At 39.7% G+C, this 71624-nt stretch overlaps 3 protein-coding genes across 7 annotated transcripts; 2 read left to right on the top strand and 1 right to left on the bottom strand.

Moving 5' to 3' along the window:
• The first annotated feature begins 17253 nt into the window (after window positions 1–17253).
• LOC140928949 (uncharacterized) lies at window positions 17254–41266 on the top strand. 5 transcript variants are annotated; one of them, XM_073378752.1, is made up of 16 exons: window positions 17254–24765; window positions 25394–25465; window positions 26268–26325; window positions 28893–28943; window positions 30254–30399; window positions 31480–31575; window positions 33481–33623; window positions 34004–34102; window positions 34509–34669; window positions 35159–35318; window positions 36698–36779; window positions 37539–37653; window positions 38732–38842; window positions 39573–39649; window positions 40048–40160; window positions 40667–41266. In XM_073378752.1, exons 1-15 carry the CDS (start codon window positions 17591–17593, stop codon window positions 40133–40135), a joined length of 8634 nt encoding a protein of 2877 aa, XP_073234853.1. In that variant the 5' UTR covers window positions 17254–17590; the 3' UTR covers window positions 40136–40160; window positions 40667–41266. The 5 variants fall into 5 exon arrangements, with proteins under 5 accessions (XP_073234853.1, XP_073234852.1, XP_073234851.1 ...); XM_073378751.1 differs by having other exon boundaries at window positions 17255–24765; window positions 34001–34102; window positions 35162–35318; window positions 40667–41265; XM_073378750.1 differs by having other exon boundaries at window positions 17259–24765; window positions 34001–34102; window positions 40667–41263.
• A 3422-nt stretch (window positions 41267–44688) lies between these two features.
• On the bottom strand, window positions 44689–52969 carry LOC140928948 (ubiquitin-conjugating enzyme E2 T-like). Its single transcript, XM_073378749.1, has 6 exons — window positions 52798–52969; window positions 51979–52048; window positions 50598–50703; window positions 47076–47174; window positions 46030–46134; window positions 44689–45290 (listed from the first exon to the last, which is right to left on the bottom strand). Exons 1-6 carry the CDS (start codon window positions 52904–52906, stop codon window positions 45114–45116), a joined length of 666 nt encoding a protein of 221 aa, XP_073234850.1. The 5' UTR covers window positions 52907–52969; the 3' UTR covers window positions 44689–45113.
• A 137-nt stretch (window positions 52970–53106) lies between these two features.
• Window positions 53107–67967, top strand: LOC140928947 (uncharacterized). The gene is made up of 10 exons (XM_073378748.1): window positions 53107–53586; window positions 58000–58108; window positions 59912–60061; window positions 61281–61386; window positions 63048–63103; window positions 63782–63867; window positions 63998–64118; window positions 65066–65127; window positions 65628–65715; window positions 67068–67967. Exons 1-10 carry the CDS (start codon window positions 53231–53233, stop codon window positions 67182–67184), a joined length of 1251 nt encoding a protein of 416 aa, XP_073234849.1. The 5' UTR covers window positions 53107–53230; the 3' UTR covers window positions 67185–67967.
• Window positions 67968–71624: the final 3657 nt, after the last annotated feature.

The raw sequence follows: 71624 nt of genomic DNA, 5'->3' as shown, positions 1-71624 counted from the left end.
ACACGTTTAACAATGCTATGTTTAAGTGGTTTTGAACTATATTCTCGTTGGGTGCCCCTGACAGGTGTTAAGGGCTGTTCTAAAATAAGACGCGTCTTAGCTAAGTCGCGTCTTATTTTAGACGAAATGTGCCGTTTATACGGAAAGTTCGCGTCTTATTTAAGACGCGTCCTATTTTCTCGAATTTTCCCTCGTATAAATGGCCCTAATATGATGTTTCCAGGTAAGGTTTTTGTCAATCAAAATGCCAAGATATTTAATATATTCCTTGGATTCAAAGGAAAGCAGTCCACTTCATGCTGTATCATCTGGTCTGTGCTAGCGTTGAGGGCACAAGCAAGCAAGACGTCTCTGATGACGGTCTCCTCCACCTTTGTAACAGCCTTCAGGCGCCTGAGGTTGAACAGCCCGCCGTCAGTCATGATCTGACCGTTATTCCGTCCTGGCAGTCGTGAAATTCAGTCAGCATAGCCGCGAATACATTACTGAAAAGCGTCGGAGAGAGAACGCAGCCTTGTTTCAAGCCGTTCGTAACTGGAAAAGGCTTTTGTCTCCGTTATCCACAACCTTAGCCATCATGCCATCATGAAACTGTCGAACGATCGTTTTGAACTTGCTGGGACAGCCAAAATTTTCCATTATCTCCAACAAGACGTCTCTTCGCACCGTATTGAAGGCCTTGGTCAGATCAATGATGGTCCCAAAGAGGTCGCTATGCTGCTCCCGTCAATTCTCCTAGAGCTGGAGTGAGGCGAATATCATGTCGGCATGCAGTTCGACGTTGTGAGCGGAAACCACACTGGTTTTCTGGTAGGAGACCCTGCAAGATGTTGGATGAGGCGATTAAGCAGGATGCGGGCCAAGATCTTGCCAGCAATTAATGAATAAGAGAGAAATATTCAGTGATTGTGACAGACTGGCGGTTGCCCTTCCTTTTTTAGATGTGGACTATATCGGCATCTTTGAGCTGTTGACAGAGGGACCTTCCCTTCATTTCACGTAAACTGGAATAGCTCTGCCAGTTTCTGCATTATGATTGCGCCACCTGCTTTGTACACTTCAGCATGGATTGCGTCTGGTCCTGACGCTTTACCACATCAAGGTTTTTTTTTTCTATGGCTTTCGGACTTCTTCTTCTGTGGGCAGCTTATAAAGGTCCTTTTTGATCTCCACTTATGGCCTCTTCATCGATTTGAGCAGGGCGGCTGAGAACCTGATCAATGTACAGCCATCTCTCCAAGATCTGCTTCTTCTCAGTCAGCAGTTGATTCCCATCTGCAGTGAGGCAGGGGGAGGAGCAGAGGGCTCTGGTCTATAAACGGTTTTCAAAGTATCATAGAAGTGCATGGTGTCATAACTGTCTGCGTAGCTCTAGATTTCATCGGCCTTCTCGCTATACTATGCGCCCTGCATCACGCGAAGGTTCTTCTGCACCTTTCCTTTAGCGTTTGCAAAGACATTTAGAAGACAATAACCAGAGTAAAATCCGAAGTGATAGAAGAGGCGACGAAAGAATGAAATTCGAAGAAAAAATACAGAATGGAGAATAGAGCTAATATATAATGGAACTAATTACGTTAGTTCCATTATATATTAGCTCTATTCTCCATTCTGTATTTTTTCTTCGAATTTCATTCTTTCGTCGCCTCTTCTATCACTTCGGATTTTACTCTGGTTATTGTCTTCTAAATGTCTTTGCAAAACTTTTACTTTAACTGAGTTTTACTTTTAACTGAACGCTGACAAATGCAAGGAGATGCGCATTGACTTTAAAAGGAACACTCACAATTTTCCACCAATTGTGATAAATGGCAAGGAACTATCAGTATCAAACAGTGTAAAAATCCTAGGAGTCACTATTAGCTCAGATTTAAAATGTATCGAACACATCTCAGAGTGCATTAAGAAAGCGAACAAGCGCCTTTATTTTATTGTTCTTCTAAAGCGCGCCAACGTTCCACTGAGCGACATTGTAAATTTTTACTGCACCGTGATAAGACCTGTTTTAGAGTACTGTGCGCCAGTTTTCCATCATGCGCTTCCACAGTATCTTAGTGACGACATCGAACGAGTGCAAAAGAGAGCGCTCTCCATCATTTGTCCTTATGCGTCGTATTCAGAATGTTTGGTCAGGTTCGATTTAGTAACCTTGCACGCTAGACGCGTGGCTCTGTGTGGCAAGCTTTTTGAGTCTATCACGTCATGCCCGGATCACAAACTTGTCCCTGTCTTACCTCCTAAGTGAGAACACAGACATAATCTAAGACAGTCCAGGGCTTATGCCATGCCCCGTACACATACAAATCGTTTTAAGAACACTTTTATTCCAAGTATGTGTACATAATTTTTTTGGACTAGTTTGTACCTAGTTATATATAGAGAGTTTTTCGCATTTTTATAGAAATGTTTTTTGTTATAATTTCAATTAGTATTTATATTTTTGGAATTTATTTAATCTTAGTTTTAAGTACTTGTAACGCAATTCAGTCTACGGACTGCCATGTTCGATATTTTAATAAACTATCTATCTATCTAGTTACGTTTGTACCTATTACTTTCTTTCGAGATTTTGATTTAGGGTCCTGTGTAGTTAGCCAACCAAAATAAGCAATTGGATGAGGCTGAGTGTGATATGAAAAATTATGCAGGTGGCAATCGAGCAGGGTGTTATAAGCCGAGGCGGATGACAACCTCCGAGTTCTGCATAATCCTAATCATACGAAAGCTGAACCTAATAATTGTTTTTATTATTCATTTCAATCGTTTTTAACGTAAAAACACCCTTACCTCGAGCTCCCGTCTTCGTAACATTTTATACCTGTTCCTGGGAAGGGCATAAAGGGATTTTTAGTCAAAGAGCAATTGTCATCCGTCTACTTTCAGTGCTATGTTTTTAGGTAGAAGTTCGGCTATTTCTTCTTCGCAAAGCAATTGAATTCTCCAGGTCTACTACACCAACACAGCTGAGGTTACACGCCTTCTGAGTCCTTTTTTTCGGTCGTTTATCAGTAAAATTGGTGTAAATAGTAGTAATTTCTTCTCTTAATCATAGCTGCTGCAGTAAATAAAAAATCATATAATAGAGAGGCAACGAGGACGACGAGGACAACGAGGACGACGACCTCGGTGAAAACGTCGGCTAAAAAAATTAATTCGCGGTCTTTTTAAATTTAATTGCGTCTCGTGATTTGGACCCTCTCAGTTTGTCAAATCTACGCGACTTTTCCTGGTTTGGAATTCCTAAGGAATTTATTCGAATTCAAAATAGAAAAGAAAAATTCGTCCTCGCATGTTCACGTCCTCCATAAAACTTGGCATTGGGAAGTTTCACGTCTTTGTCGAGCATGTGGACGTCAAAGAACCAAGAAATGTACTAAAAAGCGTGATGCACATGAAGAGCTGTTGTCTTGTTCATCAAACCAATTGTTTTGAAGTTGTCGTTGTCGTCGTCGTCTTGAAAACCGGTAAACGACGATTCCTTTCCGGCATCTTCTCATTTTTCCTAGCCTACGAGTAAGTTCTTCATATGGCGTCTCGCCTCGCTCGCTATAAGAGCCCCCTGACAGGCTACATCTTTCCACAATATTAGAATCGATCACGTGTGCCAGTTTCCTGTCTTAATCCAGTCTTTTTACCATCCATGAAATCAGAAATATGATTTCGGATCAGAAATCTCACAATTTTATCGCCCTCCCCTTTGATCCAGTAGACGGTTTGTAAGAAAGTGGAACCGCAAAGAATCTCTATACGTATATGCAATGAAATAGAAATTCACCATTTTCATATTCACCATAATGCACCTTGTTAACCCCCAAAATTTTGTATAACCATTGTTTCCAGTTTCTCCTGGGTATGACAGTCGTCCCAAGAAACATCGAAGACAACAGTTACGCAAATTTCTTTGGGGGTAAACAAGGTGGATTATGGTCAACTATGGTCCATATGAAAAGACAGTGCGATTTGTGAATAAATCACACTGCGGAGAGCCGGTCAGATTTGCTTAAAATAAAATGATAAGTGCTACCTCGTTTCCAGCAGGGACGGTTAGGAGAGAACCCTGCAGGGAACGAGGTTGTGATAAGTGGTGATGTTAATAATCGTGATATTGATATCAAGGTTGGTTTTCGTGACCTTTCGTGACATGTCGTTTTGGATTCAAAACCGTCTGCGAAAAAATAAATTAAAATAATTGACGAACACTGTCGTAAGAGCAAAGCTACTAGCTCTACTTACAGCTGCGTCGACAGAACCCCGTTTAAACTTTTCACTTGCAGAAACATTTCTGTTAGCGCCGGCCAGCTCTATTTCCGGACACTTTTAGGTGTCCACCCTATTGAGGGTGCTTCGTCATATGATATCTTAGTGATTTTCTTTGCCGTGTTTGGGGAATACAGAGGTATTGAGTTTGCGAAGGCCATACACCCAAAGGGTCAGGTTTACCATCTAAAAAATTGGAACATTATGGTATTGTTCATGATTGTTTTGAAATGGTCTATTACTAATTATTCCTAGGAAGTCTTAAGCCTTGTCCGCACTAATGCGTTTTCAAAAGAATGTGTTTTTGATGTATTGTTCATGATTGTTTTGAAATGGCCTATTACGAATTGTTCCTAGGAAGTCTTAAGCCTTGTCCGCACTAATGCGTTTTCAAAAGTATGTGTTTTTGATGTCATCGAAAACGCATCGATCGATTTGCGTTCACACTGCCGTTTTGATGCATTTTCGAGAGTCTAAACTAAAACATTCGAAAATGGTAAGAATTGCACGCTGTGACGTAAGTTGATTTGGGCTCTATGCCCATGCTGCAAGAGATTTTCTGTCATCGTTCATTTTGATTCGTTTTCAACTGTCCACACTAACTTGATTATATGTATGCGTTTTCGTTTTGATCAACTTTCAAGGGCGTTTTTAAATTGTTGCGTTTTCGATCAAAACGCTCAGCGTCTTAGGGTGCATGGTCGGAAGGCCTAAACGTATCGAAATGTATACGGTTTCAAACGAAAATGCATTATTGTGGAGAGAGCCTTAGTTCAAGACGGCAAACAGCAATTTCTACCACGTGACCAAGTTTTCCCTTTCCTCGTCATTTGTTACATTTAATTGAGAATTCAAAATAAGAAGTTTCACGGCCAGATTCATTCAAAACATTTGTATGGCATAATTTTTAATTATCAGCTTTTTCCTTATTCGTGAAATGTTCAGCTTAAATCTGTCGTCTGTCGTTTTCAATATAGGTGAATCTGAATTTTTCTTTTTGCATGGCATATATAGTACGCATTGCCACACTTTCTCACCGCAAAACGTTTAGCAACGAAACTGTTAATGTTGTTAATGTATTTCCTGTCCATCCGGTTAAAAGACTGAAAATGTTCTTTCCTTTTTTTACCTCGATGAAAGACAGGCAAAGATCTGAGCAAGCGCTTTCAGTTACATAAAAGAGTGCCGGATTAGAGGAAACTATGAGTTGTGATACGCTTGGTTTCAGTCTCGGAGCATATCCTTGTGTTTTTCCCGATGATTACATAATGTCCATGAACCCGCCTCCAGTTTAACGGCGATTAGCTGTCCTGCCATTAGTCAGACCGCAGGAACCCGGCGTGTAAGTCACGAACAGTTAAAGTCTTTCCGCTATTTTCAAAGGCTTGATCTCTTGTTAAAACTGAGCATTGCTTTCTTAGTCAATGCTAACATGAAATTGCTTCTTACTAAGGCTATAGTACGAAACTGTGTGCGGAAACTAAAAGTCAGGCTTTCAGATTTCCTGATACGAAACTGACACCAATTTTGTTTACATCCTTGCCGAACTAAATGCAGGGTGTATTTACCTGAAGACTTGAATAAAAACTTTCGACAGATTTAATTTTCGTCTCTATTTCCTAAATTTAAATGACAAACAAAAATGTTGGTCAAGGTTATAAATTTGCCCTTTCACACAACGTATCCAATGCGATGGGCCAATATCTGGAGTGTGGCAATTTGATAATTTTTTTTGGCGATATATATTGGCTGAATGTACGACGTGGATGTACGTCAAAAGAAAAACAATAAAAAAAGGAAGCCGTTAAATTGGGCTTATCTGACTTTTTTCTTCAAACTGATTTTAAGTTAAACTTAAAGTTACCGTGAAACCGAATGCGAAACAAAAGCATCGTTTCGAGTGTCGCGCTTCCACAGTGACATAGCCAGATATGAATAAATATAATTCTATGATCTTTCATCAAAAGAAAATGTAATTAATCGCGATATTATATTGCCCTTTGCGGAAAGCATTATCATTACTGAAATTCCTGATTCGGTCATCTATTCCTCTCAAGCTCTTTCTTCTACGTAGGTCCGGTTACGGGAAGATTCCCCAGCTTCAAATTGACGTGTCCCTCCCCAGAGAGTAGTATTTTCGCACGTATCCAGGTAGCTGACTGTTAGGGCATGCATGCATGACTTGACGAGTCGAAAGTCAACAAGCAAAGGAAAATGTAGCAACGCTGCATAATTATTCAGTTTAAAAGAGCTTCTAAATCAGACAGGTTCATTTATTTTCGTCGATGAGTATTGCGCTGAGACAAAATGGATGGTCGATATTGAGGCGAGAGTTGTTTTAGATTTTTTAGCAATTAACTCTTGACTAGTACTGCTCACTTGTATGGCTTGCATGTTATCTACGTGGTTTTAACAATGGCAGAAGACCCTAATCAGCTGAAAAACGTGTTGAACGAGCGAGCGGTAGAGCTGTATAACCTGTGCGACCAAGACGGAAAGGGCTATATCACGAAGAATGAACTACAGAGCGTTATCGCGGAACTAGGCCTTCCTCTAGATGCTACACAAGTTAAGCAGACTTTCAATGAACTTGATGAAGATCAGAACGGCTACTTGACTTTAGAGGAGTTCACTGCAGGCTTTGGGTTATTTCTGGGTATTCGCTCAGACGATGAAGGTAATACCGAACTTGAGGAAATCTCGTCAATCAGCGACCCCGGTCGGGAGTTGTTTTACTTGTGTGACCCAGAAGGGAAGGGCTACATCACGAAAGTCGACTTGGAACGGGTCGCCGAGGATCTAAACTTGAATTTCGAACAGCTCGATTTTATTTTCGATAAGCTTGATATTGATAAAAATGGACGACTAACCATGGACGAATTTGTCGAAGGATTTGGGACGTTTCTGAGTGGAGATGGTAAAGGTTCTACAGGACTCGACTCTGCGAAACAAAACCACGATTTCAGCGAAGAAAATTTTACGAAGAGCACATTACAAACGGGACACGATATTTTCGAAAGTTTAGAGACTGGTCTCGCATCGCCGACGCATCCTTCAGAAGAAGCACTCTTTCGGGAAATAGTGGAAAGTGTCGGAGAAGATATATTCACGGGGTAAAGTCGCTATAATTTGTTAATACGATAGATTGCCCTTTTTATTAGTCACATTGGTTCAACTTTGATTTAATACGGTGTTTTGTTTGAACTTGCGCATATCAAATTTGGCGCCTAGAAGAGCTTACAATAACAACTAAAGCTATTATTATTGTGATTACACGCACTCTGAAATTTGTTTTAAGAAGAGCTTGATAGTAGAAATTGGGAAATTGGTTTCCTCAAGAATAATCACGGGCAACTATGTTAAGTGGGGTTATCGTGTTCTACCAAATCCCCCCGGGTGATGAAATGAAATATTTGTTTACATCTGTATTTTCCCGCAAAAAATTCGACGATATTTTGATTGTATTTCGAATGGTTGATCGTAAGTGTGATATCGTGTTACATTATGTTATCATCTGTTGCTTTTATTACGCTTAAAGGCATTAAGGATACTTAAAAAATCATCGTTAACAAAAAGCGGAAAAATCTTTGTTATAATTATTCAAGTCGGCATTGTAAACATTTATTGTTGAGTCAGCGTCACATCACATCAAACAAACTAGATGTAATTTTGTCCTAAAAGAGGGCACTATCTTTGATCCACGTGTTTTAACACTACAGGAAAAGGGTAAAATTAAAGCAGTTTTTGTTTCAAATGAGAACTTTCTCCCTGTTGTGTAGAAAAACGGCAATTTTACTCTTCATACTTTCGAACGGTAGCCATATAATATTTTCCTGTTTGATTAGTGCATTTCTTACTGTCGGTGTAAAAATTGCAAAAAAACATTAGACACCTAAGTATTAATAAACAATTTGCTGCACCTGTTAAGGCTAAATCATATCATCCTGATTTCATTTTTTATTCCCACAGAGTAATAATTTGACATGATATTTAAAATCTAATCATCAAGATCTCTATCTCCGGTTACCGTATGTAAATGTAATCGCTTATAATATTCCCTTTAAAGATCGATCGCATTTCAGAAAATTAAAAACATTACCGGTCATTCCCTTGTCTAGATCTTTGTCTAAAGACCAGCTGCGTGAGTTGTGGGAGGCCCTTAGGAAAAACGATGTTCACGGATTGCAAAAATTCGAGGAGTTTCTGACGAAAGTTTCCGGAGAGTTAAGACGGGCGAAAATGGATTCTGAACAACTGGAATCTGCTCTGAAAAGGTATGCTAATTACTTGATATAAAATAGAATATGTTCATTATTAAACAGCCTTGTCAGTGTTTTCTTGTCTCATCTCGAAGCAATTATTTGAGTACATGGTTTACAGGAAAATTTAGTCATATCATTGTTTTGTCTAGAGTGTATTGTTGTTCTTTTCTTGTGATAATATAGGGTATTCATAAACTTCTTTACTTGTAAACCTGGGTTCTCTGTAATGATCTTCATTGCCCTGCATATATTGCCATAAAGATCCTGGAGATAAATTGCATTTGGTTTCCAAAAAATGACTTTGACTCCTGCAAAATTCCTGTGTCCAACAACAAACAGTGTAAAATAATATGTGCATTAAGCCTCCAAAATTAAAAGTGCTTTTTCTTTGTTCTGTTAAAGATGTGTAAAAAAAATTTTGCTAGTGTGCATTGCTAACATTTGCTAGTGACCAAACAAATTTGCACAGTTAGGATTAGAATTCAATCACTTGTTTTGCTCTGAGGCAAGAAATTTTGTAAACAACATTCGTCTGGTACTGTGACATTGTTTTTTTACAGTCAAACCAGGTCAAGCGTACCAAGATCAAGCATAACCCTGTCCCCATAGTTGTTTGAAGAGAAACATTTTCTTATCCACTTGTCGTTCGGACAAGCAGTATGTTAAAGTTTGCTGCCCGAAACCTAAGAGTACTTGATTGTCCAAAAAGTTGTGCTCAAAAACAATGGGGCATTTAATCACATTATTAGCCTTGTAAATTGTTCTTGACTTAAACCTTGCTTTTATGACTAATAACGTAAATTTATATTCTACTTTAATTTGAAGTCAATTTTCAACTGTTCCTGTATTTTTTCTTATTAAAAATGATCTTGTTCCACGGACAAGTCATGTCAAAGGTTTACATGTTTGAACTAAATTTCTACCTGTCCCGGACAATCGGAGCTAGATTTTGATGCACCCAGTCCTTCCCATATCTAGTGTCAAATTCAAATCTGCCACATTCCTGTATACGTAATGAGCAATGAATTTTTGAATTCTGTTTGGTCAGATTGAAATATAAAATGTACTGATTGAAAAATAAATGAATTTTGAGGCGTATGCTTAACCCAGCTGGATTGCAAAAAAAAAACCACTTTATAAAACTGTATTAAGGATCCCCTCCCCCCCCCCCAACTGACCATCCCCACCTTTACTATCAATACTTCTCATCGTTAGTGTTACTGTCGCCACTCCCTCAATTTTGTTTCTCCAATATCATAAGCAAATTCCCATGCAGTTAATACCTACCTCATATCACATGCGATAGTGAAGCATAATTTTGTCGGAAAAACAGAAATTGGTAATAGTGACAGAGTAGCAATGTTCCTATGTTGCCACCTCATTCATTGCTTGTATTTTCTTGAAATTGGTTAACACAATACCATTTTTCACATCTTGCTCAACTTAACTGTCATTCCTGTCTTTTCTCATGGAGAATGGCTCCACAGCAGTGCTATGTTTTGATTTTAATTTGGTTGCCTGGTAAAAGAAGTGTTTACATGTACATGGCAGGAAAATTTGGGGTGTTCATTCAAAAGTTGGAAATTTTGATAAAAATGTTTGTTTCCAGCAGCATTTTCGTTGTCTGACATCCTGTCATTTAATGCCACTCAGGTTATCAAGTGTAGTAATCTGTAAAATTTGTAGGGGAAAGGTATGTGATAGAAATCTCTTGAGGAACGGAAAGTGCTTATTTTAGGGGATTGATTGCCAATGTGGAACACAGCACTACAGAAGAAAAAACGTTTTAATTCATATTATTGACATATTAACTTTCCTGCAATATAACTAATGTATACATTGTAGCCATAACAGTGTGATCCTATTAGTCCAAAGGACAGGAACTCGCAGCAATAGGAGAAAGGAGAACATGGTCCTTGCACACCCAATTTTTCCCTTTTCTGCCACCCCACCCTTGAGAGTGCATGCCACACCTGAAGTCTGAAGTGTCACCTGTGTCTTCATTTCCCCCACCCCACCTTCCAATGAGCAGTCACTGGCTAGAGAGACCTGGCCTCCCATCATACGTGGTGAAGAGACGGCAATCACTTTAGACTAACCACACTGGCCATAATTTTATAATTCGCAATAAACAGTCTTTGAGATTTAATCAGTTGTCAGGTTTAAGACTAGATGCAGTCTGCAATTAATGGTGTTAGTGGTTTAATCGGCACTTGCATTACCTTCGTTACTGTGTTACCCTGCCTAGCAGGTACTTAGAAGTCATGGGTGCGAGAGAGAACGGGGTGCGCGAAGGAGAAACGCGTGTCCCCCTCGCGCGCGCGCTACGTTCTTTCTTGCGCCCATGTAACAGTACTTCCAAGCGCCTGCTAGGCAGGCTATCACTAGGTTCAAAGATGCCTTAATAAAAAAACCAAACACCCAAGAAGTGCTAATGATATCTGGTGTACATTAGGTACTCTTTTTTACATAAATATACTGAAAAGTAAATGCACTGCCTTTAGCTGGCTCTGTTTGGCTAACTGATGATATGTGATTCAAAACAGCCGAAGTACTGATAATTTAGGGCCTGGAAGGGTATTTGCGGGATTCGAGATTAGAGCAAAATACAGGTGGGATTCGAGAAATGTTACAGGGATACGGGATTTGACTTCTACCCGGGAAGCGGGATTCGCCAAAATTTGGGCACGGATGCAGGATTGGCCAAAAAAAAACCGATTTGGGATAGCGATAGAAGAAGTTCGGAATGCGGGATTTTTGTCAAAAAGGAGCTGTCATGCGGGTTAAGGATCCTTCTTTCCAGACCCTAATAATTCTGAAGTCACTTGGTGTTTTAAGACAGACACGGTGAGGGAGAAATGCGATCAGCCTGACGAAATAAGGTGGTAATATTGATTAAGTTTTGTTTTAATTTATTTCAGCAAAACGTATTCTCACGATAAAGAAGTGCAAAGGTTATATGAGGAGATGGAACAGCAAATAAGAACGGAGAAAGACAGAATACATAACGAGGTAAGTTAAATGATTATGGATTTCTTCAACCTGAAATGTAATAATCCAACATGCAACGTGCATTAATGGTCAAACATCTCAAACAGCTTTGGGGCTGAGCCTGCGTAGCTGGTGGTTTGTTTGGCGAGAGGGAAAAAACGCTGGCAAAACGCGCACGAAGTTTTTCGTTACATCTGTGGCGGATCCAGGAATTTTTGATGGGGGGTGGTGGGAGGGGTCCAAACATTGGTTCAGAAAGGACCGTTGAACTCTTTTGTGCAAATTACTTTTCCCCCATAACCCCCACACCCCCTTCCACCAGTCGCGGTTGCACCCTCCCCCTGCATCTGTCACTGTCTGCACTACTCTTGTAGTGGCTTCGCGCGCGTTTTCGCAGCTTTTTTTTCTCTCTCTCGCCTAACAAACCGCCGAGGTTTCGATATGTCCTTCGTTTAAATTTTATCCGCTATGTAAGCGTGACGGTTAATTCACCGCACTGAACTGAGTAAAAACGCGACGATTCGTAGAAACTGGGTTTATATAAGTTGACAAGATGCCTAGAAATACAGAAATTTTAATTTTGGGACAGGGCGAGTCGTCTCTCCAAGTCTTATGGTAAAAAGGTGTGAAACTGTAAAAAGTGCATTCAGAATGACTGCAGTGGTATTTTTTGTGTTTTTAGCAAGTAAAGCGCGAGAAGGCTCTCAAGGATGAGTTAGTTAGAGAACTGGAAAGCAAGGAACTAGAGATGCAACTTCTCTTACAGAAACAAAAATCGGTCAGTCGTTTATAGTTAACATTTACATTGCAACGTCTACCTTAATTCTACACGTACTTTATTTTTTCTTCTAGAGCTGCTGTAATAAATAGAAATAACGATATTTACATGAGGTGAAAGTCTTTCCTGCTTCTATGGCAGCGATACGTATGTATCTTGCATTTTTCGCGCCAAGTAGCGTTTAGACCTCAGCCAATCAGAACTCAAAACGATCAGTATGCAGACAGTGCTAACTAAATATAAGACAACAGTCATTTAGACTAATTGTTTCTAAAACAAAACAAAAAAAGCATGAATATCGTCCCTGTTCGCTTGCAACATTTCCAGTTACTCTAAATATACAATTATACTTTGTCCTGGCTAGTTCACATGCAAGCGGCCTACCGCTTAGGAGACTAGTGGCAAACGCAGCACGATCCGGCAGATGAGAAATAGGGTGCTTCCCTTTCCGTATTACGTTTTCCTAAGCATTGTTTTTTTTTCTGTTTTTTAGCTGGAGGAAGAAATTCAGAAGAAATCTAATATGGAACAAGACATAAAAACTGAGAACGAAAAACTCTATCAGGTTTGTAGCAAGGCTATGATGAGGGCCGAAATAGTTCCGCGATTATTTATTACCTTTTTGAGTGTTTTTTTAAGTTTACTTCGCAGACGAAAAGTTGCGATGATTGTGGCAGCCGAGATCTACGATGTAGGGTTTTTTTCGCATGTTAATAGCCAATTCTAACAATTCTCAAGATGGATGTTGAGAGTTACACCAACAAGTCAGTGTAGTTATACAGTACCGGCTATGTGACGGCCTAATTGGAGATGCATTTATATTGCGGAAAGATACATACGGTTTATAATCCAGTAAAACAGAGTGGTTGCAACAGGTGTTTAATTGTGAGTCGTTTACGCCGGTTTATCGACTTTTCATTGATCTTCATTCTCCTACAAGATGCTTGTTTCACTAATTTTATATTGCCATGCAAACATACCCTTTAAGACTGTCTTGTGTTTGTCTTTTTTCCGTTAGAAAACTGCTCATCTTGAAGAGATGTTAAACAATTCTGTAAGTTCCTTAGAAGACACTAAAAGTTATGTGAACCAACTACAAGCTCAAACGGCCATGGAAAAGAAGGAGAGAGCGAGGTAGGTTATCAGGCCGAGACTTGGACATCAGCCTGTCACAAAACATTATTGCGTGGTAAAACTCGCCGTATTGCAAGCACTCAGAATTATATGGTGAGACCATGATGAGTGGTGCAACTTGCGTCACGTTTGATGTTAAGATTGCAATTTTAACGGTACAACGTGGTCTGAAATAGCCTACGCCAACCCACATAGGGAACAAGTCCAACAAAACTACTGGTTACCAATGCAGGGTTACTTCTACGACGCATGCTAGGTCTCAATGTGTATTGTGGGTCAGGGCTCCAAATAACGGACAGCAGGTCGCCGGTCATGATGACCGGCCAAATATTTTTTAGCCCGGACAAACCCCGATTTTGGCCGGTCAAATAATGAATACTATAACTTTTTTTTGGCCTATGGAATATCGAATTACGCTGGCGATAGATCGTTGTACTGCATTGATGTTCAGGCTTTTGGCGGCAAGTTGGTGAAAAATTCATTCACACGTTGTTGAGTTCCTTTCCGCTATTTTCGTGTCCGTTTATATGTACCTTGAGTATCATCGTACGGCGGTGTCTGAAGTCTCCAAGGTTCGTCCTATATCTGCATATTGGTAAAACTTGATCTTTTTCGTTGTCCGACATATGATCGAAAGTCTCCTGCACAGAGAAGAAACGTTGCTAAATATTTCTGGCGAAGAAGTTGATTTGGCGAGAAATTTGTTCCACAAACAGCGTATTTATCATCAGAAGTCAATAAATATGCAGCAGAGCTTTCGTTTTGGTCGTCGTGCAACACTTTATCGCGAAGGGCTCATTAACGTCAACAGAAATTTGCATAGAGCTGTTTACATGGAGGAGAAGTTTTAAGCGCCGAGATAGGCGGCAATTTTCGGAAAATATCAGTTCGGAAGACGATTTGAGATCTAAAATTTTCGGAACATTTGTTGTAAAATTTCTTGCTTGCCTGCCTCTCCTAGGATTTTCGAATATCTACAAAATGGTATAATTGCCCATTTTTAACGGATTTTGACCCTAAAAAAGGCCACCTAGAATTTTCGGGAGCCTTTTCTTGGCTGAAATTTTCGAGAAGGTAAGTTTTTATCCCTATAATTTTCGGATCACTTGACTTTCAGCCAGGAAATCCGAACAGATGAAAAGTTTTTAGGGGATAAAAATATGCCTATATCTACCGTTTAAATACTAAAATACGTTCAACAATGCTATGTTAGGTGGTTTTGAACGATATCCTCGTTGGGTGCCCCTGTTTTTTGATTACCTTAGTTTTTATCAGACAATTGTGGAATCGAGTTCCCAAATGAGATTCATGTTCGACATAAAGAAATTATTATAATTAATCGATGCGCTGAAATTTATTCCCGGAGAAACAGTACAGGACGAGCGATCGATTTGCCCGAATTCCGTAGACCGTGATTTTCACAATCCTCTTACAAGTAGATCTAACAAATAGCGGATTATCATCAGTGTATGTTTTCCCAAGGAAGGTCACATTACTGATCACAGAAAAGCAGAACGTACAGTACGACCTGCTGCATCATTGCGTTACTTCACAACTCAGTTTATTGCTGTTTCGCTTTGTTGCGTTTCATTTTGACATGACGACATGAAATTTATTGCAGCCTTCTTCTTCTTTAATGGGTTTGGTGTAAAGCAGCAAAAAAAGCCAAATAAAAAAGAAATGATGACAGCGTTATAGAGCAAAACGCATTAGGCGACAACTATATAGAAAGTATTATAAAATGTTCGCCTCCAAAAATGACAAGACAAGAGTTTGACCGGTCAAGTCCACGATCAGGCCGGACATTGTCCGTTGACCGGCCGTTATTTTGAGCTCTGTGGGTAATAAAAAAAAATCGTATTAAGTTGCAAAAGTTGCAGCGACTTTTCGATACTTGTATTGCGCATGTTTGTGTGTCGTTTTTGTCATAAATTTGGGCAGAAACCAGATAGATGGCTGCTTGAGAGGGTTCAACGCAACTTTGCGGATTCGCATGCCGAAAAATGAAACATGTTAACCAGCTTGGAAAAAATTGGCGCAAGAAAGAGACTCGCGAGGGAGACACGCGCCCCGTTATTTCTCGCATATTAGTTTCAAGCGCATGCAACGCGGGCCAGAAACGTGTATGAGTCGGAGACAGACGACTCAGTGCTGCTATCTTGTTGCGCTGTGTGTTGTGAAAAGGCTTTTATTAAGGCTTTTATTTCTCGAAAAATTTTTTGTTCCTTTTTGCGGCAATTCATGGAAGATTATACACCATCCTCGTTCCCAGTGCCTTTTTAAGGGCAAAGCCCAGGGGGATGAGGTTGATGATTCACCATAGCTCTGTGGTGACGTCAAAGACGTTGCTTAGCATGACATAAAAGCAATTTTTAACTTAATTGATGTGGTTTTATTAAATTGAGGTAAAGTAAGACTTCACACGAGCAATATATATAATTGCCCCCTCCATAACTGTTCTCTTGGAAGAATCGCTCTCGGCTATTTTATCACTGTTTATAGTCCAACGAATGCATTATGCCGAGGAGGAAACGTTGGCAAATTAACGAATTAATGTGATTAAAAAAAAACATGGGTTATTGCATTTCTATCAATGTAATATTTTTTCGTTCTTGACAAAGTTGCGTCGATAAGTTTTTGAAATTTGCCCTACGTGCTGTGCTCGAACGACGTAAACATGAACTGTATAGACATTGTGTCCTACTGTTTTGTGTACATCTCGTTATGTCAATACAATATGGGTCTCTCAGGATGTTATTATTACTTGCAAAGGCCGATACTAAAGGGCAAAACTGCTTCACATTTTCATTACACTTTTTTTGATTTGTTAGTCTTGTTTGCTTAAGGAGCTGTAATTGTGCGCTTCCAAATAGCAAATTCTTCACCCAACAGAAAAAAGTAAGATACTTTTCATGTGCTGCTAAAATGTTCGATACTAGAAAATACCACCTTATTGTGAAGAATTATTCATGCATCACGCTTTGGTCGCGTATTGTAAGTCGATTATTTGATTGTCCGACTTAGGGAGTTAAGTCGTGAAATACAAGGGCTTACATGTAAGACGTCTCCGTGTTTTGAAGAACGAATATAATAGGAATTTTGATTAAATTGGCTGTAGAAAGCTGATGTGTAATAGATATTGACTCAAACATTACTAGGACAACCAACAGTTTTCGAATGAACGTAAAGTGTTTAAAGTTTAGAAAGAAATAAATCTCTTTAATTGTTTTCTCCATTACCTTGCATATATTAGGGTTAATCCGAGCAATTTGTTTTCTTGAGTGTTTTCCGCTTTTTGGGTTTCAAAAAATACTACTGCTACAGAGCTTAAAAGTAGTTCTTTGTTTACTTTCGAATATGACCTTTATAAGTTTCCTGACCGCACATATGCTTTTCTAGCTTTACTGTAGTGTCTTAAAACAAAATAGGCCATTTAACACCGAAAGTGAAAAGAAAAAATACTTTGGACTTAATAGTCGCTTATTTTGTTGACATTGAAGTGGAGCTAAAATTAGTTTTATGTGCGCAGTTGCTCTTTGTCATACTAATTGTTGGGAAAGAAATTGACTTTCGCCCCCTCACGTCATTTAACACTTCTTGCACCCGTCTTGAAATTTCTAGTTGAACACGTACCCGGGTTGACAGCTACAGTCATCATTTATGCTAAAAGACCACCACCTTTGATAACAACGAGGTTTAAATGCACAGAATGCATGGAAGTCTAAAAATGACGAACAACTTGTTTTTGCCTTGAGATATGTCAAGATGTCATAAAGCTGTGTAGACTTTTTGAGCAATTTCCTCATGAAGTTTCGGCAAATTCCGTTCAGCTTGTTTTAACACAACCTTATATTTATTCAAGAATCTTAAGTATTATGTGTACACGGCAGGCATAATGAACACTTCTGCCAATTAAACCGTCCAGAGGTGTTTGCACAGTGAGTGCTGTTCGTGCCTCAGTAAAAACTGTCGATTATTGACGCGGCTTGATTGATTGGCGTGCAAAGAATTAATACTTTGTAAATCCTTAACCCGGACTCGATCGGTAGGATTACACATGTTTGTCGCCGACGCGCGCCACGGAGATATTTGAAAAACCGGAGGCTTAACAGCGTGTCTAGCATGCTTGTGATCTTTGCTTTGAGATTTTACAAGCAGGAAATACACAATGTCGCACACTCCAACGTATGTTTCTCGCCTTGATCCTCAATTTCGCCGTTTTGTCAACGTTGTTAATGTGTACCCTTCTTCGGAGACATCAGCTTCAAACGACGATTCGTCAAAAGAACAATCGCCACCTTTGGCTTCCAGCTCATGCTCTGAAATAAATCAGGATTTTATTTGCGTCGACGCTTATACAGAAGAAAACTGGGTTCCACCTCAGAGTTCTCAACGACGAGTTTCCGAATTTTTTATAGAGTACGCAAATGTTCTAAGCAGTGAAAGTGAGGCATCTATTGGAAATGACAACGACCTCAGAACTGCGGTACCCACTTCGACATCACTTAATTCTGAGGAAGATGGACAAACTCTCAGGAGCTCTAAGCAACCTTACAGCCCCGATAGAATTCATGATGATTGTTTTGGAGACGATTCTGTCTTTTGGAGTCACGGGGGCGGTAAAATTTCTCAAGAAAAGTATGGGTTGACGTTTTGTTTACAAAAGCAACCTAGTGTGTCGAACAAAAGACAGACATTAAATAGCCCATCAGTGAGATCGTTTTCCAACGATGCTGACTCAGAAAGTAGTTTTCAATACAACAATGAATCAGAGGGAGTTTTCGAGCATTTTACAGATAATGAAGTTTTTGATGAAGAACAAAACACCGAGTGGAATATAAACACGAGTCAGGTCACCACGCAGCGTGTGCAAGAGGTCGTCCCTCGTAGACCTCTAAACACGTCACGCAAGATTGCAGACAGTTTAGACGATTTGCCTTCTGTGGGCTATGCTGCAGATATCGTCGAAGATGGATATTCGTCTACAAGTAGTGCTGATAGCACGTTCGTGTGTTTTGCACTTGTTGGAAATCAGGATGACAAAAGAACTAAACGAAAATTGTATTCAAAACGTGGCCGAGTCGAGCGCGCGAATAAGCATAGGTACAGCGATGGAGAGCTTTTAAAGCAACGCGGGATCGAAGGAAAAGGTAGTGATCCTGGGCTCATGGCATGTGTGGTGACCGGGATTTCTGGAGGACCTTCTTCAAGAGTCTTTCGCGATGAAGATTCGCATTGGCGGCCTTCAAAATCAAAATCAGGGTCTTTAGAATATCTTCACGAATGTACGCAACCTTTGCACAGAGGAATCACTAAGAGTGGTGCAAGTGATTTCGATGGCTCATGTAAATCATACTCCCAGAAAAACAGAAACATGGCAAATAGCCGTGACTCTGTGTTTGCTCTGTTTGCATCACCGGAAACATCTAAAGGAAAGGACAAAGAAACTGAGGGTGGCGAAAGAAAATTAGATGAGGACAAAACGTATCCCAACTCTTTACGAGGTACCGACTCTGACCAACGTGTGTCACCAGCGTTTTGGGACGCTGAGAATGAATTCATGAAGTCTTCAAAGGAAAGCATACAGTCTAACGTTCTGTCCAATCAGGAAGCAAGTGAAATTCATGGGGAGGGTCCTCACCGTACTGATGAACTGTATCCCTCGTCATACATTACGAGCAAGGAAACGATGCCTCGCTTAAATGAATATGGAAAACACCAGAATTCACTTAAAAGTACCAGTGAGCCAGATTTAAGGCAAATTACCTATCGAGAGACACAGAAAAAAGCTATTCCTGTAAAGGTCCAGTCGACTAAGACAGAAGTAACTTCGAAATTTACCCGTGATTTTTCTTCGAGGCATCAAAGACCCGTGCGAAACCAGCAAGAAAAAAAGGAAAAGAAAGTTAAAGACGCGATGAAACCCGTTGCTCAGAACTCAGAATTAAATACACAGGGAAAAAAGAAAATGTCTGGAGAAACGGATTCACGTTGGCCGCCAGATGATCAAAATCGGAGAGACAGGATATTTAAATATAGAAGAGAAGAAAAAATCGGAGATCTCCCCGAGCCACATAGAGAATCAGTTATTGGGAATATGGTTGATCCCAACAAGTTGCAGCAGGATCCTCAAGTAGCCGGAATCGTCACAGTAAACAAAGAGCTTGCCGATGAGCAGGAAAACATTTGTAAAGAAAAAAAGACCGAACTTTTGACTCCTGTTAGACAAGCTATACGTTCAACAATAGATACCTACCTTTCAGATGACGGTGGCAATGGTCATGAATGGAAAATTATGTCAAAAGGAGAAGATCAACAGTGCTCGAATATTCCCGAGAATGTATTTCATGACGCTGAATCGGAACGTTTTCCGGACAAAGCTCAATGGCAAAAGGCTGCTGTGAAAGAAACGAAAGGCGTTCAGTCCAGTTCAACTTGTAACAAAAGCCAAACACTCGAGGAAGAAAAAACAAGTCGTAAAGAGAACGTTTCTGCACCTTACATCTCAGCTCTCGGTCAACAAAGTGCTCACACGCAATCAAATAAAAGAACAAGATCCACTGGCGACAAACCAGCAGTGCGCCCCACTAAAGAAAGCAAAAGTCATTTGGAGGCAAGACCAGCTAAGTCTAGCGATGGTTCCGCAGACTCCGTAGCACCTGAAGAATCAAATTCACGACGAAAATCTCCTAGCAAACCTGTCGGATGTTTGAATGAGGCGACCGAATATACCAAAAGACCACTGGGTGACTTCGACTCCTCGGATATCGTAAGAAAACCTAAGAAGGGTTTCACCACGAGAGAGAATAAAAGGGATAAGAGCGAAACAAACACCGATTTCTTTAACAATTATTTCGAACAACGGGACGATACGTGCTCTCCTGTTTTGTCTTTTCCAAATACTCAAAGCATTTCCTTTGGTCGTAGTGATAAAAATGGCCCCTCAGATTCAGAGATTTTTGATAAACGTTCGAACTCTCCGTCATTTCATGTTGTGAGAGCAGCAGCCTTACCCTTTGGACGTTTTGATACCAACTTGGACAATGGCAAGGAAGTATTTTCAAAGGAGCCCATAAAGGTCGGTGCAACGGATGCGCCTCCTGATAACAATGTTGAAAAGCTCATGGCTACAGAAGAAGTTGTGAAAAGAGAACAGCTATCGCTGAAGCGGAAAGAACAAAAACGTTCGAAAAATAAGGAGCACTTCCGTGAAGGTGAGAAAACAAATGTTTCTCCAGAGGACGTCGTTTTGAATGATATTGACGAAAGCACACCAGAAGATGCCGATTTGTCCTCATACATACAACCTGACAAAGATAGTTCGCTCGACCCTCCTCTCCAAATTTTGCAAGGACCTCTTTCTGGCTCCTCTAGTAGTCGGAATGTTATCGACAGCACACTGAAGGCTACTAGTGAATCAGATTCTGTTGCTAAACAAACAAGGTTGTTGTCAGAACACGAAGAAGAAGAAAGCATAATCTATGAGAAACCACTTGAATGTTTTCCTGGAATGTCAAATGTATTTGCTAAATACCAAGGTGTAGACTCTGTAAGAGACAACGCAATTGATATGTCAGACCAGCCGTGTAGTAAAGTACCTGAAGGTCCTTGTGGTGACATGGCATCAACAAAACTGGTAGCTGATGCACCTGAGCATTCCATGGTGTTGACGGTAGATACGCTTCATGTAGTTTCAGCTTTCAGCCCCAACCAAAAAACAGACGAGTTACCTCAAGTGGGAATAAAGGACGCAGAAAAGTCCCCCGATGAGAGGCAAGTGGTAAATGAAGATACCTGTTTTGTTGCCTTCAATATAAACGATAGTCTGCCTGGAGATGGAGCTCTGGCAACAACTGGAGACGAAGAATGTGAAAACGTATATGATAGTGATAATGTTATCAAAACTACGTTTGCTTTTGCCAAAGGGGATGAAATATGTTCATATGGCGAAAACACAGTACTAATATCTACTGACTGGAACAACGACTTTCTCTTCGATGAGAGGCAAGTGGTGAATGAAGATACCTGTTTAGTTGCCCCCGATATAAACGATAGTCTGGCTGGAGATGGAGCTCTGGCAACAACTGGAGAGGAAGAGTGTGAAAACGTATGTGATAGTGACCTGACTAACAAAAGTACGTTTGCTTTGGCCGAAGGAGATGAAACATCCTTATATGGCGAAAACACAGCACAAATACCTGCTGACTGGAACAACAACCGTCATATCTCGGATAAACCAGAGAAGGGAAAGCAGATTTACCTCAACGAAGGGAAAGCTGCAAATGAAGTTGAAGTGTCAGTATGCGAGAGGGATCAGGCGCTGCGAAAAGAATTCACGACAATAAATGACTTAGAAATCCAGGATGTGCGTACTGACGGACTGAACACCTGCAATAAGACTATTCACTGTCAATTTCTTCAACAATATTTGCAGTCAAATACGGAATCCTCCCAAGGGAGTATCCAGGAAGTGTCTGATCAACTGTGTGACATAACTCTAAAAAAGGTGAGCGGTTTTTCGCCAGATTGGAAAAACACGGAAAGCCAAACCTCATTTCCATACGTCACTGATGACAGAGCATATCCAGCAAACGAGACGGCAGAGGTCGATGTTGTGCGAGGGGTCTTACTCAAATCAAGTGCTGAGTGCCAGACAGAGCCACAAACTGCTTCCTTTCCCAGTGTGGCTGTTCAAGTGAAGCTTCCTGACTACGGCGTTCAAGACAAAGTAATGAAGATGAACGAGTACCCTGAAGGTGTCGAGCATCGACAGAGTGAAAATGATCTATATTCTGACGAAGGTTGTCAAACTACGCCAGATTTCGAACAAGTTTTGATGACATCAAAGGATTGCCAGACAGATTCTTCGTCGTTTACAACAACTGATCATGATACGGTTTGGAAAGAAAGCATTGGCTCGTGCCATTTCGTTTCTTTTGAAAGTAAGGAATGTCAAACATTAGAATGCTACTTTCATGCATCTCACCATGGTAAAAATCCTAATGAAGATGCTGGATCGCCTTCCACCGTTTGTCGTGAAAATAAAGAATGTCAAACGGCTAGTGGCAGGACTCTGATGACATCATCAGCCCAATGTGACATACTACCAGCACACGATAGGCTAGACGGATTAGATTATAAAGCGTTTTTAGCATCTCGGCCTGCTTCCTACGACAAAGAGTGTCAGACTGCGTACAGTAATAGTTTCTTACGTACAGAGTTAGAGCAATCCACGACATGGTCAAATACGTTGGAAAATACCGGGAAAACGTCAGCCGAAACTATGACAACTTATGAAAACAAGGAATGTCAAACCTTACCTGAAGTTGACCGTCTTTCTACAGTTTCAGAGGAATGCCAGACAGCCTCAAGTACGTTTAACACTTGCGACAGCGCGAATGTCGCGGGAGAAAATGAGATATCCTTTACGAATGAAGAGTGCCAAACATTCCTTGACAGTGACCTTCTTCAAGCCTCTTCGAAGGAATGCCAGACCACAATCTGGGCACCCATCCTTAGAAATATCGTCTGGGAGCAAGAGGACACTGAAATATCTTACGTAAGCAAGGAATGTCAAACAGTACCTGAAATGAGCCTTCGTTATACAAGTTCAAAGGAATGCCAGACTAATTCGTGGTGGTTCATTCCTGAGGTGAAAGTGAGTTCCACAGGAGAAACTGACACATTGCTCGTGAGTGAAGAGTGTCAAATAGTTTTTGACAATGATCTTCTACAAGCAGCTTCGAAGGAATGTCAGACCGCTACATGGTTGGAATTGTCTCTCGAGATCGCTAAGGAGGCAGCTACAACTGAAACATCAAACGACAGCAAAGGATGTCAAACGCTACCTGACAATGACCTTCGTGAAGCTTCCAAGAAATGCCAGACCGATTGTTGGTCGTCCAACCCTGCGAAGATGGCGACTGCCACAGGAAAAACTCTAATATCATACGTGAATAAAGAAAGTCAAAGAGATCTTGACGTGGACCTTCTTGAAGTTGCTTCGAAGGAATGTCAGACCATCACGTGGTCGCATTTGTCCGAGGAGATCGTCAAGGAAGTAGTAGCAACTAAAACATCCTACGACAGCAAAGAATGCCAAACATTACCTTGCAATGACCTTCTTCCTGAGGCTTTAAAGGACTGCCAGACCAATTCGTCATCCTACATCCCCGAAGAGAAGGTTAATGCCACAGAAAAAACCAAAATTTTGTACGCGAATAAAGAGTGTCAAACAATTCTTGACAACGACCTTCCTCAAGCTGCTTCGAAGGAATGTCAGACAATAACATGGTCGCATCTGTCTGCGCAAATCGTCAAGGAGGTAGCAGCAACTGAAGTATCTTACAACAAAGAATGCCAAACGCTGCCTGACAGTGACCTCGTTCGTTTAGCTTCAAAGGAATGTCAAACGAATTTGTGGCCTTGTATCACCAAGGACAATGAGAAAGAAACTAAGCTATCCTACATCGACGAATGGTGCCAAACAGATCCTGGCATTGACCTCCATTTAGCTGCAAACGAATGTCAGTCGGTATCATGGTCGTTTATATCTGACGAAAAGGTGACGAGGGCAGAGGAACCTAGAAAATCCTACAGCAGCAAAGATTGTCAAACAATCGTGGATCTCACTAACCCGTTAATACCGTCTGAAGAGTCACAGAAAATGCCAGATTTGGTCCCCGGTGATGCCAATACATTGGTTGAGTCACACCAGTCTGTTGTTTATGATATTAAAGGAATACAACCAAATATTGAAGTTCAAGCGTTAGTAGCGCCCATTCAACTAGGTCAAGATATTTCGTGTGTTCAAAAGTTTCCGTCCATAGATCATCAGAAGACAGAAAGCAAGGCGACAGAGAGCCAAACGCTCCCTGATACCCAGCTTCTCGTCTCGTTTTCAAAGTTTAGTCAGACGTCAGACTGGATTTCAGATGACATTTATCATAACAAAGAGTGCCAGACAGTGCCGTATTCTCTAGATGACCTAATAATGCTCGTTGATCAACTGAAACGCGTCCAAGACGTTGAAAACTTCAACGATGCGGAGTCGGAATCGATTTTCAGGCCATTTGGCCCATCAGAAACGAGTCCTTTCCATACCGCACCTCGTCCTAGTACATATGGGAAGAGTCCTGAAGCAGACGAAGTGCCTTCTATTGAATTTCTGCCTTGTGCTCAGTCTGCAACAGATAAATCAGACTCCCATTCAGCATATTCAGCTTTTTCACCCAATGTCGCTGAGAGAGGTTGCCAAGTCGAGATGTGCCACTGTGGGAATTTCGTTGACGAACATGAAAACGAAAGCATTTGTCCACAGGCAGCGAGTGATCCTCAGAACCGGTATTTCGGGGTTTTTTTGTTTTCAATTTTGTAATTACTGGTACTCCCGTATCGGATTTCGTTTCGCAGTTTCTCAATTTTGACTTCAGTGCTGGTGCAGTAAAGAAGCGGTGACTGAAAATAGGTTCGACGAAATTTTCCAGCCTTCAGCTGAGGCTTGTGCAAACCAGTTACTGGCAAAAAATTGGGAACAGCAACCTTCCCTAGTGAAAGGGCGTGGTCGTGTTTAATAGGGGTTGCTAGCTCCTACTCGTACAGTCGAAAATAAAAGCAATCGTACTTTGCCTGGTATCTCAATTCTTCGATTGCAGTTGGTGTGGAATTGTAATTATATCGCTTTCCTCGAAGTCTATAGTCGTTCACGAAACTAACGTACTGTCGAGGCAGCAGTCCAGTGGGTGCTGTAGCCCAAACAACCATGCGATTGAAGATTAAGAATTTTGAAGTGAAAAGGAAACGTAAACTTAACATGTGCTCGTTGAAATGTAGGCGAGAAGACTGAAAAGCTTAAAACAGAGATTTCCTTTTCAGTTTTGTTGTGACTTTGGGGGGGAAAAGAGACTCATCCTAGTTTACCTTAGGCTTATTTGATTGCTTTTTGTAACTGATAACAACTCTCCCGTTTTAGGGCAGCGATGCGAGTATCCGAGGGAATGCAGAAAGAGCAAGCTAGTCTTATAAAGCAGCTGGACATGTTAAGGTAAGGACACGCGGAACGTGCTCAAGAAAGGTAGTTTCTTGGGTAATCTGTTTTCTTAATTGGTGTGGTTCAACTTGGGTCAAAAATGACTTGATGCAACTTTCTTTGTGATGGATAGTTCGAACATTTTTCTGCTGCCACATACTGTTTTTTTGTTGCATAATCAGTATGAGTTAGTAGGTCAGAAAAAGGTTGCAGTAAACACAAGTGTAGAGGGAAATGTAACAGTGTAAATCCGGATCGCCCTATTTGGGGTGGTGGTATATTTTTATGTCAGTATGGTTTTTTTGGCTTATCCTTTAACGATACCGTTCTCCAACTCATTAAGTGAGAAAAAACAATGTCCTTTTGCTATTAATTTGTGATCCTGTATCAAGGACTCAAAAGGGTGTTTTCATCCAATTTTCAAACATCTGAAAAACTCGGCTGTTCTTCGCTTGTTTAACCCACTTCTATGTTTAGATGTCAGATGAAAAAGTCCTGATCGTGATTGATATCTTGCGTGAAACATTTACGGGCTATTTTACATTGCAAGGCAACCATTTATAGTGCGCGTTAGCGCTTGTTTGTTCGTAGAAAACGCTGGTTCAGTTCCAAAACGAGAATCATCAGGGTTAAATTCGTCAGTGTCAAATCGTACTGAACAAACGGAGTAAAACAGCCTTGAGCAAAAAACACGAACACAATAAATCACACGATTCGCAAGTCCATAATGCGAAGAATGTGGATTTCCATGTTGCCCTTGTCATGTCCTCCTACTGTATGTACCGCCCTGAACACGTTATTGTTGATTCCTTTCAAGGGATATGAATCAGAAACTCAGAGATGACAAGGACGCCATTGAAGCCGCGCATCAAGCGGTGAGTCATCTTAAAGCAGATTAAATGTAGTAAAAAACTTGATAAACCAGTTGCTTTTTACAAACTGAAATTATTTAATTTTGTGTGAATATTTATTTGGGCGTTTTTAGGAGCGAAAGGGTTAAACACTGTTTCGGTAGCCATTGTTTCTCTTTGTAGCCACACAAAAACAGGCCCCTAACTTTCCGCGTGCTTCCGCACGCAACTTTCTTTCGAAATAGGCGTTTTCCACTTTTAGAAGAAATTATTATTCCGCAACAGCGTTTCCGCGCTTAGCCAGGCCCTTATTTTACAGCTGTCAAATTATTCTGATTGGATTACGATGTGTTAAAAATGTTTATATGTATCCATTTCACTGATCCACGTTCGACTTTACTTTACTTTGTACATTCAACTTGTATTTTCCCTTCCTCGCAATCTTTCATAAATAATGTATGATCAGGAGTTATCGTCGCTTTTTGTGCTTTCATGCCTCGGTGTAGGCTGTATGTATTGTTATTTTTCATCATTGGAATTATGGATTAGTTAATTCCTCTGTAAATTATTTGTAGATTGAATTCGAACTATCCGGAGATAGATCCCATATTTTGAAGTTTGTAGAATTACCATAATACATTTGAGGCGAGGCAGTGCCTCGATCTGATGCTCACAGAAATTGACTGAAATTATAAACAACGTGTCCGACAATTAAGCTGATCCAGTCAACTTTTAGCAACTAACCTCATTTTTTGTTAGAAAAGATTTGCTCTTTGAATAAATTCTATTTAACCTGATACCATTCTTTGTTTGGTGGTGTTGTGCGTGCTTTTACAACGACTGTATTTGTTGGTTAACTGGCTTTGCCAACAAGGTAAATGAATCTTACTAAAAGTACTAAAATTAAAATGCGGTAAAATGGCGAGACAAAGGAATCACAAACGGAGAGCAACAAAGGTATGCAATCTTTTAGTAAAGTTTCTTTGCGTTTTCACGGAAGTCCCGAACTTCGCCTTAAATAAGACCAGTTTGTATGAAACAGTTTGAAGAAAGTCTCTTTTGTGTTCGCGACCTATCAGACGTAAGCCCAAAACCAGATGTGTTTTCCCGCGCTTTTCACCTGCTACACCTTTTTTACGTCGAGTTCCCGCGCTTTTCCCCTTCCACGTATTCTTACTTTGAGTTCCTACGCTTTTCACTTGCTACGTATTCTTACGTGGAGTTCTGGCGCTTTTCCTCCTTCGACGTACTCTTACGTCGGGTTCCCTCGCTTTTCACCTGCTTCACTGTCTCACGGTGAGTTCCTACTCTTTTTACCTGCTTTATTTTCATGCGTCGAGTTCCCGCGCTTTTTACCTGCTACAACTTTTAACGTCGCGTTTTCGCGCTTTTACCTGCTACAACTTTTAACGTCAAGTTCCTGCGGTTTTTACTTGCTACATTTTCTTATCAGGAGTTCTGATAGTTCACCAGACGTTTTTCGTAGGCTGTGATTGGTCCAGGTAATTACTTTCAATTTGGTTTAAAATCAGTCAACCGTGAGCTTTTCCAACCCAGACTGTCGTTGTAAAAGCACAGATGCCCTTAAACAAAGACTGGTGAATACATGCTAATAATAATTCCTTTTAACTAACTGACTTGTTTTTGCCAATGCTTACTGCGCATGTGCGGGATTCACCTGTGGATGCTCCTCAGATGTTAATGGCTGTATGTATTTGATTTTGTTTTGTTTTCTTTGTTTTTTAATTGTTATTTTTTCCTTCCTTAACCTTTTATTAATCTTAACTGCTACCATAAGGCTTTACTTTAACATGAAAAACTCACTCTGAATAAAAGAACTTGGCCCTATAATAAACTCACAAATAAAAGTTAATTCCTTGCTAATTTGCAACTAAATTCATTGATGGGACACAAAGAGACCATGAACCTAGACTTGGCTGACAGATTTTTCAATTAATAAAATGTTTTAATATTTTACGTTTTATTTCTGATCGTTTCGTTTTTGTCTCGACTTTCTTTCTGTTCTGAAAAGAAATCATGGTGTCGGTGGAGAATTGTACTTTCTAAACTGATATCTGGCATGAGGCAATGTAACACGCGTTAAAATTATCTTAATAATTAATATACCGTATAAACGTTGAGGATTACGTTCTTGCTTAAAAAATAACACTTAAAAACGGTTATTTCAAGTTGTTTTAAACCCAACGCCTAACCCTGATGTTATGGTGTCCAAATCATTTGAAACATCCCTTGAATTTTAATGTCAAATAAACCCCGTATAATTCTAATCGACCATCATCTTAACGATATTTTTGATGTTCTTTGTTTATTCTCTTGATTTGCTGGTTGATTAAAATGTGTGTAAGGATAAACTGTGGAGAAATATGGCGTTGTAGTTTGTCAATTTTGTAAAGGGGCCTACGAGCTAGGGATCCCTATGGAACCGTAAAAAGAAAAATAATAATGTTAGCAAATTCCAAGGATAAAAGACAGTCAATAGGCGATAACTTTAACTAACATATAGGGAGAAATTCGTTCACGCACATCATGATTTAAAGTAAATGATGTCATAAATGCTACTTATTAAACAGAAAAGAGAAAGAGGATATGGCAGTCTTAGTGATGAAATTGAAGAGGCCGAGGTAAGAAATTCAGTATAAACTAACTAAATAAATAAATGAAAGCAAACGAGTAACACCTCTGTAAATCATCTAAAGTTATATTGCTATGTTGTTATGCTTACTGCCTTTAAAAGTGTGCAAATCACAAAGGCTAAAGTAACAAACATAAACCTAAAAGAAACTTTTAGTTCTAATGTTTGATGCTGTAATCCATGGAAGTTTGACCTCCATAATGCATTATATTGTATAAGTTTCAGCATTAATAAACGGCACAAAAAAGAAAAGAATTAAAACATATAAAAATCAACTAATTGTTCTGAATTCCTTTTTCACCTCTGTCCTTGCCCCTGTATCTGTTGTACCTCTTTCGTACTTTTTTCCCGTACGTAATTTTTCGAAAAATGAATCAAAATTGCTTAATTTCCAACCGAAGGCGAGAGTCAATGGTTTTTGTGTCTCAAAATCCCCCCACTCTCCCCTACACAAATTGGATTTGTATGCGCGAGCCAACATGCGCAGAAAGTCATCACCTTGTCGATATTTGGCAGGCATCTCTTTTGTCACTCTCCGTTCTCTCCCCATTTTCCTACTCGCTCTCTAAAACAGGACAGTGAAGCCTGCGGCGGAGGCTAGGCGTGCTCGTATTTATTACGTGGCTTCGATAATAATGATCTCACAATACACGGTCTCATACACAGTCCCCCTCGGTTTGAAATTAGGCAATGTTCTCTATATTGTCTCGTAACTCATAAAGACTCTTCAATGGAGGTCGAAAAGGCTTTCAAATGATTATTATCTTGGGCCTTATCTCCTGATAACAATTTTTTTGATCGGTATCAGGCCCTTCCCTCGTTCCCAGAAATTTTCCCAAAAAAATTCTATTTGCACCCGTCTTCGTAGAAATTCAATATTTTTTGAGGAAGGAAGGAGAGAGAATCCTACCGATTTACGTTGATTGTTCTAACTCTTTTGACCTCCATTGTAGTCACAAGCCTGTAGAAAATTAGTTCTAGCATCACAGAATAGTACACCCCCCGGAAATTGAACTCATTCAATTAAATAGCTTTCATAGAATCATTCCGATCATCGCTTGGTCAACTGTGAACCGTCACACCCGAGGACGTTATCGACGGCGCCATTTTCATCGTTGGCATAAACAATTACCATGAACAAATACTGTTTAGTACCTTTCGTTTGTTCACAGTTTTTTCACCATGAGACCAAGAAGAATGTTATATATTTAACAAAAGGATCGTTCACAGGAGGCTAGGTGTAAAAGTTTTGTGCGATTTCTTCCTATTTAGTTGCGCTTTATGACCGTATCTTTATAGAATAAGACCAAAGTGCCTCGGCAGGGCTCGCAGATGTCCAAGTACATAAAGAAAAGACGCAGCCCTGGCGCCGAAGATACATGGGGCCACCAGGGATCAGTGGAATCGCTCAGCGGAGATGACATTGATGGGCCTAATGATAGAAGGTTTGTTGGAGGTCAAGATGTTATTATTATTATTATTTTTTTGCCGACTGAGGTTGATAAAAGGTGTGTGTGGTTGTGTATGGTGACGGGGGGGGGGGGGGGGGGGTTAAGGGGGTGGTGTTTTTTTTGTGGGAGATCCGTATAGTAAAGTCAGATTCGGAGTCTTCTTCTTTCGTGAAAAAGTCAGTGGCAGAACTTGATGGCGTCCCTTCGTCTCTTGTGTCTTTCGCACCTCGCCGCTCGCGAGCGGAAGAAAAGTTTAAGAGATGCCCACAGCCTTGAGTTCTCGGAGACAGATAGGAGAGCGTTGAAACAATTATGTTACATGAGTTTCACTGCGCGGGTACGGATAATTTTACCAATCTACCGGGTAGAGTTAATGTTACATTTGGGAAAACTTGGTCCTGTTTAACATACACACATTGCGACCATGTTCCCCGAATCTAACCCTTCGGCAGAAAGGGTGTATCTTAAGGTCCCCAGTAGCACTAGTCTTCAATGAGGACGTTCTTGCTTCCAGAATTTATTTCTTCCCCACCCCTATCCCTCGTTGTGTTTTAAAGAGGTCGTGAAAATGTTCCAGTGCCGAAACTGAATACTACAGGATGTCAACAAGTATTGGTAGTTAGCGGGAAGTGGTGATTAGAGTCTCCCAGCCCTCAGCTAAAAGGGCACCATTAAACTCTCTTGCTTGAGTTTATGAGCATGTTCTGTTTCGAACGTTAAGGAAGTCGTAGCAAAAAAGCTACAACATCAGATCTTTTAAAATTTAATTTCAGGTATAATTTTGTAGTTACAAAATTGTAATGAAAGGGAAAATAAGCCTAACCTCTGAACAGAAATATTTTCGAGTATATATATGAAAATAATTTTTTCGTAGTGAAGGCATAGTTCATTAAATTACTCTTACATTCAATAAAACCCTTAAAAAGTATCGTTAAACGTTTTTAAGATCTGTCTTAGGTAGTTTAATCCAGTACTATTTAATATTTCTTGTCTGATTTCTTTAAATTTGAACTTCATAATTTCATATCGGTACATCTTAAACTTTTCTTCAACCTGTTTTAAACCCGTTTTAAGTGAAAGTGCTCCATCCAGAAGGCGTTCTAAACGGCGTGACATCAAGAAGCAAGGCTCCGTTATGTACTCTTATTTTGGCTCAAAAAGCAACGAAGGGTGAGTTAATTTGATCAGCATTCCATTTCTCACGATAATGCCTTGTATGAACATTGCCGCTCTTAGTAATCAAACAGAACAAAACTAATTTTAAATGAAGAGGCCGACATCGGGAAGTGCTATACAGAAGGGTTCGCAATTGAAAATAGAAAATAAAATTAACATTTACATAAATAACAAACATTAAGTATAAAAAAGTAATCAACTATCAGTAAATAAGAATAAGGGGAAATCTGTCACTAAGGTATTTAAAGGGCCCTTCAAAATATTATAAGCAGACGCACACTAACGTCATTGCAAGAGTGTAGAAAAACAACGTAGTGTTGATAAGGAATTATGCAAAAAAGTACCATTTTTCTATACAGGATAAGCGAAAGGGAGACGTTATCTAAAACTGCTGTAATAACAGGGAAAGAGACAGGACCTCTGGGCGAAGCCTTCCCGTGAAAACATTTTTTAAGTACATCCCCAAGCCCCCTTGTCTCCCTCGCAGCCGTTTTTGGATGTCACGCAACGTGGCGTGACATCCAAAAAAACGGCTGCGAGGGAGACTACAAGCCCTCTAGCTCCCCCGAGTGATGAACATTTCGAAGTTTCTTGTGCGTACCTTGACGAAAAACGTTATGGTTATTAACACAATTATTCAATATAATGAAAGAACTACACCACTTACAACTTGTTACTTTTTTTTCACCTAACGACCTTAAGACATTTTATGGTGGATTTTAGTGTTAATTCGTTTTACTGTCTATTTAGGGACTTGTCAGAAATTAGCAGGGGGGGAGGGGGGGTGGGAATTTTAAATTTGGGTTCGGAAATTAGGTGACCCACCCCTGCAATGGGAGTGACATTTGCTAACCCTCCCCTTGAGCTTGGTCTAAAATATCATGACCCTCCCCACCTTACAGAATTGAAAGAAAAATGTTCCAGGCTCTTTAAGGTGCAGGATTCCAAGCCAACAAGACAAACAAATGAACAAGAAAAAAAAGGAAACGAAAGCAAAATAAAAGCAAAGCAAAGAAAACTAGGGCAAAAAGAATGGAAGCTAACTGCAAAGGAGCTATTGAAACCATATTACACCTCAGCAAGAATCGCGTGATATTACAGAGCCTATTGGCCCATTATTTCTTCATTATGAAGGAAAAAGTGGGTTCCTCAAAATGCAAAGGCCATATATCTTTGAGAAGGGTTGTTCACCAATGAATCACAGGACATTATCAAGCAATATCTACGCTTCAACTTAAATGAAAATCATGATGATGATGAAAGTGATTGTATCAGTGCGAAGCTAATAAAATAAGATAAAATAAACAAAATAAAATGCTGATGACATAAATGATGATGATCAAGATGCTCACAGCAGCATTGATGGTGATGCTGAAGACAGGGATGAAAAGGATAGCCAAAACTATAATAACATTAACAACAACATTATTCGTTATTGCAATGAGACTATAGCATTTTTATAAATGAAAAGTAGATGTTTGTTAAATACTTCACAGTTTATATCCATAATATTCCGTTGCTCTTTTTTTTTTTACGAAATAAAGAAATTTTGTTTTTCTTCTGTGGGTGAACCTCTACATGATCACGGGCATATATTTGCATGACCCTCCCCCTTTTAACGGCCCATTTTTCATGACCCCTCCCTTTTCTGAGTCTCAAAAAGTTGTGACCCTCCCTCTGTTTCCACCCCCCCTCCCCCCCAGCTAATTTCTGACAAGTCCCTTAAGAGGTTATTGTCTACGTACCTGAAAAGGTTGTCTGCGTTTCTTACGAGAGGTTTAACATTAAGGGTGTTAGTGGTGAAATTGCCGGGACGGAAGGGTTCAACTCACGTCATAACTATACGAAGGCATGGCAGTCTAAGATTTTAACGAATTAAAATTGTTTTCTCAACCTTAGGTCTGTGTCTTTTCCAAACTCTATTCGAGAAGAAGCCGAATTTGAGGGCGATCCTACACTAGAACTTATATCGGACGAGAAAGCGCAAGAAATGGAAAGACCGGCATGGGCCAAAAAAATATTGTTCGCCGTTCAACCTAAAGGTTAGCAACGTTCTTAACACTTTTTGACGATGGCCATCATGTGTCTAAAAAAACATATTTTTGACCCTTCTTTTCGGACTGCCTTTTTTTTTGGCCAGTTAGAATGGAAATGCCTGAAAGAGACATTTCCAACACAAAGGGCATCACTTCAGCCAACTGAATGTAATTTAAACACTTCTTTTTCTACTATTGACAGGACTTCTCTGTAGCTTTCCCGTGAAAGGCCATATTTTACTTCGCACTGTTATGGTCAATGAAAGCCTGGCGAAGAGAACTTGGTTTGGGGTTGGCGTTCTATTAAGTCTTTCACTTTTCAGTCGTTGTAACAGCGTTTTTCCATGATTACCCCAATTAAACAACGTAATAAATACTTTCAGAAGCTGCGATCGAGGACAAAGAAGGCCAGTTGAAGGCTAGTGATGAAGAACTTGATGAGGATGTATTTAGAAAAAGGAAAGCCGAGTTAATATCCGGTGCAAGTGAGTGATAACGTTAGACTTTAGTACACAGGAGTCCTTTTATTTGTGTGAAGCGTATACAAACGGAAGTGTTTACAGCTTCTGTCAACATGTGAACCAAGTAACGATCAACGCCCGTGGACTCTGAAGTAGACTGCGGGTTGTCTCGTCCCTTCTTTCAAAGTTACTGGGGGTTTGTCGCGTAACACGCGAGAAGTGAGTGCGTTAGCGGGGAGGTAGCTCTCGTTTCTCACAGCCGCTCGCGTATTTAGTGAACAAAAATAGAAACAAACTCAAAGTAACTCCTGTGGACATAGCCTAAGATCGCACTCTAATTATAAGAGGGAAATTAAACTCTATGGCCGGATTGGTTGCACTTGTTTTTAAGCTTCACTTTTCTTTGTTTCCTATTAATGTGGTTATGTAGGTCCAGCACGCGGCAGATTACAAGAAGTTAGAGAAGAATCCGACATGTCTTTGTCCACTGAAGACATAAGTGACGGGAATGGCAGTGCATCTGATGACAGGCCTTCCTCTCCACGTGCAGCTCCTGTTGGCAAAGATAACGAAATGTGTCGCACAGTATCCGTAAGTAGAACTGAAGCTTTACCCTGCCTAACATTTAATTAAATTTTACTGGACAGAAGGTCAGCAAGGTAAACTCCAGATCTCATTCTCCCTGCCGCCATGTTGTTTTACGATTTTTACCACTGTCGTAGTTACTTATAGTAATGTTAGGTGACATATAGTGACATGCTAGGTGAAAATGTTTTAAAAAAGGGATTTTTCCTATTAGTCTACAATGAGACGGCAGTATTACCTTCAACGGCCCCTCAACCTCATTTCCAGGGTTCTCTCGGGGGTCGAGGAGGAGCCTCCTACTTCTCCTGAGAAACCTGGGAAGGAGGTTGCACAGTCATCTACTTGCTTCTTCCGATCAATTTTAGTTTGGGACTGAAAATTTGACTCAGCTTTAGTTTCGCGCGATGACTTGTACTGTCCATTTACAAAGGTATCGCTCGTAATTTATATGATGCTGACATTACTTATTTTTTGTATTAATCTTGCACCCTATAGCAGGATATGAGTGAAGCTGGTGTGTCAGTCGTTAGCGAAGCATCCACTCCAGAGAGAGTGTTCAAAGTGGTTTTTGTCGGTGACTCCGGTGTTGGCAAATCAAGTTTTATTCACCGGTTTTGTCACGACACATGGAAACCTTCATTCACCGCAACCATAGGTAAATAGAATAAGCAAGTAAACAAATACAAAAGGACTCTCAGCTTTAACACCAGTATTAGGTATTTCTTTGAAAAAACTTAAGCGGGAATTACAGTTAAACGCCTTTTTTTGTTATACCCGAGCAATTTTACTTGAAAATGTCGTCAAAATGTCATTCGATTTTAAAAATAAATCACTCGTCCTGAAGTTCTTGGAACGATGAGTTTTTGAGAATTTTTTGGTGATTTGTAGGATATTTGTAATCAATAAAAGTTTAAAGGGCAAATTTTAAAAGTTATGGAAAATGGGGAAATATTGGATTTAAGGGCAGTTAAAAATTAAAATTTGAAGTGAGTAATTAATAGAAAAACACCAGTCAGTCCACCAGCAGAACAAGGTGGCCCTGAGCCAATTAGCAGACCAACTGGTTTACCTGTATACCCTCTTCTATCCTTCTTTCTTTCATTCTCAATTCAACTCCAATTCCCCCAAATTTCAACTGTAATCCCCCCCACCCTTAAAATGGTCCTGTTTTATTGACAGTTGACCGTCAGAGCATAAAAAAACTTCTCCTAAATCATTTACAACTTTTAAGCTTAAATTTTCTGGTTTTTGTCTTTTGACAAGAGCTCAAACATTCTTGTATTTTTGCCAGTCCACCAAAGCAGAAAGTGAAGCATGATCGGTAATAAAGAAGGATCAATTTAGGTTTTGGGAAACTGACCACCAACCCCTCCCCTAAGTCAACTTTCTGCCCTAAGTAAAGTGAGTGTTAATGTTAGCTTAGGGGAGGGGTAGGTGTGCAGTTTCCCAGAACCTAAATTGATCCATAAAGAACTGAGGTGTTGTGTTATAAAAGATTTGTATTTTAGGTTTACACGTGATTTTCAAAAGGGAATGCTGCGTTTATGTAAGAAAATTAATATTACAAAACCTTTCGGCATACCTTTCCCACCACGAATATTATAAACCTTTCCATGTGAGAGAGAGGTCTGTATAATGCAATGTCGGGCACTGAGCAGGCGGATATTTGGCCTTCGCCGTAGACCATCCAGCCTTACCTAGCCTGAGAAAACAGCCGATAATTGGCGACGCTACCACTAGTTTCTCCGCCAAATGACGTCTGAGAAACGAGCGCAGAAATTCCATACTGATGACGCGTCACTACCCAGATCTGGGTAGTGCTTCTGATTGGTCGTGCCGCGCGAGAAAATTGATTCAACCAGTCAAAAGCACCACCCAGGTCTGGGTAGTGACGCGTCATCAGTATGGAATTTCCGTGCTCGTTTCTCAAACGTCATTTGGCGGGGAAACCAGTGGTAGCGTCGCCAAATGTCGGCTGTTTTCTCAGGCCAAACCTTACCTTGTGACCTTATTTTTAATTGCTTCCTGTTTCAGGTGTCGACTTCCAAATCAAGACCATGAATTTAGAAGGCAGATGTATTGCACTTCAGCTCTGGGACACCGCTGGGCAAGAAAGGTACTCATTAGGTTTTCAGACAAAATAGGCGTTCATACAGTAGCCTGTGAACGCAGCCATATTCCGGTTGTCGCTTCTCTCCACCCCAAGATTTGGACAAAACATTCCATCTCAAATACGAACAACTTGTCCTGATATAATCCCAATGCCCCAGCTGTTGAAAAGGCGGATAGTGCCATCCAATGGATAAATCTTTATCTAATAGCTAACGCAATTGCCTTCCATAAAACTTATCCGCTGGATAGTTAATAATCCGGTGGATAGCGCTATCCAATGTTTGAACAACCGGGGCCGTTTGGTTTTACGTATCCAACCAGAACATAATGCATTATTGAGATCTATAAAATCGGCCAATGAACGCGCAGGTCTTGTCAGGAAAATTCAGCAATGACGATGGCGGCGGCATCGAGAACTTAAAAAACGCAATAGTTTCGATCAGCAAGGCAACAAATCTGCTCGCATGCCACACATTTTGGTGCTTTAACTGCCTTGCTCTCTGTCTCACTCTTTACAAACTTTGGTGCGGCCCCCATGCCAAGGATTCGACTCCAGGAAATTTACCAGGATTTTACCTACTGAAAGAGTTGTAATGATCCCAACTTAGTTTAAAATTTCACAATTTCTTTGTTTTAGCGACGTTTCGCTGCCGCCGTCGTTGTTGATACTCAGATTCCTATCAAAATGTGACAAAGGTCTTTGAGATCCAGTCGAGTTATTATGAAACAAATTAAATTTCTTCTTCTCTTATCTACGTTGCAGATTCCGAAGTATCACAAAACAATATTTTAGAAAGGCAGATGGTGTCATTGTATTTTATGATGTTACCATGGAGACGTCCTTTTTAAACATCAAGAACTGGATGATAAGTGTCGAGGTAATAAGATGTTTAAAACAAGAGCAACAAGCAAACAAAAAAGTTTCTCGATTTCATAGTACTCTTATAGGCCTGTGTTTCTTGAACTTCCAAGCTAGTCGGTTACAGTGGAACTTTTCCTATCGGAAATCTCGATAATACTATCCTCGCCTCTCCATTACAGACGGTTCATTTGGTCCCAAAGATACCAATGACATACAGTCCCTACCTCTCGAATTGCTGGTTTCGGCCATATTGGTGGGGAAGAGCCAAGGCATAACTAAACTCCATTATTTATCAAAAATTTGTCGAGAGAAATTTTATTGTATAGACCACCAAAATGGCCGCCTTGTCACGTGGTTCCAACTACGCATAAGGACACGGCCCTGTGTACCTTTCGTGTCGATATTGAGGAATGAGGTCAGTTAAAACGCATGTACAAACAAAAAGCGTGATACGGCCTCTATTGGTCAAAAAGTGTGGATGTAGATTCAGTTCAAAGCATAAATCCCAGTTCAGTAGTTATGACTTCCAACGAGACAATCCAAGGGTAATTTTACAATCGGAAAACTCTTCTCTGACTCCTCTCTATTTAACCTGTTGTAGGCCTCTAAGATAGTAATGTGTGGAGATCGCGAAGACTAATGCGAAAAACGAGCAGGGACTGGTGATAGAGGAAGCCTCTCTATTATGGCAGTCTCCTTGATCCCAAAATACCAAACTTTATACAATTTATACCTCTGTACGTATACGTCAATGTGGACACTTGGCACTGTCCCTCTTGTATCAGTCCGTATTAAGAAAGTTTGACTGAAGTGACAAGCATCAGATTGCATTTTTTAAACAACATGTTTTACTCAAACGTCAAGGTCGTAATGATGATTGATTATGAAACAGATTCTATCCATCAGGCCCCAGTTGTTCAAAGAGTTTATAATACTTATCCGCTGGATAGTCATTTATCCGGTGGATAGTCCTATCCAGTGTTTCAACAGCCAGGGCCAGTACCATAAAAACTGTGCAGGGAACAGTATGAGAAGTATGCATATTGATATTACGGCTAAGAGTTTTGAAACTGTTTTCTTTTTCCTTTGTGCAGGAAGGAACAGACGATGGAACAGCGATTATGATCGTTGGTAACAAGGTTGATCTCTACGAGGAAGATAGCGAGAGACCAGTTACAACTCAAAATGGAAAGAAATTAGCAGAGGTATGAATAATGCATGTCTTTGATAACTTAACGGAATATTTCGGAATGTCGGTTGAACTGTGCTTGCACGACGGCGTTGTCCGAGAAACGTATTTGGCGACCTGTGTCGCATAAGTACCAACTATAGTGCTTTTACACTGCCGTCCTCTGGTTACTTACGCAGTTTAGCCAAATTCGGCCATAAAGACCTGACCGCCAAACTGAGCGAAATAGAAAAATAACCCTTGAAAAACATTGTTAAGGAAGTAAAGGAACAAAGCCAATTCAAAAGAAGCCAAGGAAGGACAAAATTTAAGAAGAACAAAGTGGTTTGAATTTTGGACTTTTAAATACGTGCATTCCAACCTGTTTGTTTGTGATCTGTTTAAATCAGGAGACATGCGTGTTTGTTATGAGGCTGTGATTTTCTCATTTAGGAGCTATTTCTTTGCTGACGTTAAATTACTAGCGAGCGATTGGCAAAATTAAGCAAAATAGGCAAACCTTCAGTGACACAGGCTCTTCAAGTCTTTGATGATAGGCAAAGCTAATCAAGGAAAATAAACACTGCGGGAAACTTGGACGCTTTTTTATTTCCTCCTCATTGTTACTGTTTATCGACTTTTTTATTAATCAGTTGGGTTCCTCAAATTTGGTGGAAACAAATGTCGACTACTTGGCTTGTATTGCTATTTCCAACTTAGTATTACTGTTTTAAGTACTGCAGTTGACACTGTTTGTTGTTTTATAGGAGTACAAAGCCTTGTATACAGAAACAAGCGCTAAAACCGGTTACAATATCCAAGAATCGATGGCAGAATTTTCCAAGTAAGTAACCAACAACTTACATTAGATGTGCGAAAACTTTTCTCTTCCATTACGTAGCATGGACCTTGGGAAAAAGCCATTTTTTCACTCTCGGGGAGGCAAGACGACTCCGGTACCGAACTTTTCGGATTTGTCACGAATCCGGGAAAATTCCCAGGCTAGTATAGCCTATAGCCTTTATCAGCCAACCAGTCCTGTGGCCCGAAGATGTAAAATATTCGCGTCATTGATAGGCCAGAGTGGTTATCGTGGTTCAGATTTTATCACAGTCATCTGAAAGCTAAGCCACTTTAGTTGTTATGTCAGTTGAGATTTACTTAAATGAAGCAGCTAAAGAAAAGTGAATATTTTTCGGATAGACTCGAAAGTTCTAACCCTTTCATCGCATTTATCTTCAGAATGTTGCAAGTGCGTGAAGATGAGTTAATGCAGAGTGTGCTGAACCTTGTTCCAGAACAACCCAACAAGAAGAAATGTTGCAAGTAATCACAGCAGATTTTTTCGTTGCTGGGTGAGGATTTTACAATATATTTCAAAGGACTTATGTCAAATTACAGATTTATACAGCCCATCTTCTTAGATTGTAATATAAAGAGGACGCACTATTGGAGGGTAAGAGAGCATATATGGCTAGTAGCACATTTACTTTCTATTATTTTTCACCACGCGTTACTCGTCCGCTTTGTAACTTCTGTTTCTTGTTTGAATCACACCCTCTTCTTTCTCCGGGTGTGGAGCCCGAGAAAGGGGAGTGCGCAAACTCGACCTTCGCTCCAGGAAGTTCTTTTTCTCTTGATTATTGCCGCTGTTATTATTCCTTCCATCTTCTACAGTACTGCGTCTCTTTTTTTCAATTGGACAGTCTAGCATCCAATTTCCAACTATGGATGAAAACCATCTCATTGTACTCCAGGCGTTTTAAAAGAAAAGGACGTCCCAATAGGTCTAATAAATTTCTGGACGCATCGTTCGATTTACACCTCAGAAAACTAACATTTAATTTGTCTTCTGTTACAGACTTGAACAGCAAACCTTGTACCAAATATCTCTTCGACAAGGCCACGGTTGACAGCCAATTCTCTGCTGTCAAGCTGAAGAATAAAGAACATCCTAGAGGACGTTTCCTTGAAGTCGATCGGAATTTTCACGAAGTTATATTTCCTATTGCGAAAAAGGAAAGAATTGGGCAATGTCTGGAGGATGAAGAATCACGTAGATGCTCGAGCCGCGGAGGGAAATACTGAATTACACGAGAAGCGGTTACTTGGCTACGAGAGTTAGTTCGTGCTTGAAAATTGTGTACATTTTATCTGAACAATGTGATGTTGAACATAGTTTACTATTTAAATACGTTTTCTATTTATAAAAGTGATATGCTTGGAGGCGTGATCCAATACGTCACTCACGATTGGAGTCTAAGTCATATCACAGTTAATAGAGAGGGCTAGTCTCCTCTGCTGTGGTAACGGGTGCTAGGGGAGGGGACTGCGGCTGACTGAATTTGTAAATTTTTAATTTATGGTTTGTTGGAACGATAATTTCTGCTTTTAGATAAATCAATCAAACAAGTCCTTTATTGGGTAGTAACATCAAAAGGATCGCTCGCCCCACGTAAAGGAATCCCGACTCCGGATTAGGGAAATTTTTGTTTGTGGAACCTGGAATCCTGGGCTTTGGAATCCGGAATGCAGCTCAAGGAATCCTGAATCCATCTAACGATTGCAATCCGGAATCCAAATTCCATTGACAAAGAATCTCGAATCCAGTTACTGGAGTCCGGAATTCCACGGCCAATTACTGGAATCCGGAATCCACGGCGTGGAATCCAGAGTCCAAGACTGTCTTGGGGTTTCTTACATGAGTCGAGGATACTATTTTGGTTACGAAGGCCGGGACGCATCTGATCTCACCCAGATCTCACTTTGTGTCACAATATAAGCTGAGACCTCTTTTGCTCTTGTCCGTGGAAGCGCTGCAAACGAAGTTGAGAAGGGTAGTCTAGCTTTTTAGAGCGCGCGAGGTTTCTTTAACTTCATTGAATAGTGCTTGCTACGAAAGGAGTGTTCTAAACAGAAACATTTCTTTTGCCAATCAAAATATGCGCATACAATCCACTCGGAAAGATTGAGCCACTCGGCTATTTATAACCAACGTTTCAAATACCACGTGGCCTAAAAGAACAGAGGGGTTCCGGAGACGAGAATAGGAACGTTAGATCCGACAACGGCGACGTCCATGAAAACGTCGCTGAAAACGTCCCTTTCAAACTATTGCGCGATGATCACAAGTCGTCCTGCTACTTAAAAGTAGGGAATTTAGGTTGGAGTTGAAGAGAGGGGACCGCGCCCGCGTCCAGAAAAACATGGTAGAATTTATCGCCTTGCTGTTGCTGTTCTCAAGTAAACTTAGCGTGGTTGTGCGGGAACGGTAAAGAAATGTACAAGAAAGCATGATGTAGGTGCAGAGGTTTGTTTTGCTCACTAAACCTGTCGCTTTTTTCGACGTTCCTGTTACCGTCGTCGTAGTAGTTTCGTAAGGTCCCCAATGATCGGTAAGTACGCTCATGCAGGTGAAAGTTGGCCTTGGGGACGAGGTTGGTCTCAATCCTGATTGGTTGACAAGAAATTAAACCTGCACGTCACATCAGACGGCGAGGCAATACAAAATATACCCGGTATGTTGTAGATTAAAATGAAATTCGGGATAAAATGGCTTAAATCTAGGAAAAATCTCATTTTTTTGCTCTTAGCCGTTATTATTCATGACCACGGATTATTGGAGCCAGGAAACAAAGGAATTGAGAATCAGCCAGGGGAAAATTTTTTTATTCTGAATTTCATTTTGAGTTACAACATTTATTTCCGTCCAGTACTTATACCGTAAAATTCCGAAAATAAGCCCTGCAAATATAAGCCCCCCCAGACTCGTAACGCAAAAAACCCTCCGTTAAATCGCCCCTCCAAAAATAAGCCCCCCGGGGGGCTTGTACTTGGAAATTTCCCTTAAATACAAAGAAAAACAAAGCAAAAACGGTAAACTTCCTTCCTACTATAAGGCTAGCTCAATCGATTTGAAACGCAAATTCCCCTCCGTATATAAGCCCCTCCAAAAATAAGCCCCTCTAAAAGGGCCTTTAAAAAAATATAAGCGCCTATTTAAATTTTAATAGGTCTCTGATTAATAGAAGGAAGAATACATATTAGCTATTAATCATAAATCTTCAACCAGTTTTTCAATATCCTTTAGCCGGACCAACGCGAGGTAAATCCTGGGCTAACGACGTAATATACTGGTTTGATACTGGGTGACTAGGTATTGACCAGGATGTCCCTTCCTTGTAATTTCCTTAACACCACCAGCGGGAAGGTCCACATCTGAAGCACTGAGTAATGTGGCCACTGGTTGGTATGGCCTTGAAAGCTACTACATGTTTGACGGGTTTTTCTTCGTTAAGTAATGGCGCGTTCAAAGTCGACTGACTGAGGCGCCTTACTTCATCAGCTGGCAAAGGTCACTTAGGAAACAGACCATTTCCTAGTTTCCAGAACCCTCACGTTCGTATTTGAATGAGTTTCCGCGACAAAGTGCGCAACCTAGTCCCAGGGCCTCTTTTTTTCCGTCCCCTATATAAAGAGAAGGGTAAAGACAGACACTCAGAACGAGGCTGTGATCGCGTGATCCTCCGCGCCCACTCAACGCTGAAAAAGGGACCTTGCGATACACTTAGGTCTTCAAGCAACCACAACGGCCACGAACGAGCGAGAAAGTGAAAAAAACAACTCATCATGTGAATCTCTCGTTTTGATGACATTTCGTTGCCGTCACCAAACGATGACTTGTTAATCCTGTGGTTCCAGGGTTCCATTTATTCATATGGAAATCACTGTGTCATCACTATGTAAAGTTCAATGCAACTATATAGAAGGAAGGTGAAGAATGATCATCGCAGTAAATTTTTCCAATTTAAGCAATTGGAAAGAAGAAGCCTGAAAAAAAAATCAGGGCTTCAAAAATGAATTATTTCATATATACTTCACATTATGTAGAAGGAGTTCTTTGAATCGGACTTAAGGCTTGGCCTCGAAGGCCTATAATAAGGGTATGAAAATGCGGGGTTTTAGAGGTGAAATTCGGTGGCGGAGTTTCGTCTGAACATATTAATTCACTTTTCACACAATATGGTGTCACAGATAAATTGACAATTATTGAGCCGAATTCACTTGTTGTCACGAAACCTCCAAACACCATCGGACATCAAGGGACGTCATGAGGACATCCAGGAGTCACCTCGGGTGAATCGCAGGCCACGGAGACGCCAGTTTTAATATTTGTTTTTCACCATAAATTCAGCTCTCAGTCAGCTTCGAAGAATGAATATTTTCAATCACGTTCACGTGCCATCTGTTTAACCGCTACGTAGAATCAAGGGAAGACGCACAATTGTAACAGAAGTAAGTGAAAACACAGGGCACCCAACTACTGTCTTATGTAAAATATCTTTCCGCAGAAGCAAATATTGCCTAGAATTTTCTATAGCTCGAGGAGGGCTAAAAATTTCTAGATGACCATTAAATTCACGTTAACTTTTTCGAAACTTATCTAATAAATTCGCTACGATTTTCTTAAGTTTGATTTTTCACATTTCACTCCCCAGGTTAGGCTGTTTTTGTAGAAAAAAGAAAACCCAAAATTTTCGGATTCAAAAATGTGATGGAGAGAGGAGTCAGAAAAAATCTCACTTTCGTAATAAGTTACATTGCATCTAAAATATTCGGTAAAATAATACTGAAGCCCTTGTAATTCCGAAAAGACTCAAGCTCCCCTAGGATGACTGAAGAGGACCAGATTTTATAGCGCCGCTTAAAATGCAGTTCCTAGAGATCTAAAAGTACTCTGGATAGCCTAAAAAGTGTTTTAATGTCTTTAGGAGGAAACCGTCGTTGGGTGCCCCTGAAAACAGCATTGTTTTGGATTTATTTCTTTTTATAGTGTTCACCTTCTCCTACTTTTCACTGCAAGATTATTTTCAGTTGGTGCAATCGATTGGAACAAAATCATTTATTAATAGTCGTACAATTCTTCAGCAACAGAAACACAACATACATTTTAGTACGGCACAAAAATGTTCCACATTATCCTCTGCAAGAGACGTGTCCTCAACATCATCGTTATTTTCACGATAGAAAACATACTACACACTCAGCTTCTTTGAAGAAAGAACCCAGATCTTTATGCTGTTGACTTGTGTCAATTTCGTTTGGCTTTCTCTAACTGCCACTTGTTTTGAAAAAATAGTTTTTACCTCTATCCTTCCGTCGTAAACCACGTCTAGAAGAACCGCACTATTCTTATCCTTGGTTATATAATTATTGGGATCAAATCAAAGAGGTTCTTTCTTTTCATTTTGATCATAATCTACAATAATTATTTACAATATCACTACCATTTCTTAATTAATCATGAATTATGCATTAGCTTGTTTCAGAATTTTGCATTCACTAGGGAGGCGTGCAGAAGAGCCTCTCTTGGTACCCTGGGTGCGGCAAACACGGGGATTATTTTCAGCATTTTCTTCGTCACTACTGTCCTCCTCTGAATCACTGCTGCTCTCTTCATTACCTCTTTGGCCAACTAAAGAGCCCTACATAGAGAAAAAAAACAACTTACTTAATACAGTTTAACTTTGCATAAGCCACCAACCAAAAGCCAATACTGATCTCCTTGGGAAGGAAGTTGCTTATGAGACTGTAACGTCGAACCACAGGGGTCTCTGCCAGGAAAAAATCTGATTATCTACTTATTCAAAGAGAACTTGTTGCTTTCAGTTTCTGATAATTGTAATATGGGCGTTGTCTTGCTGTCTCTAAGAGATCCTCTATAGCCTCAAGACTCGATAAAAGTCCCATCTGGTAGTCCGGGACAAGCAGGTTTTCTTGCTGGGCAAGTAAGTTTTCTAGCTTACTTGACCAATGGGCAAGAGTCCAGGCAATTTATCCTCGAACAAAATCTTTAACTAAGAGGAGCAGGAAGTGGCCCTGGGAAAGCAAAAATATGTAGAATGGCTTGCCCAGAAGACAAGCTGGAATTTAATATTTTTTTTTAATCGTGTAGCCTGATCACAGTATAGAAAGACATTAGTCTGGAGAGAGGCATCCCTTCAACTTCAGCAGATTCCATTCAGGCAACTAACTGTAAATAATGATCTAATACATACCCCTTTTTGAATAAACATAGTCTGTTACATAGCTGTTATTTAACCAAAGAGTTTCTGTATGTAACATAGTTTCATTTAAGAGGTAATGGCAACGTTTGATAGCATTCCAAATGTAAACAAATTCTGTTAATAACACAAGTTGCTAAACTACAGCTGTATTTACTACCTTCACTGATGCAGCTGCAGATATCTTATGGCCTGTTGCATATTTTTGAGTCCACTCCTTTGCTTTTTGAAGAAATTGAGGCCTGTTGAATTTGTATTCCTCAGACTGAAGAGAAAGCGACATTAAACCTCCATTAATGAATGTATTTAAATGGAGGCTTATATCCAGCCAGGAGGGCTTATAATTGGATGTATTTTTTTGTTTTCAGGGCCTATAGGGGCTTTAATAAGTTCTCCTCAATTGTGCCGTAGGAAATCTAAAAAGAAGTTCTGACCACGATGTTTCTTTCAGTCACACACTCAGGCAACAAGGAAAAAGAAGTCCAAGTTTGCCCAACATAAGTCAAACCAAAGACCTTCACGTTACTAGGCAAAATGCTCTACCAACAGGGTGCAAAAAAAGTCAGTTTTACAGCCTGCCATTCGGGCAAGCTGTAGCTGGCATGTACTAGCCCATAAGTCATTTCAACTAGCCGCAAAACCCTTTTTGATTAGCAGGATTGATTAAAATCCTTCTGTAATTTGAATTTCCTCCCAAAACAGCACTTGCCCATCGGGCAAGTTGAGAACAAAAATCACTAGCCCAATAGCAAAATCCACTAGCCCCGGGCTATCGGACATGACTTTCTTTGTATGCTGACCAATGAGCAACAGGAGACGGTCACTATGAGTCTACTGCTAGTCAGGCGCATAACCAATGGTATTTTTTTAATGCACAATGGTGAATTTAAGCGTTAAGAATATGAGAATTTTTTGACTTCAGTCAGTGATGCTGGTGACTCAGAAAAAATTTGAATTTTTCTATCAGAAGTCAAACCTATGAGCTTCTGACTACCAGCCCAAATGCTCTACCACTGAGCTACAGACTTGTGAGAGTCTTGGGTCATGTGACAAACATGATACACTATGTATGCTGATTGCAAATAATAATAATGTGTTGATATAACAGTTGATAAGTTAAATATTATGTGATAGCCAAAAATGCATGTCATATCACGAGAAATGAAAACCACTGATGTACAAATTTTGTAACAATATTATAATTACAATTTCTGCCACAAGTGGATCATCAGGGTTTGGTTCTGCCATAAGAAGCTGTATTGACGTTAGCACTGTTGATATGTTCAATGCTGGTTTCCATGCTCCCTAACAAAATTAAGCAGACAACTTAAATGATGTATTATATTTTGAACACGAAAAATAAAAGCATTTCCCATGAAAAAATAAACAGAACATGACCTTGAATTAGAAATAGTACATTTATTTTTTAGTATATATGACACCAATTTTTTTCAAACTGACTTTGGTTCTTAGATAAGTTTAATTAATGATTCTGAACTTTAAAAACGTGTCTCCTAAAATTTTCTGGAGTTTTGTGCACCCAAGAAGTGCTCTTTCAACTTCAGAAATGTCACAGATTGTGAATGAGTAAAGGATCAAGAATAAGGCTGATGACATCATGTTCATTTGCTCAGTCTTTGCCTCTGATTCTGGTAATTTTTTGTTTTGTTTTGTGGAATTAAGGGATAACTTGACTGTGACCAAAAGTACAGCAAAGTTGATGCAGATTCTGAAGATGGTTGGTGAGTTGTCGACAACAACAATCCTATTTGCCGCCATTTTGTAAATTATTCTACATTCTTGCAGATCTTTCTACATCACATTGACTAATTTGGCCACGCAGTAGGGCAGACATTTTGGAGAAAATTTGCGGTGTTTTGAAGACAAAAGATAAATTTTGCAAGATTTTTGATGAGTTTAAATGTCGGATACATATCTACACATATTTAAGAATTTATTAAATAAATAAATAAATAACGTCTTTATTAAAAAGCATCCGATAAAATTACATATCTGATGTTACAGTAAAAATATATATTGATAGAAAAAAAAAAATTACAATGATTAAGACGAATAAAAAAGATTAAATTGATTAAAAATACATATGGGGTATTTACACAGCTAGATTATATTTAAAAATTAATCTATTAATAAAGCTATCTTTGAAACGTTCAGTGTTAATGCTGGGCCTGACAATGGATTTCCTTCGAAAGTTTGCAATACAGTCTTTGTACCTTGGGAGCAAGCTTTTTAATGGATGGTCATCGCGTTTGAGGTTATAAAAAAGGCGTCTGTCGCTTTTCTCGAAAAGTTCATATATGTTGTAATTGACCGACGTATAACGCCTCTTATAGCATCTTTTTAAAAACCTTTGTATAACAGTAAGTTCGGAAACACTTGCAGCATAAACTGAAAGACTGTATAATAACTTAGGGATCACAATTGAATTAAAGAGGTGGTCTATTTCATCTTGTGTATATCCTTCTTTACGTAGGCTTCTGATGACAAATAAACACTTGTTGGCTTCATGGAGCTTGGCCTTGACATGCAAGCCAAACTTACAATTACCTTGAATTGTGACACCTAATAAAGAGATGTTATTACATTGTTTGATATTGTGAGACATTGGGTAGACTGTTGAATTGCCTCTCTTATGCATAATTAGCTCCTTACATTTACTAGTGTTACAATGCATGTCACTTGCAACAGTCCAATCCATAAACTTGGACAAGGCAATGTCAGATATATCCGGGGAATCTTTAGTAATCGTGACTAAGACGGTTGAATCGTCTGCATATTTAAACAAGGATATATCTTTGTACCCATCTATCTCTAGGTCATTCAAAAATATGTTGAAAAGATATGGGCCACTGACACTTCCCTGTGTTGTTCCCTTGTTAACGATTTTCCACTGGCATGTCAAATTATTAAAAATCACCCTTTGTTTTCTACCTTCAAGAAAGTTGGCATACCAGTTAACAATGAATGAATCAAGTGGACTATGTTTCAGCTTTTCAACTAGAAGATTGTGTTTAACGTTATCAAAGGCTTTAGAGAAATCCATCGTGAACATTCTCACCGCTAAGGTGTCCCGTTTATCCAATGCCGCAAGAAATGTATGTTGCATTTTCAACAGAGCGTTAACACAACTTCCACCTGAACGGTACGCAAATTGAGAATTAATCAGATATTCCTCCATGCACCTCTTGTTAAAAATGTTATACACTGTTCTTTCAAACGTTCTGGCAATAACTGGAGTAACATTGATTCCTCTAAAGTCCGCATATTCGACTGGTGTCTCGACTTTTGAGAGTGGATTGATGTTAGCCTCCTTCCAACGACTTGGCCAGATCTGCCGAGCAAGAGATAAGTTCCATAAATTCTCAATCACTGGGGTAAATATCTCAGCATAATCTTTCAATATCCAGAAAGGAATCCCATCAGGTCCGGTGGCAGTACGCTTTATTCACGATAAGGCAATAAACACTTGAAATGTAGATAGTTGTGGAGCAGGGGTGTTCACATCAATCTTGGCAGGAACTGGTTTAGAATATTCCCTATCAAAGCAAATGTTGCCAAAATAATCATTTAAACCAATGATGAAATCTTTATCTGGATCGGAGCTGCATTTGTCTTTACGCATGGACAGTCGATCAACTTTCCTCCACCAGGCTCACAATCCAAGTTTCCCAGACGCTAAAGCTCGGCGATTTTCAGCTATTAGTCGTCCTATCTTCTCCGTCAGTTCAGTTAGGTCTCTCCTGCCGCCTTTTCGAGATCTTGTTTTTTTCTTCTTCAGGAGCGATTTCACTAAGGGACTCATCCACGGAGGGTCTCTAGAAGACATTCGAATCGATTTTCTTGGAAAACATTCGTTCATTAATTTCTCTAAAGTAGAGTGAAGCGAGTTCACCGCGGTATCGAGGTCAAAGTTATCATTAACGTGATTCCAGTCTTGTTCGAGGAGCTTACGGTGAAACATGATTTTGCGATGCTCTCGGTAATCACGCATTGTGCAACTAATTCTCAAGGGCTTTAGTTTCACACCTGCTGGTAAAATTACACCTTCATGGTCTGTTTTCATTTGGGCGACAATAGGATAACACCTAGAAAAGAGAGCTTCATTGTTAGTCAAGCAATTGTCCAAAACAGAATTGCCTCGAGTTGGAAAGTCAACCAGCGCTTTTAAACCAGATAAATTCAAAAGCTTTTCCAAGTCAAGCCGGTTGAGGTCTCCTCCACATAGCACTAGTCCACTCGGATGACACTCGAGAAACTGATCTACAATGTCCGTGATATATTCAATTAAGTCGTCTTCCTGGTATTTAGATCTTGGTGGATGATAAATACCACACATCAACATATGATGGCCCGATGGTAATTCAATTTCCAGACTGATGGACTCAAACAACTCCAATAAAAACAACAAGAAAATCTTGTTATAAGTACCTTAAAGAGAAAGTCACAGCTTACATGTAAGTAATAATTATAATTATTACTGTCCAGTTTGCAACATTGAAGTACTTCATGTCTTGTGTTTACTTAATTGAAGCTTATTAATTAATTAAAGCCGGTCATTGTTTTTTTTTCTCAACACATGTAGTTTCTCAAAAAAGTTTCAAAGCTATGATGACTACTACAGTAAAATACATTTTTGTATCAAGTTAAAATCTTTTCAGACTAATGTTCCCTAATAAGCATGTTTTTACAGTTTTTTGTGTACATTACCTTGGGAGGCATTTGAAGGGTGTCAAGGCATATACGCCCATTGCCATCAATATTGGGGTGGTAGATTTTTGTTACAAACTTCACTTTTGGTGGATAGAATGGATACCTGCAATTTTAAAAAAGCAATGAATGATACGCACGGACATGGTCAATACGGTTGCCCAGCATCTTTATTCATAGACACTCTGATAAGGGACACTGGGGCGGCATCCACCAGCCAACTCTCAATCTGCATGGACAATATGCCACTTCCACATTTCCCATAATGCACCTTATTTGCCCCCAAAATTTTGCATAAGGATTGTTTTCAATTTCTCTTGGGATGTCTGTAATACCCAGGAGAAATGAAAAACAGAGGTTATGCAAAATTTTGGGGGGCAAATAAGGTGCATTATGGGAAATGTGGAAGTGGCATAATTATTGTCCATGCAGATTGAGAGTTGGCTAGTGGATGCCGCCCCAGTGTCCCTTATCAGAGTGTCTATGAATAAAGATGCTGGGCAACCATATTGACCATGTCCGTGTGTATCATTCATTGCTTTTTTTAAATGAATGAATGATACAAACAATCTTTCATTTACCATTGAGGGTTTACAATCTTGCACTTGCTACCCACATCATGCAATGCATAAAGTACAGCTTTTGTTAAACCCATCTACAATAGGTGGGCGCGGGGAAGGTGCCTAGTCAAACTGAGTGAGTTGCGAGTGATTCAGGAAGGTAACCATGATGATCCTGAAGTGGCAACCGCCAGGCGCTGTCACATTGAGTGTGACCTCAGTGGAGAGTATCACAGACACTTACCAAAGGACATCCAGATGGAAGGGAGGGCTGGGCACAAAAACGGCTAAATTAAAAAGCTACTGCACGCAGCGCAAAGGCAACATGGGAGAAATGATTGACATCAGCAAAAGCACTGTAAAATTGCTAGATCAATGCTAAATATAAGGACTTTTAAAGAATGTGTGAACCCTGTACAAAACATACTACTTTGTTGAAAAATTAAAGTGCCATAAAATATGTCCCCTAAATGTGTTTCCTCTCAAATTTCGGGTGTAAGATAATTTTCATGTGCTCTGTCAATTTTTGGCATCAGCAAGATTCCAGCCCAATGTTTGAAGGAAGTATTGGTCATGTGACCTCTTATTACAAGTGGCCTTTTATTACATCACACTCAGTCTCACTGAGTTGTTTTAAGTTTGCTCTGAATTTTAAGTGGGCAACAATTTTGCTCTCACTCTTGTGTTTTCATCTCTCAGTTAGCACTTCACCCACCTTTGTTTGTATTTCTTGGCACCTTTTTATTGATACTTGTAAAAAGGCCTGATTAGAATTTTCCCAATTTTTGAAGTAGAAGCTAACACTACAGTCTTACACTCACCTCTCAGGGAGATGTATTTCTAGTCTGAAAGAACCTCCAGCGTAAGGAGTTCCATCTGAACCAACAATTTCTGGAAAGAGAAAAAAGCGCCTAAAAAACAGTCTAATACACCCACTCAGCACCCACACATACACCAAGGGACTAAGGGGGAAAGGGGGTAATTACATGTGACCAAGACAAACTCAGACTGGTATGAGTTTGTATCGATCTCCATATATTTCTTTTCAAGCATTTACATTGGGTAAGCCTAAAAATGAACTCAGACCGGTCTGACTTCGTCTTGGTCACTGACCCGACATGAGTTACTGTCGTACCAATCTGAGACTGTACCGTTCTCATGTAAAACAGAAACTAATCTCAGACTAGGTCCATAAATAGCATGTTTCTTCATATAGCTCCATCATTTTTGCTTTTTCTTAGCAAAATAGGAACACTGCTATGAATACCTGCAAACAGTTCACGGTATTGGGAATTGTCCCTTTCTATGCGCCCCAGCATAGGGGAATAGACCAATAGGTAGGTTATGAAAAAAAAATTAGAATATTTACGGGGTATGCCCGAGGGGGATGTAGCGGTTGGTTAAACAAGCATAATTTTCAGAGGTTTAATTCGTCTTTCCCTGGACTGGGGTGTGATGCTCGAAATACCAAGTCACTACATGCACTGTTGTGTCGTTCAATTCTGTGAAGCTTAAGGGATAGGGATTATTGTGCTGTGTTCTTTGTGACGTAACTTGAAACTTGCTATTCACTTGGTAAACATGTTGCACCAGCCAGTTTGGATGGATGAAGAAACCTAAGGTGTAAGAAATAAAAAAACCTGCTTGAAGCTTGTCAATTTGGTCATCAACCATCCAACATGAGATTCCAGGAGGAGGTTCTCTCGACAAAATATCGAGTTCGCGTTTCATACGAGTGGCTCTTTGCATCCTAACGCAAGTACCAGAGATGCGATGATACAAACTTTCAATGAGTTAAACTACAGCGTCGCCATGTTCGAAAATAAGCGCGAAAATAGAGCTCGCCGGGAAATAGCATTAACCAATCGGTAGTCTTGGATTTACTCACATGACTAGATCCCAGGATGTATGCGCCATCCGCAAAATCATCCGCAAGCTGTGCAAAGCAATGCAAAGCTGTAAACAGCTGTGTCATGAAACCAAGAATCGTGTTTTTCATCAGTAGAAGATATACGGATACCAAAAAGGACTTCTCATATTGCCTCTAATTTCGCTGGGCTCTCCACAACAACAATGGCCAAAGGTACAGCAGTTCGACAACGGGTGAAGAGAATACACTCTACTATCTCGCGACAGAGCAACAAGGAAGTCAACAACGATAAAACAACCTTTACGAACCATGAGAATTTGCCAAGTCAAAGTTTTTGGAAATATTCTTCTTTTACCATTCTTGCATTATTGGGTAGTATGGCGTTGTTTTACTCCAAAGATAGCTTGCTGTCCTCTCAGACTTTGAGTTCAAAGAATGCTTTTCATGACAGTGAAGAAAATGTTAACCAGTTTCCCTGTCACGTTGGAGACGAGTGGACTATTGATCGCCGGTCAAACTTAAGCTTGGAGGAATTTGTCCAATGCTATGATGCCAAAAGGTATTTTCCTCCTAATACAGGCATTCACGAGGGCCCAGTTATTCGAAGGCCGATTAGCACTTAGCCCGGGGTTAAATTTAACCCCGGGTTTCTTGTTCTTTTGTTCAAAGCATTTTCTAGGATAATTTTCTCTGTTATTTTTAAGGGCATCCAGTCATCAACTTGTTGACGTATATAATTAAACTGAATTTACTTTTAAGCTTTCAAATCTGAATTCAAATTTTGCACTAACCCTGGGTTATCTTAACCCAGCTTTGAACAACCCAGCTCAGAGGGTTACTGTACACAAGAGGGGGTAGGTTTTTGTCAGTGGGGGAGGAGCGAGGTGAGGTGTGGGAAGTTGGGGGGGGGGGTGAGATGCTACTGTCCGATCCCTCCCCGCCCCCCTCAGTTGATGACTTACCTTTTCTTCTCACTCCTGAAGATTAAATTAAATTGCATTCTCCCCTGAAGACTTCTGTGAAATATGGGTCTACGCCTTGAAGAATATGGGTGTACTGCCGAAGAATATGGTTCTCCCCCTGGGGAATTTTGTGGAAATTAAAGCTTCAGCCCTAAAGAATTTCATATTTTTTACTCTTCCCCTATATATCTAGGAAGGGGAAGGGGGAGTGGAGGCTATGGATAGATATTAAATGCAATAGCCTATTGCAACATGATCTCTGCTTGGTAATAAACTGGTAACTGGTCAAATGTATAAGGTAAGGAGGGGAATGGCTTCTGGAACAAAGCTGAGAGCCAGAAAGCCAGCAAACTGAAAACAAAATATCTGTCCTTGCAAAGTCATTGTTGATCATCTTGGGTCTGAAAATGACATTGTGCATATTATACCTCCAATTTAGCCTGCATGGTAGGTAGTTGAAGAGGGGCCCTTAGGGTAAAATTCTGATCAGTGACATGGCCTTGAATCAGTGATATAACACAGACATAATGACTTCAACAGTCACAAATAAATCTTTTAAATACCAACCAGGATATGGCTTCCTCCTCACTATGATAAACAACCGGTTTTGAAATTCATACATGTAAAAGGGCCTGTGAGAACATAAAGGATGTGCCAAGGGGGAGGGAAGGCAACTTTCGTATGTTTAAAGGTCAAATGAACCAAAAATTCGACATTTTTTATTTTAGTTCAATTCTAGTGAAATGTGTATAATATGAACCAAATAAACATACTATGAAGTTTCAGCTCAATTGAAGCAAGTATCTCCGAGATATTTGCAATTAAAAATTGCTATTTTTTGGCCCTTATCTTCGTAGAGCGGTCAGAAAAATTGTCAGAAAAAACAGCTTGTGACGTCAATGTTGGTCAGGTGAAAAAAAGGGGGAAATTCAAAACAGAGTTTTTCGAGTCGACTTGGTGCAGAAGTGGTTTGTGCGGCCATAAACCTGGAAAGAACAGGCAATTTGTCTTCAAAAGTTGCAAGCTTGTAACCTTCTTATTATTTAATTTTCTTGAAGAATACATCACAGTAAAACGGACTTTAACGACATTTACTAATTTCCTTAAGTTGCACTGGAAATGTGTGAGTCCGATTTTTTTGCAAGATGCATTCACAAAATGTGCTCATATAAGGAAGTTCCTGAATATATAAGTCCGGAGCTCCACCGTTGACACAAAAACAAAATATCTTTGTATAATAATATGCCCAAAAAAATTCAAGTTTGCCCACAATGTGTTTGAAGTCACTGAACTTTGTCGCACTCGAGCTGATATTTTAAAACCCACGCTCGATCGGACACTTCTTGCCTCGCAGATCACTAAAATACAAACAAAATCCTCAATGTAGAAGTTTTGGCGTTGATATGTGGACAGAAAAAGAGTTAATCATTATCTAGTAAATCTTACCCATGATCGGTTTCAAAGCAACCATAGCTAGTTTTCAAAGTTAAAACTTGATCGTTTCGCGCAGTTTAATTTTGCCTTATTTTGTGTTGTCAAGTTGAACATGCATAACACCTGTCAAGTAAGTAAGATTTCCTTCAAACAAAGTTATAGTTACATTATTGCAAAAACTTCTTTCCAATTATGTATAAGATTTAATTACCGATTGAGGTCACTTTAAGGACCATAGACGCCACTTTAAGCTGGCAAAAAGATGCGACAAGCAAAGAGCAATTCCATCATGCATAAAACTCAGCTTAAGTGAACTAAAAAAAGCTTCAATAAGGTTGCAAAACAACAAATTTTCATTAAAAACACAAGGCTTAAGGCTCTTATACCTGCTGACAAAGAAGAAGTGAATTTTCTGTACGGAAACAACCTACCTAAAGATCTTAAAAGCAAAAGATCAGTTGCAAGCTTCGCAGCCAAGCCATGATTCCGACTACTTACCGTAGCTAGATTAGCTACTTTTAATAACTGGTCCATGCAAGGGTCTTCATGTTCAAGCAAATTAAACTCAGCAAACTAAATCATTAGAAAGTACAGAAAACTGCACATAAGGATTTGTTTCGCTCGCTTCAGTCAAATCCAGCTCCAGCAATTGTTTACAGGCAATGGGTCAATTGTTTTGGAGTCACTGCCGGCAGTTGTTGTTCTCCGCTACTTCACAGCAAGTGAAAGCAAAATTTGCGTACAGAAAGATAACAAAACTATGTAATTAAAACTGAAAAAACTACAGGAAAAAAACTCTGCCTATTATTACTTGAGCAACAGAAAAATGATCGAAGTAGTCTTTTCTTCTCGAGTAAGCTTGCTGGCCTTCTAAAGTTCCGAGAAAGTTTTTAAAAGCTTGTTCACTTGCATGCGTTAGCCGTTATGGTTCTTTGACTGAAGACAAGGATAAAGCTGGTTCTGCAAAGGTAAATAAATCTGGGCATGTAAAAAAAGTAACCATAACTACTAATAACAGAATACAAGCAGGTTTTAAATCAACCCGGCGAAAGAAGGCAAAGCACTGGACACAAAATCAACTCACAAATCGAATGCACAATTATCAGAAAAATACAAACCTTTTTGGAAATGTTCAAAACGTTTTATTCCACCTCAGACTGACAGAATGATCTGTTTTTACTCTAACATTGGTTGTTCTGAATCCAAAGTAATTTTCAAGTGATGAAAAACCAAAAAAAACAAAAAAAAAAAGCCTTTGCAAGGAGCAAACGTTCGCACCTCGTGTATTTCATTCAGTCTCAGTCAGAACTCTCACAGAACAACACAAACAAACGCAGGCGATAAGGGATGCGCAGAAGCTTGCGCAGAACGTTTTTCCGCCCTGAAAAGACCAACATTGACGCCACGGACATCACGTAGTCTCCAGTCTATCACACGGCCATTTCAGAAACGTTTTCGTGAAGTCTTCGGAAATGCTCGGATTTTGATCTTTTATCTTTCTATAAAGGCTTGGGAAGAAAAATATTTACCCAAATCTCACTTAGGATGGTTCTTTTTAGTGTTTGGTGAAGGTAAGGCGATAAAAGAAAATATGTCAATTTTTTGGTTCATTTGACCTTTAATACTATGCCTGAATTCCCCCTCTTCTCTTCCTCTTTTAAACAGTCTTACTGTACAAGTTGACCACAACTGTGTCCTATTTGGCTCAGGCCTGCCAGTAAGCTATCCAGGGCACTCTGGCGGTGGGGAAAAAAGGAAGGAGAACTTGCAGTCATGTCTTAGGAATTTGAAATAGTCTATGCAAAATGCTGATTGATTATTGGATCTCTTATTCAGACTGAGATGTGACTGCTAGATCTCCCTCATATTTCACCCCACTGCCAGAGTGCCCCAAAGAACTTGCTAGCAGGCTACTTTGGCTCTTAAGTGAAAGCTAATTTTTTGTGTTAGTCTGGTGCTCAGAAATGCTTCTCAGTAAGCAAACTACATGTAAACGTGGAAGATTGCAGGCAGCCATACATAGTAGTAATAGTAGTGACCTGCCCTATACATGTTATTACTCAGTCTATTTTTAGGATTTTAGAGTTAAAATAGTGTGAGAAGTGTGTATTTCCCTCTTCAAATAGCTTGCTGCCTTCTCTCCTAACCATGTTCATCATAGAGCCTGCAGTAGCTCAGTGGTTAGAGCTTCCGAACCAGAACTCTGAGGGTCATGAGTTCGATTCTCTTTTCTGAGCTTTCTGGTATAAGCATTCTCCTTCGTCCTTTTATATTGTACAGGGTTGGTTTTGTACACTGGTAGGCAGCCGATTTCGAGCAAGTCCCCAATACAGTCCTCTATGACTCACTGGTGTAAATTTCAACCCTGCTTGCCTTAGAGCCTTCAGTAGCTCAGTGGTTAGAGCATCCAAACTAGAAGTCGAAGGGCTGTGGGTCATCTGTTGGATTCTCACCTTGAGCTCAGAATTTTTCTTAGCTTTCTGGTATAAGAATTGTCCTTCTTCCAAATCACAATTTTAGCAGACGCATTTTACAACTCTATTTTATTATCATGTAAACTATAATCTCATTTTTAGACCAGTACTAATAACTGATGTGGTTACGCACTGGAAAGCTATCAACTGGACAAAGTCTTTCCTTGTCAAGAACTATGGAGACAAGAGAGTGACAATGAAAGCTACAGAGGTTTGTGTGTATATATATCATAAGAAGTAATTATCAATTCCCCACTTCAGAAACTCTAGGAAAAATGGGAATGAGCTTTGCATGCAGTGATTTCAGAGACCGTTTGGGTGAACAAGTGTTAGTTATGATTGGTCAGTGGTATTCAAGGCAACCATTAACCAATAACTATAAATGTTTCTCCTGATCCAATCGATCCCAGAAATCAATATGCCAAAAGCTTGTACCTATTCCCCTTATAGTTCTCGAGTGGGGAATAGTAGGTGTGACTATTAATTTTCTTAACTGACATGTTATTATTTATATACAAATGACATGTACCACTCTTTACAACTGTTAAGTGTGCCTTGCATGGTACATTGTGCAGTAACAATACTCCCGGCAGAAATTTGACCATGTAATTAATACATGCACACCTCAAAATTACTTCACTGTTCTTCTGGAAACATGTCCTTGGTAATAACTGTGACATTCAAAGATTTGTGGCAGCGCATAGAACAAATAAATAATTAAGGGAAGAACTTAACATGGAAGATCAATGATTAGAGAACTTTGTTAAGTGACAAAAGCTGAAGTATTTTGTTCCAGGCAATTGAAAAGGAGCAACGGTTTGTGGAACTTTGTCTCGGAAGTAAAAGTAGATGAGGCCTCAACACTCATCACTAACCAGTATTGGATAGGTGCAAGTGTAGGTGGAGGTTCTGTCTTGATCTGGTAGTGTGTGTAAAAGGGTCCTCTTATGTTCAACTAATACATAGTGGAGACCCTTCAGAGTCCATGCTGCCAGTATGCTATATCACGAAATGGAATGACTCAAAAAGCAATTGGAGCCTGACTCAGAAAATCATGCACAGGCCAGAAGTATCAGAAGTATGTAATTTTTGAACGCCCCCAAAATTGCTTTTGCATGATAATTTATCATATATATTACAGTTATTGATTGTCAGTTGGCATTACATTGACAGGTGCAAACTCGCATGAGGACGACCCATAGCATTTTCTGTAGAGTTTGAACATATTATCCTTACATAAGTACACTTGATGGCCCCGATCACAACTGAAAAGTACGCAACATGATAAATACCATCTCTTTGAATCAGCCAAGTTCTCAGGGAATGACAGGAAATGTCCTTTTCTTTCAGGATACACACCTGTAGCTCTTGAAACCTTGTGAACGACTGTGCATGCAGCAAAATAATACAGAAACACCAAATAAATCGCCAATAACCTGCTCGAAGGTTTTTCTTGTATAAAATCTTAAAGCATTAAGAACTTGCTGCCTCGGTGTAAGCGGCCAATCTGCCCTTGTCAATGGCCAAGTCCTTTCTAAGGCGAAAACTCAATCAAAAATCTTTTTTATTGTATTCCTCCAAAGAGTTACATCTGACCATAAGATGCCAAATTCGTCGAACATGTATATATATTGCGTAGTTTTGGCAAAGTCTCCTTTTCTGTAGGGCAGTTTATTTCTTCCATTTCAAAATGGATGACTGTGAAAAAACCGTTAAACAACATTTAAACCTACCTGTGAGCAACTGGTCTAACTTACTATTGTTCCTGTAGTCAGAATTTAGACATGGTCTAGACAAGGTTAAGGAAGAACAACGTTTAAATAAGTGGTATTCATGGTTTATGCATGGGTTAGAAGACGACTTTCATAAACACTGTCTAAACTTGGGTTAAATAATTGGCCCTTAATCTCTCTAGTCTAGCATGCTAATCCTTGCCTCCCTTCCTGGGAACTTGCAGCATGTTTAATAATAATATTATAATTTATGTTCTGCATTTTTGTGATTTCTTTTCCAGGGTCCTATGAATGCAGCTAAAGGATTTGCAGTTCCACTGAAGATGTTTGCGCAACATGTACATGAGGGCAAACCTCAATTGTGGACCTATTTAGAAGATGAACTATTTATTGAAATGAACCCAGAATTAAAGAAACATTTAGGCCAACCTGTGAGTAAAACAAACTAGACAGAACTTGATAAGCTTAACTTAGTAGCGTGTAAATTAATCAGTGCAAAGGGACTACCTTAAGCATCTGTTTTTCAAGTACAAACAAGATTCTACTGCAATACAACCCAACCTAACAATGTATGACCACCTCATTTTGAAAACCTCAGGTCTTCTGGCCCAAACACCTCATTGATACCAGAACAAACTCACTGGGTTATTACTTATCAAGACAATATTTTGCCTGCCCATTGAAAGCTTTTGCTAGGCCCAGGAGCCCGTTTCTCAAAAGTCCCGATAATTAATGGGCCCGGTAAGCTGTCTCCGTCTACATTAAAGATCGAGGTTTCAATAGTTTGTACCTAACGTGATAAAACTGTCAGTTAATGAAACAAAATGGAGTTGTTTGCTAGCCGGGACCCGCGTTCTTATTCGTTATATTTCGATTTGAATATTTGATTTCGGGCCCGTAAAGTTACCGGGATTTTCGAAAAAGGGGCCCCAGGGGTGAAAACATATGAAGATAATAATTATTTGTTTTTTAATGAATCAATTAGATGAGTTGATTAGGGGAGGTAAAAATGTGTGGAAGGTATTAAACTCTCAACGCCAAAATTGTTCAATGACTTCAAGGAATCTGGAGTTGTTCCTTTTCAGGAGGCTCCAACTTATGGTACTCTGATTGTTAAAATTATTTTAGTATTTTGAATTGCTGATAATTTCATGAGAAGTTGTTGGACATGGAGGTTGACTGTAGTTCAGTTACCTCTACTCATACTGATAGTGATGCAGGGTACCATACATGCTTTTTCTTCACCATGAACTCAATCCCAGATTACCCCAATACGGTGTCGGGAAAACTCCCTGAGATATTAATTTTGGGTGACTACTGTGACACAATTACATTATTATTAAATGGGACTGTCAATAGTGTGCCAACCCTGCCAGGATGTAACTCATTTTTGCCCATAATTTTCACAGCCACAGAGAATGATAGAGATCTGTAAGATGACTCTAACTTTTGAGTCTGTGAACAAAATCTTATGGTGTGACCTTTCAAATGAAACCTCTTTTGTATTAAGTACTCTCACAAGCTGTTATTTGTTTTTACAGAATTTTACAAAACGAAATTTAATATTATTAGTAATTTTGTTTAGTTTTAGTTTTGACTTTGTTCCCTTAACAGTGAAAGGTTGAATATTCTTTGATTTCATTATACCAGGTTTATCTGAAGGAAGACTTCTTCCAGTTGTTACCAAAGGAGCTCCGTCCATGGAATGCTATGCTCCTTTGGGGCACTGCTCATTCACGATCATCTCTTCACATAGGTAGAGTGTGTAGTGTCACTGCGTTGTTTTTTTTTTTTCATTTGCTTTTGTATTATGCTCTTGATTCTGTCCCAGAGACACACAAACATGAGGGTACGAAGGCAAAATTTCCCTTAAGACTTTTTTTAAAATTTCACTGGTTATGTGGGACTAGCCTCCTCCGGGTCCTTCACCCTTGTGAACCAGTAACAGTACCCAGAGTCCCCTGGGGGTTTTTGTCCGACTAATCATTATAAGTCCAGTCCCCTAAGAAAATTTTTTTTCATTCTAACATTCTGACATGGAGACAAGCGAGTGCACTGTAAGTACTGCAATCTTGCTGTTATACACTGTTTATTCAAAATTTTCATTTTCCGTGTTTGCTGTCAGAATCTAGATTCTGTCATTTTACATTCAGTCTTTTGCCTCGCTAGTTTTGTACTTTTCAAAAGTTTTTTGTCAATGGATTAATTTAGCTTACAAGTTTGAATAAACAACGTGATTTACCCTTTAGCTGTCGCACTTCACCCAAAATGCCAAGTTCGCCTCACTTGGCTCATAAAGCGCCTGTTATGCAGGCTATTCATTTCTTTGTTTGTATGCTTTCATTTCTGACCGACATCACCTTCTATTATTTCAACAGGGCAATAAGACTCATATCAATAAATATGATTCTTTAATACTCTGCAGACTTGATCCCGCTCGACTGAACTAATCATTTTGCCAACTGAGAAAATCTTTATTACAAACTTTTTTATGTGGTTTTCTCAAGTTTGCTGGTTCTTTTATCCATGTTTGAAAAGATAAAAAAAAAGATAATGATTAGTCTACCAAGACACACAAGTCTTTCTTCATACTGAAGAAAGTTTCATTGTTGTAAAAGTTGGTTTTAGGGTTTGCAATCAATCGCCTATTACATCAACCCACATACAGGTGGGTAGGTTGGAGGCTTAAGTCAAAAAATTTTCCTGAAAATTTTATGAGTAGGAAAAATAGATACGTTATTTGCTGGTCCGGGAGGGCTCAGATGAATGAATATCCTGGATAAGTTCTCCTAACGTCATTTTCCTTTGGACAAACTAACAAACTACTCTAGGTCCTGGTATATGGCTTTGTCTCTTAAAATTCTCCCACTATCCCATACACAAATTGGATTTGTATGCGCGAGCCAACATGTGCTGAAGGTCATCACCTTGTCAATATTTGGCAGGCATCAGTGTCACTCCCTGTTCTCTCCCCATTTTCCCACTTTTTCTCTATCACAGGACAGTGAAGCCCGCAAGGAGGAGGCTAAAATGGGACAACAGGTCACTAACCAAAAATACCTTTTTGTTACTTAAGATGTTCAGGAAGTCAGGTGTATCTGCCAAAGCTTCAGAACATGAGATATCTAATCCTTTTTGTACACAGTTTATGATGTACTCTAGAACGCACTTTTTTTAATAAGGTGGAGCCCAACGTTTGAAGCTACATTGAAAGTTTTTTCTTTTCCAAAAAATAGTAGTAGCAATAATATCAGCTCGTTGAGCTGAAAACTCTTGGTTGAACATGTTTCCATCAAGTCATCCTGTATTAAAATTCTAGAAGACAACTTTCTCTTGTAGTTCCGCTCTTTCATAAGGTTACAGCTATTTTTTAAAATTATATAATGTTTAAACAGAGTATTGTTATGGTTGTTATAGATCCCTACAATTGGACTGGAACAAATACTGTTTTATCAGGAAAGAAAATGTGGAAGGTATTTTCAAGCTTTACTTATATTGTATCACAGGTCAAAGTTTAATTTAGGTTTAAATTTTTTAACCCAGGCTGATTCTCTATTTTCTTTGTCTCCCAGCCCTAATTCATGAATTATTTTAGGCCTAGGAGACAAAGGAAATTGAGAATCAGCCTAGGTTAAAAATTTTAACCCGAATTTAATTTTGACTCGTAACATATCCATGAAAATGTTTTTACGTTCAAGCCCCAAGTCCACCCTTTAATCAATTCCACTTCAGAGTTCACTCATATTCATATCTTAATATTTATGATTATCTTGCTAGTGGTAGACGGGGACAGTGGGGGGGAGGGGGGGGGGGGCAGGAGAAGGGTGCAAGGTGTCAGTATACATGCGTGAAAGCATTCTGTTTTACCATTGTTAACTCAGTAGCCCCAGAGATTTTGCTGAAAAATGCCGTTAGCAGCTGGTCAAGCTTTTTTCTGGGCACTGTATGGCCACAAAGAACCGAAACCACCCAAACTGTTGATTATAACTGAAGCTCTATACAGGGTTTTGTTCCAGTTTCCAGAAGGCTGCCTTTCCTCCCTGATTCTTTTGCCTAAATTCTCCTGCCTCCCTTTTTTACGGACTTTTGTCATCCACAGTCCTGTGGGTGTCTGCAATAACGATGGTTGATTGTGTTTTTGTTTCTTGTAGCTTTATCCTCCTGGCCAAGATCACTTACTGTATGTCCGAGGAAATCAAAGATGTGGTTTTCCTTTAGACTGTATGAAATACAACAGGTACACGGTACAGCCTTTGTTTGACGTCTGATTTCAATTGGGATGCAGTTCTGGTGGCAGAGGAATTGATTGAATTGAATTAATTAAATCGTTTTGTGTTGCATCCTTTGTAACAGTGTATGTTTTAAAGTCCCATAGATACTTATGTTCCTGACTACAAACTGTACCCACAGTTTAAAAAAGCCAGAGCTATTACCTTTACTCAGGAGGCTGGGGAAATCTTAATCATTCCTACAGGCTGGTTTCATCAGGTAAAAATTATTGCGGTCGACAAACCTCTTCTTAATTTTGTGGGACAAAATTAAGACTGGTAGTAGCCTATTTCAGGTGTTCTGATGGTGGGGACAGCACAAATAACAGTGACAAGGAAAAAAAAAGCGAGGGGATGGGGTAAGGAGATTCCCTTCTTTCTTTCACTTCCTTTCTTCCCCTTTTCTCGCCTGTTTTCTATTTTACGCTCACTCTCCTCTATCTAAATGCTTGGAAAAAGCTAGAATGGTGGCCATTTTCTCTGTCGCGCAAAGACAAAGCGTGTTCACGTCAGCTTCTTGTCTCATTTCAAATTACAACCATGTGAAATATCGCACACGTTCTCCATTGCCTCAAAACTATGCGACGGCTTACCCACAAATTGGAATGTTGATTCTAGTTTGTGATCACAATCCTTTTTTTTAGCCTTGAATTTAGGTTGTTGAAAGTACAGTGTTGCCAATCCTTCATAATTTGTTTTGGTAAACCTTTTGAATAATGGAATGTATTTTCAGCTGACCTGTAATTATGTCAATGTTAGTTGTTCGTAGGGTTGTGTTACCCCCGGAACTTGTGTTTTTTAGATGTAAAACTTAGTTTTTGCCTCTTCTGGCAATTGAAATTGGTAGCACGTTTTTTGAACAGACGGGGAAAGTATGTGGCAGGCGTCGTCGGTCAAACTGAGGGAGGAGTGAAAGAGGTTATTGATGAAAGAAGGAAAGGCTCTCTTTCCCTTTTCCCTTTTGCGCTTTTCTCCCCCTCCCCTTCCTTTTTTGTGCCTGCCACGCAGGCTATAGGAAAGTGCTGCTGCTGAGATATACAATTCAACTGGGTTTTCTTGGTGTACTGCACTCTTTTTCCCCTTGGTCCGTCGTGTTTCCGAAAATGCTGGTTTTATAGTCTTTTATACATCTGTTCTTCGAGCTTAATGGTTTTTCTTCTTTCACAGGCATATAATCCTGTAGAAACTATGGCCATCAGCAGCCAAGTGTGGAATTCACAAAATTACAAGTAGGCCACGTAGCATTTTACACTATTGCCAGTGAGCTGACATCAGTGCAACTTTTAACGTAACACTTTAATCAGTCAATTTCCTGTTCTAAATATCAAAAGGAACATCTTTGCAGTTCCAAGATATTCGACCCACCACTCACAATCCTAGATTAGTTCATCTTTTTCGAGGGGATAAAGGTGAACGCAAAGTCCTTTCGAGATGGGTAGATTTTGCGATAACAAAACTGATAGGAATGAAAAACCGAATAAAAATAAGGATCCTCAATGTTTGCACAAAGACTTGAACTTTGTTGCAGGTCCGCATAGTTGGCTGTGAGGAATCTGCAAAGAAAAAATTTGAACTTATTTTAATGGCCTGTCGCGAGAAGCTGACTCAAAAGATAGAATGATGACGCCTTTGTTTGCTAAATGAAGAGGACGTGTATGTGGGGACCTCAGAATTTTTTTTTTTTGTCGCCCTGAGGTTTCACATGCAAATTTCACTGTTATCTAATTAGGCTGATACTGGAGGAGATATATAAAGCTGGAGAAGTCGAGCCCAGAAAACTTCCAAGAAATTTTAACAGTTTATCCGCCAAAGAACAGGTGAGCACGTTGTCAACCACCGCAAAACAGTCGTTTTTGTTTGTTTGGTTTTTTTTTACGTTTCTCGAGATCTCGGCTCAAGCAACCGGGCTCTCGGTAAGCGAATCAGCCCGCCTTCTCATATAAACACAACGACAAAATTAAGATAAAACGAGGCATGAGCCGAGCCACGGGCCAGCCCGGCTATACCGGGCTGGCTCGCCTCATATGAACAGGCCCTAAATGTGGAATCATAAAATATATAACCGCTCTTCCTGTTTCCGGCTATAACATGCAGGGATAATCGGAAGTTGTTACCACCATTGGTTCGGAGATGATGCTCTTAACAAATATCAGAGTAAAATAATCGTATTTACCGGGAAACCAGCACGAAACTACAAAACGCTAAGTTGTAACCCTCGAAAATCCAATTTCTCAGAGGTTTTGTCTTAAATTGTACATACCTGCGGGTTAAGAAACAAATTTCAGTAAAAAAAAATGATGGTCGCGGTACAAGGCATTTTGTTTTCGTGCTTAAATACAAGGATTTAAAGGTGGATAAACATTTTTCATTGTTTCCGGCTTTGAAGTGAAATGCATGGGAAAATTATTGGCCTTAAACTTTTAAAACAATTAGACTGAAAACCACGAGGAAGAACCATTAAAGACGTGACAGAGAAATTTGCGATAATTAATTTTTATATAGTTTCCTTGTATGTCTCTTTGTGCATGTCATATTTGGGTTTGTCCCTTTGGTGTCCGTGTTTTGTTGCTTCGACCACTTTCATGTCAGTAGCGAGAACATCAAAAAAGCTAAATAATTTCAATAGGTGAAAATTCAACTTTGCACGTGCATCAAACTTTTTTGTGCATTTCTTTGCCGTCACTGCACGACTACGACGTGAAATGCCTAATTTCACATTTTATAGAGGTCGTAAACAAGCGACGACAATTTTTTCTCTTATTTCTAAAATTGGGTGTGCAATCCCCAAGAAATCAACTCAAGGGAAATTCGCCTACATTTGACATTTTCAGTTAACTAGAATAAACGCGATAAAGTTTGAAAGCTGAAACGCGAATTCATTTTTTCAAAGTGACGTTCTCGCTGCCGTCGCCAACGCAAAAGCACCCTAATTTTAGTCTCACATCGTTTAAAGCCCCTTGCAAACGGACACAACATTGTTGGGAGTTGTTGCGTCCGTTTGCACGTAGATAAAAGGTTGACCGTTTTCAAACTTTGCTTAACAACACGTAACAGAGTGTGCAAACGGACGCAACATGTACTATCCAACAATGTTGCGTCCGTTTGCACGGGGCGTAAGGTGACCTGCACAGGGTTTTAACCTATATTTACGGAATATTTTTGTTTACAGGTAGAAGCTGTGGTGAAGATAATTCCGAAGGCTGTCATAAGGAAAGGCAAGAAAGTAACGGAGGACTTACTCGAACAGCTCAAGTGGCATGGAAAAGAAAAGTCGGGCAGAGAGTAAACGATGTCTAGGACGTTTTAAGTGACGCAAGAGAGTTTTGCTATTGCGCTCTGGCATTTTGTCTGCTTCAGTGACACAGCCGTCGAAAAAACATTTGAGTTCTCCCGTCAGGAGTCGAACCTATGGCCGTCTGGTTACTGGTTCAGAAAGAGAAAGCTTTCTTGGGAAACTTCTTAGTGCAAAAGGCGTGGTCGTCCAGTGCGCCTGTCAATTGAGAACATAAGTTGATAGAATATGATCATCTCTGGAGTGTTGTTCTGAATAGGACCGTTGCTTACCGTGACAGACATTTCGACGATCTGTTTGGTAGCATCGTCATCATATTCAAAGTTGTTGTGTATCGTCAGCTGATTGTATTTTACTCTACTGGGTTATTGATCTGAATGCTGAATGGTCAACGAACGGTACAAAACTCACTTTGATTCTCGGTCACCCGGACGATCATATTTTACCTACTAAGACATGACTGCTGGGTTCAAATCATTTTCTTTGGAAACGAGGGTATAAAAAGAAGACACACAGACCTGTCAGAGAGCGAGGATAGAACTCGTCGTGTAGCTATTTTACGGTGATTGGTCTGCAATGGTGTGGACCTCTTTCACTTGCTGGGAAGTGAGTGGCTATCAGCCAAGATGTTATATTCTACTACTGTGAAACCCCGCACATTGCCTACTGACTTTGAGAGAAAAGCGTTTATCTTACGCTAAGATTTAGTTTTTGATATACAGTAACAATTTTTTCAAATACACAAAAACGAAAAAAAAAAACGTTGAATTTTTTTAAAATAAAACAATGCTGTACCAACTTTATACTGTTACTTGCTTATTTTAGTAAAAAGCCTGTGTTATACGTGCGGGTCGCATCAAAAGAACGTTTTGTGCATTCACTTGTGTCATTTTTAAATCTGTCCGGGTTGTTCGAGCGTCCAATCTCGTTCCCAGGGCTTTTGCCTTAGTCCTGGGGACCTATTTTGTCGAAGGACCTACAAAAAAGTTGCCATGACAACTCATGCCCTTCAGATTAATGTTCAAAAACGAGCGTTGCGTGACGACACTAAAAACGGCTGTGTAGCAGACTACTAACAACTCTGCCCGGGTAGACAAAGTTTCCCGGCATTTTCGAGCATAAAAAGGAAGGAAACACTTTCAAGGGGTTGAGACACACAGAAGCGCGCAATCCGATTACATAAGCTTCACGTTATTGTTACTGGCTACTTCCCGGATTAACCTGGGATCAGAAATTGCTGTTGTTGTTGTTATTTTGAATGGCTTATTGCTGGTTATCCCCAGCAATTTGGCTGTTAATAGTTTTACACTGCATCCGATTGTTTAAGATAGAGTGGATAGAACAATGGGTTTAGATACGATAATCTGGCACCGAGTACTTGGAGAGAATCCAGTCATATTTGACCAGCAGTATAAGGAAGGTAGCAAAGCCTCTGCGTGATCACGAGATTTATTATCGTTCGACCTTGATTTAAACTGATACTCACGCAGGAACACAGTTCAAACAACAAACGATCAGACTAAGTTTGGTTGGTTGGTTTAGCGAACACACAGCACATTCTTGGCTGTAAAAAGAATGACGATTAGTAATCTTCTGTAGCTTGAGGTATAATAGACACTGCGCTGCCGATTTGACAATTGGGCGATACTTTTTCTATCTTTTGATTTCATGATTTTCTTTGGCGACGAAACGCCCAGTCCATGTTTTGACCTTTTTAACTACGAGCTGATAAGACAAGATCAAACGAAATTCGTACTGACGTATTCCCACTGCACTGAGCGCTCTTAGACGCCATATTTACTCTCCGAACAAAGGCCGTTTAAGATTAGCAGAAATAGAAACGGTTTTAGATTAACGGAATGAAAAGGTGAAGAGGCACCAGGCGTTATGGACTTCCATGTGATGAAGACGAAGAATTACACTTTACTGTTCAGGCGGGGAATTATGAAAACAAACTCTCCAAAGTGTTCTATGGTACACATAATGGAATGACATAAAATGGAATTTATTTTTATCGACCTAAAGCCTTGTTTAGCTAAGGGATAAAACTGTTAAGTGAACGGGGGTTTGCTCTTGTGTTTTTCTTTCGCGCTTCAGTAATGTTTTTGTGTTAACGGTGTGCGGCTGATAATGAATCCCGAGATTCATAATATTTAGTGCAAATGAGATCAATTATTCTCTAGGCCCCGGTTGTTCAAAAATTGGATAGGGCTATCCACCGGATAAATCACTATCCAGCGGATAAGTAGTACTGACGAAAACCAATTGCGTTATCCACTGGATAGTGATTTATCCAAAGGATACTGAGCGCTATCCACCTTTTGAACAACTGGAGCCAGATCCAGATCCACAAAAAAATCAGATCCCGGGTGAAACTATTCCTCTTGAAATTAAAGTTTGCCAACCGCTAACTTATTCACTTACCATCCCACCCATTACTTCAGTTAGCAAAACATCATTTCCCCCATTAATCGACAAAAAAAATGCTTACTAGACGAATGGTTTTCTCCTAACGTCACACCTCCCCGTGTATGTTAGGTTAGAGACCTAGAAATAGCGCAAATTTTCACTGACGAAGCACGAATCTTGCTTTACATTAGAGGTCATATTAGGCCATTAAGACCATTAACAGTCATAACACACTCCCCAAAGCCTATCGGCGAAGTTGAACTATTTTAATGAATCTGATAGAGAGATGGAGAAAAGAAAAATATCCTATTTATAGAGATGATGAAAGAAAAAGGGTTTATGATTAACCATAAAACTTTTAAAAAGGTTAAAACTGGGGAGTATTATCTGATCATTCTCCTTCAAGTTGTCCATGCAGTTGACCGCAAGAGACCCTGGGCCAATCATTTGTATCCAGTATGCCTCGAGTATATTTTTGTTTCATTCAGTGATTATTTAGGTGCGAGAGCCGTGTGTCGCAGGTATCGGACCGGAGATTTTTAAAAAATAGTTGTTCGACTAATCAATTTGTTTATTTTATTTATGTATCATTTTTTTTTTTTTTTTTTTTTTTTAATCGCTATTTCTTATAAAGAGATTTAGCATTTCTCTAATGTAGGCCGGCGCCGCCATCAACTTGCTCTTATACCGGTATGAATTCCACAAGTCGTGTTCGAATGTCAAGATCATGCACGTTTAATAGCCTGTTGGACAGTTCCATGCGCCAGTTGAAATGAGAACTGAGATAGTATTCGCCTACGAAGCATTATCGTTATTGGATACCTTGAATCAGCTTACGTTTTCATAACACCCGTATTGGATTCGTCTGTCTGAGTCGAGCAAAGATCATTTCGTGCCGAGGACAAATTACATGCAGCAAACTAGCGTCGCAGACAGACTAAATCCCCTGGAGTACTCTGTCTTATTAAGTCTCGAGTGACAAGGCTGGCTGGCTGCAGCGCAGATCAGGCTATTTCATTAGTTCGACGTTGGACTTGACTTTCGCGCGCCTCCCCTCCTTTTTGACCCATCTTGCCTTTTCGTGGCACGCCTCAGTGCCACGCTGGGTGTGTCAGTTGTATTCAATGATTCGACCTCATGTTAGGGAAAAAAGACACTCCAGAAACTCGGAAAGTGCGTTTACTCGTACTGCTATTAAAAGAAGTAACTTACGTATTATTTTGGTGAGTCATAATACCAAGGATTTCAGTTAAAACGTGTCATCACGTTCGTTCCCTGCAAGCCCTCGCCTGTTCTAAACCTCAAATTAATAAATTTCGAGCGTCAACTAAAAATACATGGGCAAAGATCTAAACCATAACTGAGAAAAAAGGGCAATTTTATGGCCTCTGCTGTTCTTGCAATGGAACAAAACATGACAAATCGGCGCTGAGTTTCTCATTTCAAAAACAGTATACTTTAAAGTAACAGTGATATTGGATAAGCTAAATATCCTCATTAATGTCAAATCACCAATGTTATTTTTATCCACTTTTAGTTATTTCAGTCGCTCGTTTGAGAATTTCAGGGATATCGAGTTGTTAGAATCAACTGATAAATTGTACAGAAAGAATTTAGTCAGTAAGGGTTCGCGATCCATTTTGTAGGAGAGTCAGTTTCGTGTTAACTTAGAACTATTTTTAAACAGCTCCTTAACTAAATGGTAACATTTATTGAATGTCATTTACATATTTATATTGGCGCTTCGATAATAAGACAAGTAATAATAACAACATTTCAACTTAATGACGTATTCGAGGTTTAAATATGTTCTCAGTCCTATCGAATCTTCCGGTTTATATGTATAAAGCCTTCTCAATGATGTATATAGTTTTTTAACTCCGAAAAGACGACTGTGCAGAACAAAATTATAACGTAAGACGTCTTTAAAAATATTATTATTATAAATCACTTGTATAACATTATGTGATACACCAATGAACAATCACCATTGTCTAGCAAGAAACAGCCTGCCGGGAAGCCAGT

This window comes from Porites lutea, chromosome 2, assembly GCF_958299795.1.
Source record: "Porites lutea chromosome 2, jaPorLute2.1, whole genome shotgun sequence".
NCBI lineage: Eukaryota > Metazoa > Cnidaria > Anthozoa > Scleractinia > Poritidae > Porites > Porites lutea.
Note: the sequence above shows the minus strand (reverse complement) of the source record. Positions and strands in the feature narration are given on the sequence as shown.

Excerpts from the sequence above, each read along its gene's own strand:
- LOC140928947 (XM_073378748.1), top strand. The coding sequence starts at position 53,231 with ATGGCCAAAGGTACAGCAGTTCGACAACGGGTGAAGAGAATACACTCT. Across the intron at positions 58,109-59,911 it reads TGACAATGAAAGCTACAGAG|GGTCCTATGAATGCAGCTAA; the intron begins GTTTGTGTGTAT and ends TTTCTTTTCCAG. Across the intron at positions 65,128-65,627 it reads TGGAATTCACAAAATTACAA|GCTGATACTGGAGGAGATAT; the intron begins GTAGGCCACGTA and ends TTATCTAATTAG.
- LOC140928948 (XM_073378749.1), bottom strand. The coding sequence starts at position 52,906 with ATGCAAAGAGCCACTCGTATGAAACGCGAACTCGATATTTTGTCGAGA. Across the intron at positions 50,704-51,978 it reads GAAATACATCTCCCTGAGAG|GTATCCATTCTATCCACCAA; the intron begins GTGAGTGTAAGA and ends TTAAAATTGCAG. Across the intron at positions 45,291-46,029 it reads CTGCAGCTGCATCAGTGAAG|GGCTCTTTAGTTGGCCAAAG; the intron begins GTAGTAAATACA and ends TTCTCTATGTAG.
- LOC140928949 (XM_073378750.1), top strand. The coding sequence starts at position 17,591 with ATGTCGCACACTCCAACGTATGTTTCTCGCCTTGATCCTCAATTTCGC. Across the intron at positions 34,103-34,508 it reads CGAGTTAATATCCGGTGCAA|GTCCAGCACGCGGCAGATTA; the intron begins GTGAGTGATAAC and ends GTGGTTATGTAG. Across the intron at positions 37,654-38,731 it reads ACTGGATGATAAGTGTCGAG|GAAGGAACAGACGATGGAAC; the intron begins GTAATAAGATGT and ends TCCTTTGTGCAG.